At 46.0% G+C, this 68,854-nt stretch overlaps 1 protein-coding gene across 2 annotated transcripts; it reads right to left on the bottom strand.

Annotated features, from left to right (window-relative positions):
- Nucleotides 1-31,800: 31,800 nt before the first annotated feature.
- On the bottom strand, nucleotides 31,801-37,002 carry KLF4 (KLF transcription factor 4). Of its 2 annotated transcripts, XM_056117113.1 has the most exons (5): nucleotides 36,263-37,002; nucleotides 36,005-36,125; nucleotides 34,252-35,332; nucleotides 33,907-34,071; nucleotides 31,801-32,888 (listed from the first exon to the last, which is right to left on the bottom strand). In XM_056117113.1, the coding sequence occupies exons 1-5, from the start codon at nucleotides 36,265-36,267 to the stop codon at nucleotides 32,713-32,715; spliced, it is 1,548 nt and encodes a 515-aa protein (XP_055973088.1). In that variant the 5' UTR covers nucleotides 36,268-37,002; the 3' UTR covers nucleotides 31,801-32,712. The 2 variants fall into 2 exon arrangements, with proteins under 2 accessions (XP_055973088.1, XP_055973087.1); XM_056117112.1 differs by having other exon boundaries at nucleotides 33,907-35,332.
- Nucleotides 37,003-68,854: the final 31,852 nt, after the last annotated feature.

A 68,854-nucleotide genomic window follows, 5' to 3' on the forward strand; every position in this document is an offset into this window, starting at 1 on the left:
ACGCCACTGCGCTACACTAGAACGCGACAGGGACAAATGGAGACGTTACTGGCGCCCACTTGAGCAAATCGCCGATTAATGGGAAGTCAAGTGATCAAGTGATCAAGTAGCCAGGAATGTGGCTCATTGAGAAGCTCTGAGTTCAACACCCTTCACCCCGACCCTACACCTCAAAAACAAAACAAAACAAAATAAAACAAAACACTTTATCCTTTTGTTGGTTTGCTTGGTTGGTATGTTTTTGGGTCACACCTAGCAGTGCTCAGGGTTTACTTCTGGCTCTGTACTCAGGGATCACTCCTGAGGATGCTCAGGATTTTGGGGAGATCAAACCCAGGTCAACCGAATGAAAGGTCAGACACATGCAAAGCAATAGTACTTGTTGTACTATTGATCTATAGTCTATATCTATAAGACCTTATCTTTATTTGATCCCTTTCCACACTTCTTTGGGCTGTGAAAATGGCTCAAAGCTCTAGAACACGTGCTTTATATATGAGAACCCCAGGTTTAAAACCCCCATATCATATGACCTTTCAAGTACTGCCAGCAGGGACCCCCTAAGCACCAGGTCAAAAGTCACTCTTGAACACTGCTAGATGTGGTCTATCTCCCTTCCAAATAATAAAAGCCCTGAGGTTGAATTTCTACTTATCTTTATGCCTCTCTTTAATAATACCCTTGCATGTTAAAATGTACACACTACATTGTACATATCATGAACATGTGCATATCGGTGATAAACACTTTAGAGTTAACAGCATGTGTATGGCTTCTCACATTCCTGGCTTTACATAAAGGCACCCTTGTTGCTGGAGAGATAGTTCTGGACTTAAGGTACTTGTTTGCATGTGGCCAATCCCTGTTTGATTCTTGTACCGTGTAAGATTCTCTGAGCACAGAGCCAGAAGGAAGCCCAGGGCACTGCCAAGCATGATCCAACCCACCTCTAAATAAATGTGCACGTAAGCATAGCACAGAAATACAAATGTGAGTAAATAAGGGGGTTATGGGTGAGATTGATATACCTTGCTGGTTAGGGATCACTTGATCACTTGACATCCTGTTACTCATCGATTTGCTCCAGCGGGTGCCAGTAACATCTCTAGTTGTTCCTTTCGCTGGTTAGGGAATGATGAGGAAAAGATGGCTATTTGAAGTCACAGCTACCACTGGGATAGCCTGGATCCTGACTTCAAGAGGAGTTTGCTTCTCATTTGGGCAGCTCATCTGAAGTTTTCAGATATTACAAGGTACCAGAGGGGAACTTCTGCACAAAACACCACACTAATGGGCCCCTTGGAGAGCCATACAGTAGCCTGGTCAAATGAGTAAGAACTGAGGTGATGTGGTTCAATGATGAAGCAACAGACTTGCATAGTTGAGACCTGAGTCAGTCTCCGACTCTTCACAGGAAAAAAAGATGGTAGGGAATTTAGAACTGGCCTGCCTTGAGGTCAGGTGGGTTCTAGGCGGAGGACTTTGGGTGATGAAACCTTGGGCAGAAACTCAGTCTCTTAACCCTCTGCTCTCATTTAAGTAGAGGAATAACAGTCCCAGCCTCCAAGTTTAACTGGGATGGTTGAGGAAACTACCGATAGCAAACAGCTCCCACATTCTCCTAAAGCACCTGACATGGTTTTAAGTCCTTTATATGGGTTACATCCTGCTCAGTAGTTATTACCCCTTTATAGACAGGAAGCCCTGGAGGAGGGAAGAGGCAATCTTCGCTCCAGATTTTTTTTTGTTTTATTTTAAGGCCATACTTGGGGGTTCCCAGGGCTTACTTCTGGCTCTGTGCTTGGGAATCAGTTCTGGTGAGGCTCTCTATAGAGTGCAAGGGATAGAACCCAGGTCAGACACATGCAAAGCAAGCACCCTGCCCTCTGTACTAGCTCTTCAACCTTATGCCCGATCTTTGCTAGTATATGCTAGATGAAGAGCGAATCCCAGTCTAAATCCAGAAGCCACATTCAGCCATGCTTCTCAAGACTGCAGCTATAGGCTGGAAATACCTTAAGTCAAAGTACATTTAATCCCTTTAATTTTCTAAACATCAGGATTTAGCCCAGTCTCTGTTAAATGGGCTCAGAATATACTCACATTAGCTGTACAAATGATCTAACACAAAACCCACTTTATAAGAAAGTATTGGGGTTAGAGAGACGGCTCAGATTACATGCCTTACATGTGGGAGCCTCGAATTTAAAGCCTAGCACCACATGTATGATGGATTTGAGTGCAGCGACAACGCCTCCCCCCCAAAAAAAACAAAGTAAATAAAAACTCCCAGTGAGGGAATAGGTTAGAATCATTTTTCACAGTGTCTAGCACCATTCTTAGCTGAGCTGTTAAGAACAACCAGAGATGATTGCTCTGAGCAAAGAAAGTGAAAGTGTTTCATTTAGTGATTGTCCATTTAGTAGATATGAATTTTTAGGAAAGGAGAAATGCGAATCCATCTTCAGTCAAAACGTGTACAAATCAGTTGAAATTGCCCAGAGAGATTCCTGGAAATCGAGGTGCAGGCAACACAACATGAGATTTAGCAATGCACTCGTGTTTGGGAAGATTTGCTCGAAAATAGCAAATGTGGTAATTTAGGCAAACCTATTTTTCCCCTTGTGTTTATATGGCTCTGAAACTCATCACTAATAAAACATCTGGGGGTTTTCTTTTAACTGGAGATCTAGACCATGAGATTCCTGCTCACAAAGCTTGTTCCGTAACTGAAACAAACTCCATTTTAATCCTCTTGTAATGCTGCTATTATTTTTACAGCTGCTTCTACAACCTCACATGCAATTTATATGCAAGATCTGCTCTCTTTTTTTACATAAGTATAGTTGTTGTCCCCTGGCAACTGTAAAATCCTCCTTGGGCTGGGCCCTGGATGGGACTTGATGGAGGAGGGGGAGAAAAGGTCACAAGCTTTGTAGACGAAGGTCTTTAGATTCAGGCTAGGTTCTACGTAGACTTGCCAGGTGACCTTGGGCAAGTCTTCTAACATGAGGTCCTAGAGGTGAATGAATGCTCCCTTGGTAATGAGGAAGAGCAGAAACAGAATATTATTGCATAGATGCCAGTTATGTAAGTCATTTGAATAGGATTTATATATTTTTTTCAAACTCCTGTATTTTATTTTATTGGGTTTGGGAATTTGGGGATCACGCTTGGTGATGCCAAAGAGCCACTCCTGGCCCTGTGCATCAGGGACCACGTAGTGTCAGTTCTCAAGCTGAAATTGGCAGGATGCAAAGCAAATATCTTAACTCCTGGATCATCTCTCAGGTTGGAACCTCAGTAGTTTATAAAACCATTTTTCTCTTGGGAAATTTTACTCTAGATCTCCATCTATTTGCTGTACAGCATGTTAGTAATTTGGCAAAAGGTTAATGAGTTCATCAGGAATTTCTTTATCCCTTAATAAGTGGAGTATTGGGGAGATTTTGGGGGGGGGCATCTAACAGTGCTCAGAATTTACCCCTGGGTCTGTGCTCAGGGATCACACCTGACAGAACTGACAGGGAACCATATAGGATGGCAAGGTTTGAACCAGGATCAGATATGTACAAGACAAAAGCTTTATCTGCTGTACTCTTTGGCCTCTTCTTTAAGATTTTTTTGTTCTTTAATCACTTAATCACTTAACTTCCCGTTAGTCGTCGATTTGCTCGAGCGGGCGCCAGTAACGTCTCCATTTGTCCCTGTCGCGTGCTAGTGTAGCCCAATGGCATCTGTTCGCTCCGGGAACATGAAGGGCCTCAAACCAATCGTTCATGATCTTGACGAAGAAGTCTGACCATCTGGAAGGTGGGCGGCCACGCGGTCTCTTGACATCCCGTGGAATCCAATCAGTAACAGCTCTAGTCCAATGGTCGTCTTTAAATCTCATTAGATGACCAGCCCATCTGATTTTTGACGCCTTGACAAATGAGGCAGCGTCCCTGATCCTTGATCGTCGATGGATGTCAGAACTCCGGATTCGTTCTCTCATTTGAGTGAAACATGATATTCCAAGCATAGCTCTTTCTATTCTTCTTTGGGAGACCCAAATAGCGTTCTCATCCTGTTTGCATAGGGCCCAGGTCTCTGAGGCATATGTTAATGCAGGCCCAGGTCTCTGAGGCATATGTTAATGCAGGAAGAACAGTGGAATCAAAGAGATGTGCCTGGAGCCGGAGGTTCTTCGTCCTCTTAGCTATTTCTTCGACGTTCTTGAAGGCCTTCCAAGCTGCTCTCTTCCTCCTGCGCAGCGCACCCCCCCCCCCTTGTTCTTTAAATTCTAATTAATTTTATTTATGCTTATTTGATAGCACAGCGGTAGGGCATTTTGCCTTGCGTGCAGCCAGCCTGGCCGAGCCAGGTTCAATTCCTCCGCCCCTCTCGGAGAGCCTGGCAAGCTACCGAGAGTATTTAATATGCCAAGCACAGTAACAAGAAGTCTTACAATGAAGATGTTACTGGGCCCACTCGAGCAAATCGATGAACAACGGGAGGACAGTGTTTTATTTATTTATTTATTTATGTATTTATTTATTGCCAGGCCTTAAACCTAGCATGTGGACATGTGAAACATGCACTCTACACTGTGCTACTGGTTAATATTTATTTGGAAATAATTTTCAATTTACAAAAAGTTGCACAAGTCAAAAACACGTATATTACTTCATATGCCCTTAATCCAGATTTACCTATTAGGGTTTACTCATTGAAGAGTAAATTACATACATGGAGGTCTTTTTCTCCATCCTCCTATGCATGTGCTTTAAGCTTAGGGAGGGACCAGGAGATGGTCTAAAGTGCTAGAGCATATGCTGTGTATGCGGGAGTCTGAGGTTTTATCCCTGACACCACACGGTACCCAAGTACCACCAGGAGAGACGCTCAAGCATTGTTGAGTGTGCCAGCAAAACAGAAAGTACCCCAAGGATATCCAACTTCATTCAACTTCAGTGATCAGTTCTACACACTGATACTCACCCCTTATCTTCTACTCCATCCTTTTCTTAGCTTTGCCAGTTGGTCCACACTAAGTTTTTTTGACTGGACAGCATTTCATTTCAAAAGGCCAAGTTTGACCCTTGGAATTCACAACTAGGGTGAGTAAAACTAGATTATTTTTTATTTTTTTGTCTTGGGGAAACATCTGGCAATGCTCAGGCATTACTCCTGGCTCTACACACAGGAATCACTCCTGATGGTGCTCCGGGGACCATATGGGATGCCAGAGATCAAACTGGTTGGCAACTTGCGAGGCAAGTGGCCTACCTGCTGTACTATTGCTCTGGCACCCAAATAAGACTATTTACTGCTTTCAGTACAGTGAATTGGGAGAGGAGAGAGAGAGAGAGAGAGAGAGAGAGAGAGAGAGAGAGAGAGAGAGAGAGAGAGAGAAGCAGATTTTTATATGAAGTTTTCCAAATTCTGGCAAAGGGGATGCTCAATGATATTAGAGGTCTGGGACAGAGGGAACTGAGCCTAAAATGGGGAGGGGCATACCTTAAATCCTTAAATTTTGGGACCAGTGATGCATAAGCTAGAACTTCTTCCAGCACCTCTTTTAAGAGACTACACTATCAGCATTTTTCAGTAACAGAACCTCAGCTTGAATCACTCTTAACACCCAGGCAATCTGACCCAGTTAATAATGATGATGGAAAAGAGTTGATGTTTATAGAATGCTTACTAGGAGGCAGATTCTCTGTTAAACAGTTTATGTGCATTATCCCATTTAATTCTTGTTAATAATTTAACTTTTAACGAGCCCTATTGTCTTTCCCATTTTACAGATGATGAAACCGAGGTTTAGCCAGTGTAAATCACCTAACCAAGGTCCCACCCTTAGAAAGTATATCTGTCAGCACTTAAGTCCTAGCTTCCTGCATCAGATTTCTTTAACCACGGAGTCATGAGGGATCATAGGTAAGCATCATGATCTTTGGTAGTCAGTACTGTAAATGTTGGAAAGGATCAGCTAGGGACTCTTAAGTATAAGAGTCCTAAACTCATCAAAACAGTCAAAGGTGGGGCTGATCTGTTCGATTCCTGGCATCACATAAGGTCTCCCCAAGCTCTGCCAGGAGTGATCTTTGAGCTCAGAGTCAGCAGTAAGCCCTGAGCACTGCAGGGTGTGCCTCTCTTAAAATAAATAAAAAGGATGAATCTGAGGTTCAAAGTGGTTGAGTTGAATCTACCTGACTAGTCTGACAAAACAAAGGTTTAACCAGGATGCTCTTTCTCTCCCTCACTCCCTCTCTTTCACTGTCTCTCCGTATCTGTCTCTGTCTCTACACACACACACACACACACACACACACACACACACACACACACACATATACACTCACATTCGCATCTCAGATATCACATGATTCTCAGGGCTTACTCCTAACTCTTTGTTCAGGGATCATTCCTGGAGGTCCTTAGGAGACCATATGGAGTGTCAGGGATCCACCCCAGTCAGTCACATGCAAGACAAATGCTTTGCCCTCTGAGCTATCTCTCCTCCTCAATATTCATTTTTAATCCTGTTACCCAAGCAGACAGATGAAATGTGACCAGGTGAAGAATAATCCATTTAGGGATTGCAGGATGCATGGTGTTTTGTAAAGCAGGCCAGAGTAGCCAGCTTACCTGGAGAAAATGGAAAGTCACCTGCTGGCTTAAACACTACTTCTCCCATCAGGGAGAGTCATGACTCTTCCCTAGTCCTGAAGCCGTGAGATCATCCTCCAGTGATCATTCTCTTCTTATTGAACGGTGCCCACCCACCCCCACCAGCAGACAGCAGTTAGGAATAATTTTAGAAAGAAAGGTACTTCTCTTTGTGGATGGGATGTGGAACAGTAAGTAGCAGGAGGACTCAGAGTGAGAACATGCTTTGTCATCTGATCTCTTCTATCTATCTATACTGGTATCCTTAGTCATTTGCCTATTCCTTCCCAACACTGGTTAAGCATCTCTTGCATGCCAGGCACTGTTCTAGATCGTGATACAACAATGAACCAAGATAAGCCAATCCCACTGGGGGGTAAGTTTGTGAAATGCGAGACTCACATAGTTGCAAAAAGCAAATAATGTTGGTGTCATTGCTTTCCCCCCTCTCTTTTATCTTCTCTATTGATGTTAGTTAATGGAGGGTAAGGAAGTAGAATCTGAACCACAGGGACTGTAAGAGAGCTGTCCACAGAAGAACAGAAGATGAGATTCCATCCTCCAAAAGCTCACGCTATGGCTCTAGCCCAAACTAGCCAAAGCTAGCACTAGTCAAAGCTTATGCTATGGCTCATTGATGGCCTGTATTTATTTAAATCTCCCCACTCATGATGAGAACAGACAGTTCCACAAGGGGACATATAGACAGCCAGTAAGCATATGGAAAGAAGTATCCATCATAACTTATTATTAGGGAAACTGAAATTAAGATGACAATGAGATATCATCTCACACCAGTGAGAATGACATCTATCCAAATGGCAGAAAACAGCCAGTGTTGGTGGAGACGTGGTAAAAAAAAAAAAAAAGGAACCCTATTCACTGTTGGTGGGAATATCCTCAGGTTCAACTTCTATAGAATACAATACAGAAACTTCTTGAAGGCATAAAAATTAATGGGGTCAGGGCAATAGTATAGCAGGTTGGGAGTTTGCCTTGCATAAGGGCAACCCGAATTCAATCCCCGGCATCCCATATGGTCCCTCAGCAGTGCCAGGAGTAACTCCTGAGTGCAAAGCCAGGAGTAACCCCTGAGCATCGCTGAGCATGACACCCCCCCCAAAAAAAAGTATGAATTGAGCTTCCATACAATGCAGCAATGTCACTTCTTGGTACCTACTCCCCCCAGAAACATTTATTTAAAAGAGAAAGAGAGAGAGAAGAGAGAGAGAGAGAGAGAGAGAGAGAGAGAGAGAGAGAGAGAGAGAGAGAGCTGGGTACAGTGTGTAGGGCACTTGCTTTGCATGAAGCCAACCTGGGTTCTATACCTGGCATCCCATATGGTACCCTAAGAATCCCCAGGAATGTAGAGTCTGGAGGAAGACCTGAGGATCACTAGGTGTGACTCCCAAAACAAAAATAACTAGACCGTGAACTGGAGGAATAGCTCAAAGGACTGGAGTGCTTGTTTTGTTTTGCATTGCTGGAGGCTGTAATTTGATCCCGGACACCAAGTGGTCCCAGCACAACAAACAGCTCCTGGCCACCCTATAGGCAGGTGTATGTAAGTACCACAAAAGGGTGTGACCTCAGCAAGCACCTGTTGCAACTAAAAAGATGCGCCAGAGCTGGAAACGCATTATAGCAAGTAAAATGCTTGCCTTGCATGTAGCTGACCCAGGTTCAATCCCCAATTCCCCTTATGGCCTCCCAAGCCTGCGAGGAGTGATCCTAAGAATAGCATGAGGAGAAATTCCTGAGCACAGCTGGGTTTGACCCAAAAAATAAATAAACAATTTTTTTTAAAAAAAATATGTGTCATGAGGGGCTGGAGCAATAGCACAGCCGGTAGTGTGTTTGCCTTGCACGTGCCTGACCCGGGTTCAATTCCCAGCATCCCATATGGTTCCCTGAGCACCGCCAGGGGTAATTCCTGAGTGCAGAGCCAGGAGTCAGCCCTGAGCATCGCTGGGTGGGACCCAAAAAGCCAATATGTGTGTGTGTGTGTGTGTGTGTGTGTGTGTGTCATAGGGCTGGAGCGATAGTACAGCACGTAGGGCGTTTGCCTTGCATGTGGCCAACCCGGGTTCGATTCCCAGCATCCCATATGGTCCCCTGAGCACCGCCAGGAGTAATTCCTGAGTGAAAAGCCAGGGGTAACCCCTGTGCATCATCAGGTGTGACCAAAAAAGCACTATATATATATGACAGAAAATGCAAAGTCTGGTAAGCACCTGTATGGGGACCACAGGGCTCTTGGGTGAGCAATCTCACCACTCCTTGCAGGCCTTAACTAATAGTGTAGCCCCTGCTGAGCACAAATGCTTGCACTATAAGTAACAGAGATCAAACCTGGGTGAGCGAGCACCTTGGCCAAATGTGTGACTATCACAACCTGTCATATGAGTCCTCAGTAAGGAGCAGGTCATTGCAATAACAAACAGCAAAAAAGAAGGAAAGGGGAGGAAATTAAATTAATTAATTATTTAATAATTTTTAAGTAGGGAACTCAGAGAGATAATATAGGAGTTAAAGTGCTTGCCTTAACTGCACTCATTTGTGGAATATAAAATAACATGATATGAGACTGACACCCAAGGATAGTAGACATAAGGACCAGGAATATTGCCTCATAGTTTGAAGCCTTCTCATGAGCTGGGGGAGATGGCAGCTGGAATAGAAAAGGGATCACTAAGACAATTATAGTTGGAGGAATCGTTTGGGATGGGAGATGTGTGCTGAAAGTAGATAGAGGACCAAACGTGATAACGTGTCAGTATCTGTATTGCAAACCATAATGCCCCAAAATAGAGAGTATGGGGGAAATTGTCATGGAGGCAGAGGAAGGGTTGGAAAGGGGGGGGTATACTTGGGACATTGATGATGGAGAATGTGCACTGGTGGAGGAATGGGTTGATCATTGTATGGTTAAACTCAAGCATGAAAGCTTTGTAACTGTATCTCATGGTGATTCAATTAAAAAATAAAACGCTTGCCTTAACAAATGGTCCCTTTAGCACCGCCAGGGGTCATACCTAAACCAAGCCAGGAATAGCCCCTGAGCACTGCTGGGTGTGGCCTCAAAAAAAAAAAGAAAGATAACAAGTATTCGTAAGACTAAAGAAATTGTATGTGTTGCATAATGTTGTAGGAAGGTTCAAAACCATGACCCAAAGGAAAGCAGTGCAGAGATTGCTCAAACATAATTTGTTTTAATAGAGCTACTATGTATAATTCAACAATATCACTTGACTGTATCTCCAAAGGAACTGATTTTTGGTTTCCTGTGGTGGGGGACATACCAGGGGTCACTTCTGCTAAAGAACATAGGACTCATGCATATGCTCCAGCCCTCTGAGCCTTCCCCTCTAGCACAATTCCTGGACCTTAAAAAAAGAAAAAAGAGGCGGAGGGGGCCATTGGGGGGTGGAAGGAGGAATACTGGGAACATTAGTGATGAAAAGTGGGCACTGTTGGAGGGATGGGTACTCGATCATTGTATGACTGAAACTTCATCATGAAAGTTTGTAAGTTTGTAACTGTATCTTGCGGCGATTCATTTTAAATATATATATATATATATATATCATATACATATATATGTATATGTAAAAGAAAAGAAAGAAACTTGAGGTGCTAGAAATTGAACCCAGGGCCTCACACACACTAGGCATATGCTTTACCCTTGAGTCAAATTTCAGCCCCTGGAATCAGAATCTCGAAGGGGTATTTTCACTCCTATAGTCAGTGTATTATTATTCACCATAGCCAAGGTATGGAAACAACCCAACGTCATTCCACAGATGAATAGATAAAAGCAATGGCATTCTTCCTTAAGAAAAAAGAAAGGAAATTTTATTTGTCACCACATGGATAAACCTAAGACTCTTATAATATGCCAGTCACAAAAGGACAAATAGTACATGATGCTACTTACACGAGACTTCTAGGATAGCCAAATTCACAGGAGTAGAAAAAAAGAGAATGGTGGTTGCCAGTGATGGTGCAATGGAGACTTGTTGCTCAATGGAAATAAGATCTCAGTTATGCAACTCGAGTCAATTTTGGAGACCTGCTGTACAGCACAGTTCTATAGTTAACCACATGCTGTTATGTGCTTCGCTAAGCAAGGCACGGGCAAGATGGCTCAAAGGCCTGGAGTGATTCCTATGGATGCTGGAGCTCCATGACACTGCATGGCCCCCTGAGCACTGTGCCAGAAGGGACCCTCAAGCCTCTGAGCACTGCCAGGTGTGGTCCCCAACACCCATCCCCACTTCAAAAACAAATAAACAAATGAATAAATAAATAACCCAAATTAAGAGAGGATACCTCAAGTTAAAGAGTAATATTTTTAATTTTTATTTTCATTCTGGATCATAACCAGCAGTGCTCAGGGGCTCAGCACTGTTAAGTGCTTGTTAACTATCACAACATACACACACACACACACACACACACACACACACACACACAAAGGGACACAGGGAAACTTATGAAGGTGATATAGACATTGATTTATTTTGACTTATTTGACTGTGGTATGCATGTATCCATATTCATCTAATTATATATATGCATGTAGATATTAAAAATTTACAGATATTTTGTTATCTAGCTATACCTATGTTAAAAAAATACCTGTGGCATTTGTTTGCTAAATGAGACCATCCCTTTGGGAAGGAGGGAGGGAAGTTCGTTCAACTTAACTTCCAGTATAAACACAAGTTGGGAGTCTTCCAAGAGAATTCTAACAACTGAAATAAAGGGGGATGGGAAATGTATTAAACATGGTCTAGGAATCTAATAGGCCAAAGAGCTAGTGTGTCCCTGGACAACTTTTAAGTCCCACTATACCAGGTACCCATCAAAGAAACGATTCCTGGAACCAAGGGTTAACTCAAGGGGGTGAGCACAAACTTTAAGTACAAGAGGGCTGGCAAGAGTTCTCGGCACCCCCTTTCCACTTTCCCAAACATAAGCACCATCAGAAGCAACCCTTAGCTTAAATCAGAAAAAGCCCCAGAGCAGCACTGGGTAGACAGTCACCAGCCAGAGAGAGAGAGAGAGAGAGAGAGAGAGAGAGAGAAGAGAGGATTCTTCTAGGATGGCCAAAGGCCAAAGGGTGCCTGGAAGCTGGCCTGAGTACATGGATTGCATACTGTAGGGCTGGATTATTTAATCCCTGCCACTCCATGGTTCCCTGAATACTACTGGAGAGTAATCTCCAAGACCCTCTGCTTCTAAACGAACAAGCAAACAATGTATGTGGTAACAGGAAGATGACACAAAGGTCTGAAGTACATACAGCTATCCTGGGTTCGATCCGTGACATGTGATCCTGCATGACTGAGCCCTGAGCACTGCACCAGAAATAGCTCCTGAGAACTGCCAGGTGTGGCCCCAAACCAATAATTAATAAATGAATAAGTAAAACAAAAGCGACTTTGAAGGGAGTCCTTGGCTGTGAATCCTGGCTGTACTGGGAACCAGCCAATCTCTTTCTCTGCCAAACTCAATCTCTTGGAGACAGTGGACAGTCTCTACTGTCCCCAAGCCACCGGGACAACATCCTTTAAACAAACAGTTCCATAATGAAGGGTTTCGGTAAAGAAACTGTCATACAACCAGTCATCACGAGGGAAAATGCTCTCATTTGTTTTAGGCTCTGAAAAATTACTTGTTAATAATGGGCGGGTTTCTCTGTCTGAAACTGGGCCTCATGCATTCTCTAGATATGGAGAAGCTGCTTGGATTAGCTGGGGTAGGCCCTCAGCAACTGCTTGAAAACATGTTTTCCACCCCTGGCCTCATAAGCCCCCACCCTGCAAGCATACTTAGGTGTCTCTCCTAGTAGCCTGTGAAATGTTGGATGCCAGAGACCATGCACCATGCCTCTGTGTGTTAGTAAGCCCAGAATGAGTGCTTCATAATTATTCTGCAAACACTGGAGATGAGGTTCCGAAACAAAACAAAACATGGATGACACAAGCCAAACCTTACACTTTGCACAGCCTGCCACAGACTGGAAACTAGAGCCAGCTGTGCTACTCTCTAGGATGACCAATATTCTCATTTTTAGTTTGGCTTCTAAGTATGACCATCACCTGATAGCAACTTATTTTTGCTTCCTCTGAGTCAGAGAGTCAAGGGCACTGTCCCCAAGCCACCGGGACATGCTTTAAACAAACAGTCCCATAATGAAGGGTTTTGGTAAAGAAACTGCTATCACGCAGCCTGTCATCATGAGAGAAAATGCTCTCATCTGTTTCAGGCTCTGAAAAATTATTTGTTAATAATGTGCGTGTCTATCATTTCTAAGGAGTCTCAAAGAACGCTTGCTCAGACGGTGTGTCAAAAGCTCCATGGCATGACCTCGGAGAACAGCACAGGAGTGAGATCTGAGAACTCACTTTGAGTGCTGGGAAGGTAGACTGGTGGTAGAGCACTTGGCTTGCATATGTGAGATCCTGAGTTTGATCCCAGACACCAGCACCACCACCACACACACACACACACACACACACACACACACACACACACACACAAATCCACTAATGAAATGACACAAAAACATGTGTAGCCTCTTTGTGCCTGGAAACTTGTCATGTACCTCAGTGAAGCTCATCTGGAGAAAAGTGGTTTGTATGGAAGGTTAAATGAAAGTGTGTGTTCACACCTACTCCAGACGGAAACCTGGTAACCAAGAGATTTCACAAGCAAGTCCCAGGTATGCGGGTTCCAGGGCTAAATCTCCACACCGAGTGGTGGCAGAGGCGCTGGGCTGTTCCTCCCTGGCTCCCCGCCCACTCATCGGTCTGGCTGTCACCCTGACAATGTGCTTTTGGGCACCATCTTAGCATACCAACAACCCTGGCCCAGGGATGCCCAGTTGAATCCCAAAATGGATTAGTGCCCTACAGAAATGTCTCTGGAACCCAACCATTTACAATCTAGGATTTTAGAGGTGCATAGCTATGGCACTCAAAATATTCAAAATGGGCAATGAGCAATAAATCATCTAGCATCTGCCCCTGGCAAGCAGGCTTGAATGGTGGTGGGAAAATTTGAGCAAAATATAATACCCAAAAGTAGAGAGGCAGTATTAGGGAAATTGCCTGCCATGAAGGCAGGGTGAGGACTAGGATGTGGGGAGGGGAATATACTGGGAACACAGATGATGAAAGTGTGCACTGGTGGAGGGATGGGTGTTCGATCATTGGACGGCTGAATCTCGAACAAGAAAGCTCTGTAACTGTATCTCACAGTGATTCCATTAAAAAAAAAAAAGTAACGTGGATTTCATGCCCAATTCAATCAGCTTGATCAATGGCTGAATAAACAGCAAAGCTCCTACGTTAAAAACAGAAAGAAAGAAAGAAAGAAAGAAAGAGAGAGAGAGAGAGAGAGAGAGAGAAAGAAAGTGTGTGTTCATAGACACACATGGTGGTTCCTGAGGCCCATACAAAGATGAGACAGGGGTTTCTTGCTCCTGTTGGGTGTGCTACATGTTTGAGAACTGGAGAAGTCATGGTAATGGATCCTGAAGTGACTGGCCACTTGTCACACATCGACAAAATGAATCACCTTTGAATTTCTGGAAGAAAATACTACTGCTCAAATACTCATATAACTCCAGATGACTTTCAAATCACACGCTCTCTTCTTCTTCTAATAAAAGACACTGTGGCCGCCAAAAGCAAGACAAAAATTTGGAGATTGCCCTGTTGAAATGTTGGGGGAAGTGAGTGGGGTTTTGTGCCATGCCTGGTGGTGTGCAGAGCTTACTCCTGGCTCTGTGTTCAAGGATCATTCCTGGTGATGTTTGGGGACCATATGCAGTTCTAAGGATTGAGCCAGGCCTGGTCATGTGCAAGGTAGGCAACTTAACCTCTGTGTCATCTCTTTTGTCTCTCTCTCCCCCACCTCTGCCCCCTGTTGAATTTTATCTCAGTGAATTTCTGCAATAACTGTCCCAGAATAGGTCTAAAAGAGGCAATCTGAGACTTTGAACTGTGGGAAAGATCTATAGCCCTTTATGTCAAGCACCAAACTTGAGAACAAAGATGGCAGCAATCAGGTAGACAGATGTGACATTCGACAAGGCCAAAGACAGTGAAGGGAAGCTCTTCTAGGCTTAGAATTGAAGAGAGAAACGAGAGGAGACCATGCAAGCCAACAAATATACATGTTGCACATAATAATAAACACATAATAATAAACACACATTAATCCCTACACTGTCCACAGAAGGTAGTTAGAGAATTTTGAAAAGAGGGGCAGTCTGGAGAGCTATACCAGCAAGTGCACAGGGTTTATTCCTGGCTTTGTGCTTAGAGGATCATGTGCAGTGCCAGAGATGAAACTGAGGTCAGACGTACGCAAGGCAAACGCCTTGACCCCTGTATTATTGCTCTATCCCACAGATGATGGTTTAAAGTTGAAGTTGAGGCTCCAAGGGAGGAAGATGGCCAGACAGGGACTGGCCTTCTGATGGAACATTCTAACATTCCAACCCAGGGATGAACATTCTCACTATTCCTCCCCCCGACTCAGCCAGGATAGAAGAAGGGATGAGTTATTGTACACCTCGTCATTCTGCCACAGCAGAGAACAGAACTAGTTCCAAAGGCAGCCAGTCTAGATACAGGTACTATTTTGGTGGAAGGTGCGTGTGAAGAATATTCTAGATCTATGGAAACAAGTTCTGGGTAGTTCTGTGCAGCTGAAGCACTGGCAGCAGTGTCCCTGGCCTCCTGTGGGCCTGTTTCAATTATCTCAGGTGCATAAGGTCCAGATTTTGTTGTTGTTTTTGTTGTTGTTGTTGTTTTAATGTTATTGAATCGCCATGAGGTAGTTACAACCTTTCATGTTTGGGTTACAATTACAATGATCAAACACCCATCCCTCCACCAGAGTACATTCCCCACCACCAATGTCCCCAGTATACCCCCCCTTCCCCACCCTCCCCTGCCTCCATGGCAGACTTTATTCCCCATACTCTCTACTTTTGGGCATCATGGTTTGCAATACAGACACTGAGAGGTCACCATGTTCGGTCCATTATCTACCTCCATATCTCCCATCCTGACTGATTCCTCCAGCCATCATTTTCTTAGTGATCCCTTCTCTTTTCCATCTGCCTTCTCTGCTCCACTCATGAGGCGGACTTCCAGCTATGGAGAAATCCTCCTGGCCCTTGTATCTACTGTCACAAGGTTCAGATTTACCTGGACCCCTGCCTCAGCCTGCCCCAGCATTTACCTTTTCCTCCACTTGGCTGACAGGGTGTGCAGGCTCCTTGAGGTGTTTCTGCTCGTTTCCAGAAGGGATCTGATCATCTATGGAAGGAGGTTGTGAGGGAAGAGGAGGAGGAAAGACTCTAACAGCTAAAACTTCCTATAGCCTAGGCCACCCATCTTAGAGGCAAACATCCCAGAAGCACCGTCAATTTCAATACAAAATATTCAGGGCCTAAAGTGGATAGGATGTTTGCCTTGAAAGTGGCTGCCCAGGATTTGTCCGGGCATCTCCATATGATGCCCTGAGCACCCAGGTGTGGTCCAAAAACCGAAAGGGGGGAAAAAAATTAAATGGTGTTCTGCAGCCAAGTTGGGGTGAGTGGGTTTGCATTGAGTACCAATTCCGTGCTGGGCGAATTTCTGTATTTCTTGCAGCAACTCGGTGAGTTGGGGGGTGCGGGGTGGGGGTGATTACTCTTATTTATTTTGCAAGGAGGATAGTTAATAGATTCAAAGCAGCCAGGACTCCTGAACCTGCAGCTACGGGTGGAGGGGTTGCAGGAAAGCTGCATCAAACGCTGCACCCCACGAGTCCACCTTGAGAGACAGGAAGCCGTCCACTCTGTCCCCCCTCTTCCAAAGTCCCCCGTAAAAGAACAGAGAATTCAGGGAGGTCCCTCTCCCCGCCTCAAATAATAACAAAGCCGGCCACTTCTGGAGGGAGGTCTTGACACTAACCAGGAGGGAGTGGGTGGCCCGCTCACAGGTAAGTAATTTCACCTTCTCTGGGTTCGCCAAAAGGAGGCAGAACGGGGATGGATCAGCGAGGAGACTCCACTTGGACTGGCTCTAAAGCACCCCAGGCCAGGGTCAGTCAGCCTGGACCAGGAGGAGAGGAGGGGCGCTGGGGGTCCCAGTCCAGGAGCAGGCGCTGGGGGCCCCGGGCGTGCAGCCGTCCTGCGCGCGGCCGGCGGGGGGCACTGCAGACCGCGCGCCGCCGCCCAGCGCCCGCGTCCAGCCCCAGCCGCGTCCAGCCCGCGCCGCGTGGCTCCCTCCTCCCCGCCCTACGCCCCCGCCCCGGCCCGTGACACCCCAGATCTGGGACGCTGGCCAACCTGCCCGCACGCTGGCTGGCTGGCTCGGGGTCGGTCCCCCCACCCCGCGCGCGCGCGCGCGCGCCACCCCCTCCCAGGCGGGTGTCGGGGTCCTCATCCCGCGGGGTCGAGGAGGGGGCGGGTGAGTGGGTGATTCTTCTTATTTATTCTGCAAGGAGGATGGTTCATGAATTCAAAGCTCCGACTCGTCCGGCCGGGGCGGGGCGGAGGAGGGAAAGCCCAGCCCGGGAGCGAGCGGGCCGGGATTCCGGGTGGGTCCCCGCGGAGCCTTGGAAAGGCGGCCCGCGGCTTCCCCTCCCCGCCCACGCGGTCACTCTCCTCGCGGGGTGCCCAGCGCCTGCTCCCTCCGCTCCCACGTGGCCTCCAAACGTCTGGCCGGGAAGCTGGCTGCAAGCCGCAAGCGCCCGAGCCGCTGCAAAGTGGTCCTTGCGGCCCGCCGGGACCCAGACCCCAACCTTGGTCCCAGTGGGGGTGATGTCAGCCTTCTAAAGTTATTCCCGAGAGAGTTCACGGACCTTGAGTTTTTTGGGTTTTTTGGGGGGGGAGGGGGCGGTTGGTTTTGGTTTTGCTTTTTTTTTTTTTCCCCTCTTGGGCACCTGGCACCGGTCTCTTAAGGTGGGCACTTTAACGAGGTGATAACGAAGTGCAAATGTATAACGGCGCTGCAGCCCCAGAAAGGGGGAAACCTTTTTTCTCTGAAAAGGGAAGGTTTCTTAAGAAGAGGTTCTTCTCCCGGAATTCTGGAACCGGTCCACTCCCCTTGGGTGTTAATTGGCCGTAATTACCTGGTTAAAAGGCAGGTAAGACCCCTTCCAAGCCTTAAGATAACAGAGGCAAGACCGTTTCTGAGATTTACAACCGGGAAGGAAGCCTCTTATTACTTTCCCCATTGGGTTATACATTAACATACTGGTTGGATTTTCCGCTTTCACTTTTCAAGTGTCTTTCCAATTTCCAACGAGTCTCTGGAAACCTACACAAGGGCGGTGTGGCGATTGGAGATGGGTCCGCCCCAGATGGAAATGGAAACACCGTCCAAGCCATGATGACATGTATAAAGAATAGTTAACATCACAGCCCCCCTCCCTGCCCCCTCCAACACACACACGCACACACACACACTTTAAAGCGATGATATTAGGAACCGAATCATGGCAAAAGTTAGTCTTCGAACATCTGTTCCTTCCATGGGAGGATTTCTTTCTTGCCAAGAATTTATGAATTTTATATAGGAGCTGGGTTCTGTTGGGGGAAGGAGGAAGGAAATGGGCCAAGTCGACCCCTCCTCGCTAAGGAATGCAGGAATATTTTTCCCTGACTTGTAGATGGCTCTGGAAACAGCTGATGGGGCAAAAGTCAGTCTTGGGGAGCTGGAGAGATAGGACAGGTCTGTGGTAAACCCGGGTTCCCTCTTTGTCACTGCCACGAGTGACCCCTGAACACAGAGACAGAAATAGCCCCTAAGTACCATCCAGTATGGTCCAAAAGCCAGTGAAACAACAACATACTAGCTTTGGTGAGGACTGGATAAGCTGAACTTCGTAGTGGCCTCATTTGGTTTCAGGTTAATAGACAATACCAAGAGACATCGGGGGCAGGGGATTTGAAGACCACTCTCCCCTTCAGAGGAAGCCTAACCCTTTCTGGAGTGGTGAGGAGTTTATTATTAAGATAAAATCTGAGCAATCCCTACCAGTTTATTTCAAATGTTTCTTTCATTTTCGCATTGACCAGAAGGGGGGTCAATCATTCATCTCTAACCATTCTAAACATCGGTTAACCCCTTTCTCTACAGTCTGCAAATTGCTCAAAGGAACCTTCCAGTTACTGGAAGGTTTGTGTTTTCAAAACCCTATTTAGGTGGGGGAAGGGGGAGGAGGGGTAAGAAAAGCCACTTGGGTGAATAGGACGCACAATTAATGAGTCTCTTTTAACTCAGAGCAAGTTTATCTAAACAGATTCACAGTGGTTTCTTCTGCAATGGAAATAACTCTGCTCTTGAGAAGACTGGTCAAGCCTGAGGGAAATCTGCTTTGGACACTTCCAGGTAGACCTTTTTAGGTTCTTGACCTTTAGGTAGAATGTTTTTGTTTGTTTGATTGATTGCTTTTATATTCAGAAGATTTGGAATGTAACCTTAACAACAAAAAATCCTATCAATTTACAAAATCTAAACTGTTGATACTTACTAGAAACATACTTTTCCTGAGTATTTAGAGAGTAAGAATTAGATACAAACCAAATTCAGTTGCTATGAATAAAAGAGAAAAGAAAAGTAAAACTGGGCCGTAGAGATAGCACAGAAGATAAGGCTTGCTCGCAGCAGCCCCAGACACTGTCCCTGGTTCAAATCCTCCGCACCACGTATGATCTCCTGCACATCACCAGGCGTCTCTCTTGAGCACAGAGCCAGAAGCAGCTCCTGAGTGCACCTGAGTATGGCTTAAAAGCCAATCAATCGATACGGTAAAGCAGGAGAACAAGGTCCAAGTATGGAAAATGACCCTAATCAACATATTTTATAGGAGAGATAATTTCCCTTTGCCTCCTCCGAGGCTGAATCATACAGAGTTTCCCATTAATGGACCCCTCGGTCACTTAATCACTTAATCACCTAACTTCCCGTTAGTCGTCGATTTGCTCGAGCGGGCGCCAGTAACGTCTCCATTAGTCCCTGTCGCGTGCTAGTGTAGCCCAATGGCATCTGTTCGCTCCGGGAACATGAAGGGCCTCAAACCGATCGTTCATGATCTTCACGAAGAAGTCTGACCATCTGGTAGGTGGGCGGCCACGCGGTCTTTTGACATCCCGTGGAATCCAGTCGGTAACAGCTCTAGTCCAGCGGTCGTCTTTAAATCTCATTACGTGACCAGCCCATCTGATTTTCGACACCTTGGCACGGAAGAGCCTGGCAAGCTATCTGCTGTGTATTCGATATGCCAAAACCAGTAACTACAACTGGTCTCATTCACCTGACCCTGAAGGCTTCACCGACATGGCAGCACTGAGAAGGATGAGAAAGGAGAGGCCGACCCCTTGGTCATGCTTAGAAAGTTACCCCATGGTCAGAAAGGCAGGCTGAGGAAGAAGATGTAGAAAAGGCTCGGGCTGGAATTGAGCTTCTGCAGGGGCATGAGTGTGCCGTCTTGGTGGTGTGTCCTTTCTTTACCAAGGAAACGTCAGGCGAAATGTTCTTGGGAACCCCTCCCAGCTCTGCTGAAGCAGTCTGGCTCTTGCCTGAGCGCTTGGAGAGCCGCCCCTGCTTTCGAGATCCCAAAGAGCCCTCTGAGTCACTTGTTCACGTGCTGTGGCACTTGCTCTGGTCTATTTTAAGTGGCGATCCTGTTTAGGGGAAGCGGGATTATCTTTGGGTATTGGGAGCACTAGGAGAATGTTGGCAGAGCATCAGGAAGGTGGCAGAGGGAGCGTTTCCCATGGAACAGGGCTGAGAACAGGGCCTCTAAGCACCACCCTCAGTGTGCCACTCCTCTGTCTTCACTTCCTCTTTTGCATTCTCCACTGAAGGGGGCCTCAGAGTGTGTGGAATCTTTGGCGGCAGGCAAAAAACAGTTTCTGAGGCTCACCTCCCATCTCCTCCTGGTCAAAAAGGTGGCGGGTCTTATACGAGTGCACAAAATACGACGTTCTGGACAGTGTTTTGGAATCCTGAGAAGGATGAAATGACTGAGAAGAAAATGCAATGGTTTCCTCTGGATGACTTTATAAAAGTAGTCGGGAGCTATGATACAAAAGTAGAGTGCCTTTCTTTCCTTTCTTTTTCTTTCTTTGCTATTTCCTGTCTTTCTTTCTTTCTTTCTTTCTTTCTTTCTTTCTTTCTTTCTTTCTTTCTTTCTCTTTCCTTATTTTCCCCTTCCTTCCTTCCTTCCTTCCTTCCTTCCTTCCTTCCTTTCCTTATTTTCCCCTTTCTTTCTTTCTTTCTTTCTTTCTTTCTTTCTTTCTTTCTTTCTTTCCTCCCTTTCCCTCCTTTCCTTTCCTTTCCTTTCCTTTCCTTTCCTTTCCTTTCCTTTCCTTTCCTTTCCTTTCCTTTCCTTTCCTTTCCTTTTCCTTTTCCTTTCTTTCCTTTCCTTTCTTCTCTTCCCCTCCCTCCCTCCCTTTCTTGCCTTCTGTCTTTTCGTTTTTTTAATTTTTGGATCACTCACTCCAGCGGTGCTCAAGTGACCATGTAGTGCTAGGAATCAAACCCAGGCCTCCTTTATGCAATCTCCAGCCCCTTGCGCAATCTACCAGGTCCACGGATTTCATTTTCTTGAGTCATTACCCAAACTGGAGCATAGAGGAATGGTGTATATTTAATAGAAAGATAAATAGAGGTTACTCGATGAGAAAAAAATATATAGGTTAGGTCACTTTTGTCCATTTAGTTCCTTGTGCACCAAATATAATCCTTGTCTAGATTAAAAGGCAAACACATTCATTCCAAAGAGAAAAGGTGCAGATAATCCCCAAGGAAGTTACCTTTGCTCTCTTTAGAACATAGTAAAAGGTGATAATAAGAGCCTGAGCTTTGGAGTCTGGTGGACCTGGGTTCTGATTCTGGCTGTGTGACATTGGACCAGTTGCATGACTCCTCTGGGCCTTCTCCACTTCAAAAGGGATATAATAAATTCCTCAACCTCTATCAAAGTTCTTCACATACCATAGAGGCTTAGTCAATGAGAATATGTTCCATCCACCTCCAGCTCACTCACTCAACCTGCAACTCAAAGTCCAGGCCCTGAGCACATTCATCCCAACTCACCAGAAATGTTTTCCACACGAAGATAAAGGAGAGAGAAACTGAAGCATGAGAAAGAAAACAAACAAACAAACAGGCACGTGACCCAAACCCAGAATCTAAGAAATCATCCCTCTTTAAGGTAGTTTCTCTCCCAGGGTTTTATGCTGCCAGTCCCGGAATGTTGTCAAAGTAAATGTTAGTTAACAATTGTTTACCAAAGGACAGGTAGTTAAATAGTGTGTGCACTTGAGAGCATTGTTATCACAAACCTAAAATCATTTTTCTCAACCCTGTATTTGTAAAGGAAGACATTGGACAGAAGTGTTCGAATATGTCCTGAGGCAGTTGGAGGATTTTTTTTTTCTTTCAGTTCCTTTTTATAGATCCACCATCAGATCTGAGCTCTGTAAGCACTTTCTTTTTTAAATAGAGTGGCACACATTCATTCTAATTAGGGAAATAAACGAAAAGTGCGTGCGTGCGTGCGTGCTCGCGCGCGCGCGCGCGCGCGCGCGCGTGTGTGTGTGTGTGTGTGTGTGTGTGTGTGTGTGTGTGTGTGTACTTAGATCTATGAGTTATTTGTCGGTTGCTAAGTAGATTACTCACACAGTATTACGGGAGTCTGAGTAGACTCCACCATTCATAAAGAAAACCAGTCTTCCTTAATCGGTGCAAATAGTCAGCCTAGCAGTTTTACCAATTTTTTTTAAAGGTGTACTATTGTGTATCAAGACAAGAAAAACTAAAACGAAGGAAAATTCCTAATCTGGAAGAGAGAGGTCATGCGTTTTAAAATGCAAATTGAGACCCTCAACATTAAACAATAGGGATCTTCTAATCCTTTTACAAAGGCACAAATTGCAAATAAGACTCCCTTGCCTGAGTGGTTTTGCCTAACAAAATCTTTAATGCAAAGAATCCCTTGGGCAAAGCCTCCTCTGTTTCTCCAAGATTCTGTATCTAGACAGCCCTGTGAAGTTAGTTAGGTTTCCTGACTATAAAGTTAATTGTGCTTAAAATTAAATCATGTGGCTGCCTGGTCTTGCTATGTAGTCTCCAAACCATAGAAATCCAAAGTGTCTTGGTTGGCAGATTAAACTGCATTTTTGCCTCCATCATTCATTCCAACAGAAGTTTATGATATTTTGTGAAATCAGGCCCAGACCTTCAGGCTGAACCTGAGGGACGTGTTTTAACATGCTTTCACATGCACCTGATAAACAAGTTGGAAGTATCTAAAGTAATAAGGTATCAAGAAAATTCGTAGAGGGAAAATGGTGTACGTGATTGTAATTAATGTGGTTGAATCTCTCAAAAGACTCTGATCATGTCTCCAAAAAAGGGAAATGGTTTTTATTGGGGCTAAGCTGCTGTCATTACGCTTATACTGTCTATCCCTAGTGGAGCACTTGTACCAGGAAAAAAAAAATCTGTAAACATGTTTATTTCTATATTCTTCATCTTTGCTTCCCCTCCCAGTGCACATGACTGGTGAGGCCAGTCCTTGAACAGATTGTGTTGTTTGAACGGACTTGCATGGAAACAGAAAGCAGAACAAAGCCAGATTATATTTTAACACTTTTGGGGAATGGCTCCTGTGTTCTCTAGAAAGAGGCACAATTAATCGTACCTGACTTAACCGACTTAACACAAGACTGGTATGTTTGGGAAGACACCAGAGCACAACATTACACTGAATTTAAACTTTGGTGTTTTTTGGACCAGGGATACTCCTAGAAGTGTTGAGGGGACCATGACATAGCAGGGATTGAACCCAGGCCTCCTGCATGTGAAGTATGGACTCAGTTCTTTGACCTATCTCTTCAGCTCCTAGAATTTTCCTTTTTTGGACTAGAGAGATGGTTCGGAGGTTAAGGTGCTTGCCTTGCATGTTGCTGGCCTGGGTTGTATCTCAGGCATCACATGATCTCCTGAGCACAGCCATGTGCGTGTCCCCCCATCCCCCAAAGAAAATCATCCTTTGGCCAGAGATATAGTGAAGAAGGTAAGGTGCTTGCCTTGAATGCAGCTGACCCCAGTTTGTGCTCTGACAATGGGTATGGCCCTCTGAGCACTGCCAGTGGTCGCTGGTGAGCACAAAGCCAGGAAGAGCCCCTGAACACCACTGGGTATGGTTCAAAGACCTGCCCTCTCCCCAGATCATGCTTTCTACAGGTGTTTTTATTGGTTTCTTTTTTTTGGGGGGGGGGGGGGGGCGGAGGCCAGCAAAGCCTCATTTATGAGGAACTTGCTTTCTCCTGCTGAGTTACACTCAGGCCCCTTCCAGGGTGTTTAAAAAAAAATCTTTATTCTCAGAGGTGGAGAAAAAGCTCACTGAACTGGAAGACATACTTTGTATTCAGGAGGCCCAGGCTGGATCCCTGGCATCACATGGTTCCCAGAATACCACCAGGATTAGGTCCTGAACACGACCAGATGTGGCCCACAGACAAAAAAAAACCTTGGGCCAGAGAGATAGTGCAGTATGTAACTATCTTGTCCGGCTTGTACATACAGCCCCCTGAACACCATCGGAAGTGATTCCTAGCCCAGAACCAGGAGTAAGCTCTGAGCACTGCCATGCGTAACCTCCAAAACAAAAAGCAAAACAAAAAGAAGAAGAAAATAACATGGAAAGACATGACCCAAAATCCTCCATTCAAAAAAAAAATTCTTTATTCCCTTTTAAGTTTCTTATGGCTAAATCCAATCCTTAATCTGTTCTCAGTTTTGGACTTGCTCTTGATGGTCTTGAAGACCGTTTCCTGCTCTGTCAGCCTATGTATTTTTTTTTTTAATTTTTATTAGTGAAATACCATGAGGTACAGTTGTAGACTTATAACTTTTTGTGCTTGGGTTTCAGTTGTACAATGATCCAGTACCCATCCCTCCACCAGTGCCCATTCTCCACCACCACTAATCCCAGTATCCCAGCCTATGTAATTGTACAGCTCCTGGTGTTTGCAATCTGTTTTGTTACTCATTGCTGCCTCAGGCAGCAACGATGCCTGAAAGGCAGAGCATTTGTCAATTCCATGCCCTGTTTTCTAAAGCCAGTTTATTTAGACATGTTCGAAAGCCAGAAAACTATTGTCATCCAAGTAGCAAAGAGAGTCTAAAACTTGAAGAGCAGGTCCTGGATGTGACTCAGTGGCAGAGTGCTTGCCTTATATGCAGTAGACCTGGGTTCGATCCCTGGAACTACAAGCATGTCAAAATAAATCAGTACACACTGGAAAAGCAGCAAAGCAGGTGGATGCTTTCCTAACCACCAATGATGAGCCTTCCTCATTAGACCTACTGAGCTGCCCACTTTCCTAGGGTAGAAAGTGCCTGCTTTATGCTTTTAAACTTCAATTAAAACATTTTTTTAAGGCCATACCTGGCAGTGTTAGAAAGGGGGCTACTTCTGGCTTCATGCTAAGTGGTCATTCCCAGTCGTGCCAGGGTTTGAATCTAGGGTTCTTGCATGCAAAGCATTCAGTCTGTTGAGCTATCTTCCGGGGCCTAAAAGAAATTATAGGGGCCACACCCCACCATGCTGGGTTGCAGGTGCCTCTTAGAGATACTCTAAAAATGTTCCTCTTAAAGATGTTCATCCAGGTGGTCAACCCTGCCAGGATATGAGGGATTTATTAGCAAACTCAGGACCTCAACGTGCTAGCCATATTCTGTGCCACTGATGCTCATGTCTGGCTTCCTATGGTGTAATTTTTTAAAACCGTGTCATTTGCGTATAAAACACTTACATTTTACCTTGAGAGGAGGCATAGCTAGGCACTTCAAGGAAAAGGATAAAATACCTCTTTTTCCTGAATCTTGGCTCTGCCAATCATCCTCAAACTGTTTTTATGCATTATTATGTGAAGCTTAGATACCCTCCCAATACAAAGCCACCAACTATAAAATTGTTTTCAGAATCAGTACAGAGAATCATTTGGCAAGGAAGAATACGCTTACAAAAGAGATGCTGAGGGGAATGGAAGAAAAAAAAACAAGGATTAGAAGTAATAGAATGTCAGCGTGGAGGGTCTTGCGCATTTGGGTGGTGGTGAATGTGCAGTAATATTGTATATCAAACCCATAAACATATGGTGGGGGATCTACAGTGGTTAGGGCACAAGACTAGATTTCTCTGGAACTAGTTCAATGAGTGGCACCAAGTGGTTCTGTGAGCACCATTTGATATAGCTCTGAAGGTCCCTGAACATTGCTGGGTGTGACTCTGGAGGTCTCCAACAACATCAGGGGGTCCAGGTATCCCCAGGACTACAGCGCCTGAGAAACAACATATCCTCAGGCCCTTGCACATTAAACCAAAGGCCTGGTTGGCTAAGAACCACCAGTGGGACCCCTGAACCTCCTGAGCATCACTTGGAAGCACACCCCCTCCCCAACAGACAAAGAATATAATAAAAACCATGTACACTAATACTGTTATAATCTAAATTATGTTTCCTAAATTATAATAATAATAAAAATATGCTAGGATTTGTGCTAAAGATGCAGTAAACAATTTTATTCAATTAAACGAATTAATTTGTGACTGTGATTATGGATATTCATGGGTAAACATGGACAGTATCTAAAGTAATCCTTTAGGAGCTCATATCTCTTGGAGGGAATCATGTAATATAGGAAGACAAGAGCTTAACAACAGATCTAGATAGAGTGGAATGGAGAGTTTGTAAAAACTGGCTTTTAAAATCTATCACGTATAGACACCTGTCAGGAGAACATGCAGCTTTCCAGAAGCAGCAGAGATCACTATCTGGGGAGCAAAGGCTCAAGGGCTGACACAGGCGTGGTGCATTAAGGGTCAAAGTTGTTTAGCACCGTCAGGACACTTATGACGAGTTTGAACACTGAACAGTGCCCACAATTGGAAGAATGGCCATGTTAGATCTTCACTCATTAGGGACGAGGGACCATTGGGGTTAATTTAGTAGGGAGGGTTTTGACCAATCATGTTTGACCATGATTCCTGTGTGCTGGGATAGAGAAAAAGACAGAAATAGGAGCTTTCTCTTCCACTGCGGGAAGAGAAAGTGAAGATGGTTTTCGTACATGGTCACTATTTCAAGAAGTTTACGCAGGAAAATTGTGTTTCCTTGCCAATTAGTCCACTTTGACAAAGGAAACACCATGTTTACTGGGAGACAAAAAGTCTGGAGCTTTGGGCTTCTAAACAGGTTTACTGGAAGAACTTAGAGGTTAGCTACTTCTGCTCCGTTGGGGTGTATCCATTTTGCCTGCCCAGATGACAGAAGACACAAATATTAAGAGGAATGCTTTGAGTATGTCAGCAAGAATGAGGAGTAAAACCAACACATTCACCTGTGAAATGAAACTGCATTCACTGAGGTAATGGACAGTAATCTCTACCTGGAGTCCTGTCTCCAAAGAAAGAACTACTTCTAGATGTTTCTTAGTCTCTTTATAATACCATTATATGTAACCAATGCGAAACATAAAAGGAGAATGAAGGATCCTCATACTCTGGTTATGATTATTAAGTTGTGCTTATGAAAAAAATTTTAGGTGTACTCACATGTCAAAAGAATCTTGGCCATGTGAATTGAAACTGAGATTATATTTACTTCCTCTTTTCCTTTAAGAACAAGTGGAGAAAGATATTTAGAAGAACCAGTTGCAACATGCTGACTCATCTAGGGTGTTGAAAAGATCAAAGCAACTTGAAAAACTAATCTGTCAATGACATGGTGGCCAATAACCAGAATGGTGGTAGATGGACTTGCAATGTCCCTGATTCTGGAGAAACTATTTGATGAATGTTTATATTCCAGGACCTCCTGGCACCCTGATTAACAGGATATAGTGGCCTAAATATCAGATCCACAATTTCTGTGTGTTACATTTCCTTATTTGCGGAACAATTCTTTTCATTTAACTTTTTGGGGTTTTTTTTGGGGGGGGCACATCCGGAGATGCTCAGGGCTTACTCCTGACTCTGCACTCAGGAATTACTCCTTGCAATGCTCATGGGACTATACAGGATGGCAGGGATTAAACCCTGACTGGCTGTGTGCAAGGCAAACACCCTACCTCCTGTAGGGTAAGGTATTGCTCGGGTTTATTATCTGGCCTACAATTGCTCTGGCCCAGCTTCCCCCCACCCCCTCCCACCTGCCACCACTTACCCCAAGTGTTCTACTTTTGAGCCATATCCCTGGCCCAGACTAAAAGATTTTAGGTTTGTTTTGGTTTGTTTTGGTTCAGTTTGGTTTGGGGTGTATTCAGAGCTTACTGCTCCCTCTATACTCTGGGATCACTCCTGGTGGGGCTCAGGTGATCACATGGGTGTCAGGGACCGAATCTTTATCTGTCATGTGCAAGGCAAGTGTCCTGCCCACCCTACCACCCTTCTCTCTCTCTCTCTCTCTCTCTCCCTCAAGCTGAAAGATTTTATCTGTTTATGCTAACATGGTAGCAGTCAGTTTTCTCTCTGCTTTGAAACCAGGACATGGAAGAAGTAGATATTTCATAAGGATTGGAGTTTATTTGTTTTTCTGGGAAATAGGATTTTAGATGAGAAATTTACTCAAGGTTTACTTCCATGGTTAAGTCTTGAAAGGGTGATTATGCCCGCCTATCTCTTTTATTCGTGTGAAAGACACTTTTTCATATAGCATTGCAAGTATAACAATAGTTCTTTTGCGTTTTCATAGGTAGAGCATTCTGTGATAGTGATACCTTTCATAGCATTCATTAGGTAGAGAGCTCTTGGTGGTTTTGTATGAAATATAATTGGGTGACTCTGTCTGTGAACAATGAATGGTAGTTTCATCAACAAACTTTAGGAAGCAAACATAGCTTCAGTTTAGCACTATAAAAGCATGTCACTTTGTAATACGTTGTAAAAGGTGCTAAGAAAATACAAGGAAATAATATTTAAAACATATAAAATAATGCATAACAATGTTTCTGTGGAGCTGGATGTGTATATGAAAGACAGACTACAAATTCATTTTGCCTGTGTTGTGCTAAATGGGGTTTCACAAGCCAGAATGTACAATAGAGCTTTGGCTGACATGGCTCCTAAATTTAGATACTTTCACATATCAAAGTATAGAAGGTATCCCACTACTTGTTTTAATATTTTTCTTATATTTTTTTAATACTCACCTTTTTTTGGGGGTATGGAAATAGCGTGAGATTATGGTATGGAAATAGTGTGTGAGATTGTTCATTTCCAAATATGAAATAACAAGCCATAGTTCTAAAAGCTGGAACATTTGTGAAAGGAAAAGAATCATCTTCCTTGAGATGGTAAAGGTCTGTTTGTTTTAGCAAGGCAAAGCAGTAATGGAGTCAAACAGGCTCTCAGGTAGAAAGAGAACTTTACTTGGAAAGGCATTTTGCTAAGAGAGGCTGAAAATCTGTTGATGTATAGAAATCGCTCTTGTTAATCCTTTTTCTGTGGGAGCAGGCATGCACAAGTTAAAATCTAGGACGTATAAAATTAAATGTCATAGGAAAAATGTAATAAGCAGGCATCTCAGTTATTAGGTACTTTATTATCCAGTATAAAGTGTTCTGTAATGACAGAACTTAGAACTGAATGGTACTGGTGTAATTCATTTAGCTATTTTAGTAAGTTGAACGGTTTGCCTGTTACAGCTTTGGAAAATCTTTCTCATTTATTCTAGATATTTAATTTGTTTTCTTAAGTTTAGAAAAAGTAAATACAAGCGATATTTCCCGGTGACCTTAGAAATTTTTAAGTACATTTAATATGTTGATATTCCATAAATGTTGTTTCTTCTATTTGACAGGAGCAAACACGGAGGTGGATATTATTTAATAAATACTTTTTATATACCAAGTGGGCTAGAGTGATAGCACAGCGGATAGGGCATTTGCCTCGCAAGTGGCCAACATGGCCAACCCGAGTTCGAGTCCTCCGCCCCTCTCGGAGAGCCCGGCAAGCTACCCAAAGTATCTTGCCCGCACGGCAAAGCCTAGCAAGCTACCTGTGACCTACTCGATATGCCAAACACAGTAACAATTGTCACAATGGAGACATTACTGGACCCGCTGGAGCAAATCGATGAACAACGGGAAGACAGTGACAGTGACAGTGACATATACGAAGTACCAGAAGGCCATGTTAAAGAGAAAACACTAGACTGCTAATGTGATACCCACACTAGTAATTCAATAGAGAAAAAATGTTTGCATGTAGGCTTTGGGGCCAAATAACTTTAATGCCCCATTTAAAACAAAGTCTAAATATTCACGCCAGCTAATCTTGAAAGCTTATGCATTTTGTATTACTTTTTTACTTCCCCCTATATTATTATTACTGGCAGTGCTGGGAATCAAACCCAGGGTCTCACACACATACACGGCAAGTGACCTATCCACAGAGTTATATCCTTAATAATCGTCTATATTTTAAATACTTTTAGAAAAAATATTTGGGAATTACAAGATTACAGAAAAGTAGATCAAAAGAAAAAAAACCACCAAAGCAATTTGGCATTAATATCTTGGTACTCCCGTACTTTTATTATCATTTGCAAGAACTGCCTGAACCAGCTAAATTTAATTTTGGTGTTCCTTCCAGACCTTTTTCTTATTTTCCTATTGCTTCTCTCTCTTTCCCTGCACATAACAAGTTTCTATGTATATGATTGAAATCATGTTTAGTCCATATCCTGCTTTTTCCACTTAACATACCACGAGCATTTTTCCACGTCATTAAATATGTTATGAATATGTTCTTGGCCACATAAAATTCCATCCTATTGATGCACCTGTTTTCTTTTAAGCCAAGACATGTTTTCCAGTTATGTTGGACTCTTAAAAAGCCAAAGAAAATACTTGGTGTTGATCCACCATGAGCCTCTTATAATTTCTGTTTTTTTTATTCCCTTTGTCAAAGGCACCCATAATGCAAACACACCTCTGAACATTTAGACATAATGGATAGTTAATAAGCAGTCTAAAGAAAATGCCAGTCAGCCTCTGTCTGACAGGGTTAATTAGTCACCCACATCACCATTGCAAATATGTCAAGTGTCAACAACTGTCACAAATACTCTTTTTTCCAATTTGTGGCGGCAAAAGAACTTGAAACTCTTGAGTAGCCCCTCTCAAAATACAGCAGTGAGCTGAGAGATAGCACAGCGGGCTTTGCACGTAGGAGACCTGGGTCCAATCCCTGGCACCCAATGGGTCTCTATCGCCACCGGGAGTGATCCCTGAGCACTGAACTATTGGAGCTGTAACAAAAAGCACTGCCAGGTGTGGGCCCAGGCTCCCAAATACCAAAAATTCAAAATCCCCAAACCCCAAAATAACTCCCCAAATTAAAAGGCTAAAAAATATATATATAGCAGCAGAAACAACAACAAAGCAGCAGTATTAACGTCAAACACCCTACAAAAGAAGCGAATACCATTTCAAAAACTCAGATTTATACTAATTTTGTGGTTGACATTTAATTTGTCTCAATGTTGAAGTAAGAAAATTGGCCATCACAGAAGACTGAGGTCTAAAACTTTCTGCTCGAGGGCGCTGGCTGGTATCTGCAGCACCAGCACCAATGACCATTCAATCCTCAGGAGGGCACTGTGGAACCGTCTTCTTAGGGTTTGCTGGCGAAGGTTCTTTTGTTACTCAGATTGTTCTGAGTGCAAGGCCAGGCCACTGAGAGTTTGTATTTTCATTTGAAAATATAAAACCCAATGATTTTTAAAATGTTGTGTTAATTTAGGAAACTGAACAAACCGGGATATGATTGATTTCTATACCTGGAAATTCATACTCAGGTAAGGAAACAGCTTCCCCCTACTTATATTATCATTTGCAAGGAGCTGCCTAAACCAGCTAAATTTAATCCTTTGGTATCCAGGTTTCAGAGCTTTACCACAATGTACTCATAACAAAACTAAGTAGCCTCAGAAGGTTCCTTTAATTTGTGACGAGATAAATTTGGCTGCTTAGTGCCCTATCTGCTGTATTTAAACTAAAATGTTACATGCTTTTACAGGGGGAGAACAAAAATCAAAGCAAAACAAGGTTCAGATAGAATATTATAGGTTTATTTAAAACTTAATTCTCACCTTGAGTATGCAAAATACAAACTCCACAAAATGTTCATTTTACTTTGTAGTTTACAAATATACAAAATAGAAGTTTGCTTAAATTTATATTACATATTTATTAAGGCAAGGAACTATATAGAAAAAAAAAACATTTGTTCTGCTTAAGGCATACTTGGGGAATAAACCATTGTACAAATTATTGCACATTTGAAACCACAGTGCATAACAGACTGTCTGCATAAAATTGGTAAAGAAATAAACCAGGCGTATTTACCTGACTTAGGTCATACATGTAGATCGGAAGACAAAAATAGATTTTCCTTGTCAAAGTATGCAGCAGTTTGAAAACTTTGGCTTCCTTGTTTGGTACCTTTAGAACCAAGACTCACCAAGCACCATCGTTTAGGCTATTAAAACACATTTTTTTTCTGTACCTGAATTTCTTCTTCTTCTAATATTATAATGGCTTTTCGAAGGCAAAGAGAATACAAGTTGATCTTTTATACTTATATTGCATCAGAAAACAATTCAAGGGAATTCTGGTTTTCCTCCCCCCCAACGCACAGATAAGATTTATACCCTGATATCCACAACTTCCAGTCACCCCCCCTTGGCGTTTTTTTGTAAGTCCAGGAATATTCAAGTTGGATTTTTAAAAATTGGAATGATAGAAGATCCAGCCACAGACCCGTCTGTTCTTTCATTTGTCTTTTGGTTTCTTCACGTCTCCTGATTATCCGTTCGCAAATGGACTCGTTGGGAACTTGACCATGATTGTAGTGCTTTGCCGCTGGGCGCACCTCCCCCTCTTCAGGAAGACAGTGTGAAAGGTTAAAAAATACTGAATTCTCTTCTGGCAGTGTGGGTCATATCCACTGTTTGGGAAATTAAAAGTGCCTCTTCATGTGTAAGGCAAGGTGGTCCGACCTGGAGAATGCCCGGTCACACTTCTGGCACTGGAAGGGGCGGTGCCCCGTGTGCTTGCGGTAATGTCTGGTCAGTTCATCAGAGCGGGCAAATTTCCACCCACAGCCGTCCCAGTCACAGTGGTAAGGTTTCTCACCTGCAGAGGGAAAGGACATCACTGAAGTCACAGCTACATAAGAAGGAATCAGCACTTTAAAAAGCTGGAGGCCAAGTACAACACCCCCTCCCCCCCGCAACACACACACACACACACACACACACACACACACACACACACACACACACGCCTCTCACTCTTGAAGGATCTTGGATATTTAAGGCCACTTCAAGGCCACAAATTTTCTACCATAATAAACTCTTAACACTGTGGGTTCTGAACTTTAAGGGTGGGGGGCAGTAATTATGCCCTGAAAACACAAATACCACCTCAAGCACCAAAGGGTCAACATTCTCATTCTTTGGAGTCACCGGGGACAGCAGAAATAGAAATGACTTGTCTAGGAAACCATGCCTGCTGATCTCTCTCTCCTAGCCCCAAGCAAGTAAGATTTCCCACTACATTGGGGACCTCAAAGAAAAACAGCACCGGAAACTATTTTCTGTATACTGACATTTTTGCCTGCCATCAAGTGAAGCAAGGAGATGACCTCACAGGCCTATACTTCTGATGACCTCTCCGTGCACAACCATTAAGATTCTTGACATTTAAGCAAAACAAATTATTAAGACGAAACCTAAAAATAGCCAAGGGCGTAAAGCGCCTAGAAAATTAAAAACTGGAAAAAAAATTATTTTGAGGCTTTCGGAACTGCAAAGTATAATTTCTTGATTACAAGGTCAACTGCTTCCGCTCAATCACGCGAGGATAGGCCTCCACATACAGGAGGTGGTGGACTCCCTGCTTTTTTTTTTTTCAAAGGCACAACAGAACTGCACATTCAAGCACTGATACCATCCATCAAGGCTAAAAAAAGGCTCCTGGGCAAGAAGGCAGGCGCCGGTTGGCTGTTCTCTGCCCTGTGATCCCGGAGATGGGGGAGATAAGTCTGCACCCCGCAACCTCAGGGAGGCCCCGGGACTGTCCAAGGGAACCAACCAATGGGGCCGGGACACGAACCACCCTGCCACTCGGCTCGCGGTTTCTGCCCGCCTACCTGTGTGGGTCCGCAGGTGCGCCTTGAGATGAGAACTCTTGGTGTAGGTCTTGCCACAGCCCGCGTAATCGCAAGTGTGAGTGGCAGTCCTTTTGCGGGGCCACGACCTTCTCCCCCTCTTTGGCTTGGGCTCCTCGGTCAGGCAGGAACCGGGTGGCATGAGCTCTAAGGGTGGACAGGGTGGAAGTGGGGGGTCAGCATCATCCTGTCCTGGGGCCCCCCAGGAGGAGGAGGAGGAGGGGAGGGAGGAGGGGGAGGTGGAGGGGGAGGCGGGGCAGCCCACACCGGGCGTCCCAGCCCGCTTGAGGAGTCCAGCAGCCCGCGTTAGACCAGACAGACACTGACCTTGGTAATGCAGCGCCGGCACCTGGGTCTGCATCTGGTCGGTCAGGAAGGGCGGGTAGTTGGGCCCGGGGTGGGGGTGGAAGCCAGGGGGGAGCGAGAGGGCGGGGTGACAGTCCCTGCTGCTCAGCAGTTCCTCGGCACCCAGCGTCGGGGTAGTCCTGCTGGGGAGCGGCCGCCCCAGGGGGAAGTCGTGGGCCGGCGGCGGCCGGTGGCCGTTGCTCAGCGTGGGTCCGGCGCCCAGGTGGGCCTCCAAGGAGCGGCCGACGGTGCACGAGGACACGGCCTCCTGCTTGATCTTGGGGCACATGCGCGGCGGCCCGCCGCTGTAGGGGGCCACCACCACCGGGTGGCCGCCGTCGGGCCCGACTTTGCCCACGCTGATGACCGACGGGCTGGCGTACTCGCTGCCCGGGGCGCTCAGCGACGACTTGAGCACGAACTTGCCCATCAGGCCGCCACCTGGCGGCTGCGGCGGCTGCTGCTGCGGCGGAATGTACACGGGGTCCAGCTCGGGCCGCAGCAGCTCGGCCACGAAGCCGCCCGACGGGCTCACGTCGCTGATGTCGGCCAGGTTGAAGGGCGCGGTGGGCGGCGGTGCGGACTCCCGGCCGTAGAGGAGGCCGCTGCCCCCGCCGCTGGCCCCGCCGCCGCCGGCCCCGCCGCCGCCGCTGCCCCCGCCGCTGCCCCCGCCGCCGCCGGCGCCGCTGCCCGGGGCCACGCCCGACGGGTCACCCCCGGCCCGGATCGGGTAGCTGAAGCTGCAGGTGGACGGCGCGCTGGCCGGGCCGCTGCTCGAGGGGGAGGACGAGGAGGAGGCGGATGCCGACGAGGACACGGTGGCGGCCACGGACTCCTGATGGGACAGCGAGTTGGAGAGGATAAAGTCCAGGTCCAGGAGATCGTTGAACTCCTCCGTCTCCCTCCGGGGCAGGAGCGCCGGGTTGCTGCCGCCGCCGCACGCCACGCCGACGGCGCTGCCCTCCAGGTCCGCGCCGACCACGGTGGTGGCCGCCAGGTCGTAGGCACGACCGGGGAGCACCACGGGGAGCCGCTTCATGTGCGAGAGCTCCTCCCGCCAACGCTGGACGGGGAGGACGGGACGGGGAGGAGGGGGAGGAGAGAGAGAGAGGGAGAGTGACCGTCACTGGGGCGCTCCTCCGGGGGGGCCGCGCTCCAGACACACCGGCGGGCCCGGCGCGCCCACGACGCCAGTGCCAGCGCCGCTGCCCACCCACCCCCGGGGTCGGCGGGGGAGCCGGTCCGGGTGGCGGGCGGGCCGGGTCGGGTCGGGTCGGGTCGGGCTCGGCCCCGATTGCGTGTGAGCGAGCGCGAGCGAGGCTCGCCGGCAGCTCGGGTCCCTCCCCACGCCCAGGTCCCGGGGACGCTCCCGCCGTCCCCGAAATTGGGACACGGAGAGGCGCTGTCCCGGTGCGCGCTGGCCGCGGGGACCGCCTACGCCTCCTGGCTCGCTGACTCCCGCGCCAGAGCGTGCGGGGGACGCAGCCTCCTGCGGCCGGGGGTCCTCCCCACCACCACCACCACCCCCCAAGCGCGCCCACCCGGGAAGTTGGGGCGGGGGGGCTGTTTCGAGTGCGTGCGGGACCCGGCCCCGCCTGGGGCGGTGGCGGGATCTCCCCCCTCCCCGCCACGCCACCCCCCTCACCCCCACCCCAGGTGGCAACTCCTTCCTGCGCCCGCTGGCGCTGCCCGTCCACCCCTCGATCCGGCGGCGCGGCCCCCGGGTGCCACTCACGTTGTTCGGAGCACCTGCTGGACGCAGCGTCTTCTCCCTGCCCGCCGGGCCGGACGCGAACGTGGAGAAGGACGGGAGCAGCGCGTCGCTGACAGCCATGTCAGACTCGCCAGGTGGCTGCCTGCGGGTCGGGTGGGGCGGACACGGTGGCAGGAGTCAGGGGGCCACGCCGGACCGCCCGCCCGGGGCATCCCTCCCACTCGGGCGTCCGTCCGTCCGTCCGCGCTCCTCCCGCCCCGCGCCCCGCGCGGTACCCACCTCATTAATCTGGGGGCCCAGACGGTCCTCGGCAGTTCTTTAGCAGGAGGGGGGAAGCCGAACCCCGAAGTCAACGAAGAGAGGGAGGGAATTTAAAAAAAAAAATAAGGCTAAAAGTGGAGTTGATGCCAAAAAACCCCGATACCCCCGAAGCCCGAGAGTCTTCTTCTTCTTCTTTTTCTTCTTCTTTTTCTTCTTCTTCTTTTTCTTCTTTGGGATAAATACAAGTGGAAGATGCCCCTCCCGGCTTTTTTGGTGTGTTTTTTTTTTCCAAGAAAAGAGGAGAAATAGAAAGTCCCTTCGTACGCAAAAGTCCTTCAGAAAAGTTGTAAACTCGTCGCCAGAGTCAGCCCGGCGAGTCCCGGGCGGTCCGGTGGAGCCGGGGCTGCGCGCTCTCCCCCGAAGTCAGCAGCAGCAGCGTCCGCCACCGCCGTCGCCGTCGCCGTGGCCGCGGCTGTCGCCGTGGGAGCTGGGGCTGCGGCCGGGGTGGCGGGCGGGCGGCGCCGCCAGGTGAGACTGGTCGCGGTGGCGCCGATCGGAGGAGCACTGGGCGGCGGCGCGGGGCGCGGAGTCCGGGGGGCTGCGCCGGGTGCGCGCGGCCATGGGCGCTGGCCACGGGCGGGTAGGTGGGTGGGGGGCCGGAGGGGCGGGGAGGGGCACTTGGCGGCTCCCGGAGCCGCCGCCGCCGCCGCCCGCCGCCGCCACCGCCTCTGCTCCCCGCGCGCCCGCAGCCGCGCTCGCGCTCTCGGGCCGGGGAACTGCCGGCGGCCGCGGCGCGCTCCTTACTTATAACTTCTTGCGCGCGCTGCCCCCCCCCGCCCGCCTCCTCCCGGCCGAGCGCGGGGCCCGCGCCAGGCCCCGCCCCCCGCCTTTCTTCTCCCCGCCCTCCCGCGGCCCCCCCCGTTGCCACGGCAGCCGGGTAAACAAACTCGGCGCACGTGGGGGCGGGGGGAGGGCGGGGCGCGGGCGGGGCCGGGCTCGGGCCGGGCCGGGCCGGGCCGGGCCGTGACGCCAGCCCGGCAGCTGGCGGGCAGGAGCCGCGCTGACGCCGGCGCGGCCGGCCCGGGCGCGCGGGGCCCGACCGGCCGCCCGCGGGCTTTGGGGGCCGCGCGCGTGCGTGCGTGCGCCTCCCAGCCCGTCCGCGTCGCCCTGGCCGGGGTGCCGGGGTTCGAAGCTCACGGTTGTGGTGCAGTGTGCGCGCGCGGGATGCGGGATGCGGGATGCGGGGTGCGGGGGGGATCGCGTTCCCCGCTCCCCACCCCCACCCGCCCCGTGCCCTCGCTCGCCTCCACGTCCGCCGCGCCGTGTGCGCGCTAGAGGGGAGCGCGATTATCCGTGTGACTCATGCAGCCGCCCTGGGGCCCTCCCGTGCGCACGCACGAGCCCGGCCCTGCTTCCCCCGAGCGCCGGCCTCGGCCCGGCTACTGCGCACTGACTGGGGACTCCCTCCCTCGGCCTCGGACTTGGCCCGCCCGGGTGCGGCTGGCTCGGACCCCGGGCAGGCGGGAGGTGTCCGGAGAGGAGGCGGATGCCCCGCGCGCGGTGTCGCGTCGGAGGAAGAAGGCCCGAGGGATGTCACCCTCCTGGAAAAGACGCAAGGAGCAACCCCCCCTTCCCCGGCCCCCCGATCCCTCCCGGCCCCCCGAATGGAAAACGGAACTTGAGTTTCTCCAGCTCTGAAACGGGAGCAGGGAAGAAAGTCCAAAGGGCCCCCTCGGTCTCCGGACGGTGGGGGACGTTGGGGCTGCTGTTAGGCGCGCGCGCGCGCGCGCGGACACTTTGCAACCAGGGAGATCTCAAAAGTCCTTTGCCAGCCACGCTCTCTCCTTTCCACTTTATGGACGAGGAAACTGAGTCATTAGAGAGGTGCAGCGGCGAGATAAAGGTCAAGCAGCCGTTCGCTTCCTCGGGCCAGCGCCCTAAGTGGTGCTGCAACCCCCTCCTCCCCACCCGAGAGAGGGTCTTAGTTGGGACCACTTGCCAGGAGTGGAGAGATACCCGGGGTGGTGGATTGAGGGTGGGGGTGGGGGTGGGGGTGGGGGCTAGCCGGGCTCCCGAAAGGGGTCGCGGCGAGCTCGTGGCAGCCAGCCGTCCCTGGTCGCCGGGAAGAGAAGAGGAAACGGCACATCATCATTTCAGAGTTTGAAACTCTGTTTCCCCTCCTCCCTCCCCTTGAGTTTGTGATCAGTAATTTTCCAGCCGGGAAGTGTTTTTCGTCCTCATCTTCTCTGCAAACAGTGCTTGCTTCCCCCACCCCCACCCCCACCCCATCCCACCCCACTCCTCTCTCTCTCTCTCTGTCTCTCTCTCTTTTTTCCAAACGTGAGCGTGGCGTTGGGTATCGCTAGCTAAGCGCAGGCTCGCGGGGTGTTTGGTTTGGATTCTGGCGCGCAGAGCCGGGCTCCGCCCGCCTTCTCCAACCGAGCCCCCTCGGCAGTGAAAAAGCTCCGGACCGCGGCGGGGCGGGGGGTCAGCTCCGGCGAGAAAAGGGAAGAGAAGGACAGGCGCAAAGGATGGGAACCCCCAGCGCCGGGCCGACTGCGCGCTCACCCTCTCCGAGCTTTTAGCCGCCTCGGACTTTTTTTTTTTTTTTTCAGTTCCTTGTCACCTGTGTTTTTTTTTTTTTAAGTCCTGCGATTTTGGTGCCTACGAGGTTCCCTAAGAATATTTGTTATCCCTTAGTTTTTCCACTCCTTGCCGACCGCAGAAGTATTCTTGGAATGCATGCGTCTCCCTCTCCAAGTGAGTCCACGGAGCCCGCTCTGCCAACGCCAGGAATCCCTCTAGGTCCCCCGGAGGGAGCCCTGGAAGATGACTTCCTCTATGTTGGCTCCAGCCAGGGCTGCGAGGGCCAGTCAGTTGCTGCGGGCAGGGGCGTGCTTTGGCAGTGATCCTTCTGCACCCCACTCCCTCCTCCCCTCCGCACTGGAGGGGTGCAGCCCCACCCATTAGAAGCTGGCCTGGAACTCCAGCTCTGAGAACACTGCCCTTTTCCTGAGAAGGAACGGAAAGCACCTGCTGCCTCACCCCCAAATTTCTTAGGATATTAGGTTTTGAGAATTGCTGGAGGGAAATGTCATCCACTTTCACACCAAGGCCAAGGTCCCTAAGCACCAGTGAACTTGGATGAACCCTTGATTGGTGACCTGACCAGCGATGTAAACTTGTAAGTCAGGACATGGAAGTTCCAATTTAGGTGGCCATGCGGGTTTTTTTTTTTTCTTTCTCTGTTTTTGATTTTATTTATCTAAGCCAGAAGTGTTGGCATGAGCAAGCTAAAGAGGGAAGCGAGAAAGAGTGAGGGAGAAGGAGAGAAAGGAACCATTGCAATGCAAAACCAGTATTACACAGATGAATTGGACAGCCACTACTATTGTTCTGAAACTCAGTTTTAAAAGATGAACTTTAAGTTTCCAAACAGCCTTCTGAGGGAGCAAGGCAGAGCCTGGGCCAGCAGCTATCTGGTTATTCCTGATTGCATCACAAAGGGAATTCTCTAGATTTGCCCAAGTGTACTAGAAGAGGCAAAGAACATCAGGTTCACAACTCATCTCCTTTCAAGGCGGGGGCCTGGTATGACAACAGGGTTATGACCCTCCCTTTCTTCAGAACAGGTAGGTCCAGAAGAGTTAAATCCCTGCCCTATGTAATTTATAAACATGAGGCTGAGTAAACCTTTGATGACTAAATTGCACTCTAAAATAATAATAATAGAAGACACCCTTTAAAGAAGAATTAAATACTTACTGGTGACTTTATTTCAGCAAACTGATATTACAAGTTTTGTGGTATGGAAGTTAATTATTAATGTCCTTTAGAATTGTAAAATGGATTTTTTTTTTCCAGCACTGCCTGCGTTCGTTGGCAGAAGATGTGATGGAAACCATTAGTGGTAGGGATTAATGTGGAGCCAAGGGAAGGCGTGATGGATTGAAGAGGCCACGTGAATGTTTCAGGGGAAGGGCTCAGGCCCGGGTCTGGGCTTCTGCGATGAGACTGGCTGCTCCCTGGCCTGGCGTGTTCGTATTACTGCTCTAGAACTCTAGAAAAGCTGCTTATTTAGAAGTGGAAAGCAGAGCAGGAGAAAGAGCTCAACAGGCTGAGCACACGCGAAGCATCTTTTGCACGTCGGAGGTCCTGTGCTGGGTGCCCAGCACTGGTGGTCCCCTCAGCACCACCAGGAGTAACCCCTTACTATAGAGCAAAGATTGCACTGGGTGTCCTTTAGAATTGTGTCCTTAGCATCTAGGAGACTGGGTGTGTCCCCAAACAAGATTTGGAAAGCAAGAAATGGTTTTAAGATTGTTTTATTGGTGGAGGAGGGGGATTAGCCACACGCAGAAGCACTTGGGGTTTACTCCTGGAGTTCTGCCCCAGGGTCAGCCCTGGGGGACTATACAGGGATCAAACAGGAGCAGCTGCATGCAAGGAAGGCTCCTTAACCCTTGCCCTGTCTCTTCAGCCAGCAGATGCTTTATAGTACGCAAATTCCACGAATTAAATTCCTGCTGATAACGGAGAAGGACTTGCCACTCTAGCCACAGTTCTCTCAGCTTTTACTTCCTTCTCCCCAGTAAATGGCAGACTCTTTGTCCTATAAAATAGTGACGACTGTCATCACATCTACTTCTTAAAGCAATGAAGATGATGAATGGAACTGGATCAGGGATGTGAGGCACTTGACTTGTAAGGCACTTGCCTTGCATGTGTGAGGCCCCGGGTTTGATCCTTGGCACCTTGGGGTGGGGGGTGGGTGCTTATCTTGAGTCAGGGATTTAACTTTGCGAGTGTTCATACTTAGCATCTAAGAGACTCAGCTTTGACCCCTGGCACTGTGTGATCTCAGAGCACCAAACTGGGAGTAACCCCCAGTTGGGTTGTGGACTGGATGTTAATATCACCAGTTCTGTCCAAGGAAGGAATCCTTAAGTTTCACAGAGACAGTCTGTTTTGTTCACCTCTGTATCCTCAAGTGCTGCCTGGCATGTAGGAATGCTCTGTGTTTGATCAACGAGTTGTGAATATGTTCTTAGACACCCATAAACCAGAAGCTAGGGTCTCAGCACCCAGTTGTAGGTTCATCAGTTTGTTATCCTGTCAGGAACTTTCCATCCACTCATGCTATCCTTTCTCCTACATTAGTTCATCCCTCTCTCCCTACTCTCCAGTAGAAGCCTCAAGCTCCCCCATTTCCTTTGATCTAGACCTTTAGGGGTCCACAAAGCTGGGCCGTTCCCAGTATTCCTAAATATTAAACCATTCTAACCATCCCAGTGAGAATCTCCGTACCTATGCATTATCTGCTATTTTTCTTCCTACTGCCATGTTGGTTCTGCCTTGGGTTAAGATGTGGTGGCCTCCAGCTGTAGACCACCTCAGCCTCCCACTTGGGCCCACTGGAACTTCCCTGCTAGATGGAATTCAAGTTGTAAGTTCATGTTCCAGTTGTGCTTCTGCTCTCATCCCCGCCTTCTGCTCCTCTTTGCCTAGATGAACAGGTCTGATGCTTAAGCCCTGGTCCTGGCTTAACGGTCAACAGACCTCTTCACTTTCCCCAAACTTGAACCAGTATCCTTACTTAGTTACTTACTTGCTTTTAGGGCCATATGCGATGATGCTCAGGTGTTACTCCTGGCCCTGCACTCAGAAATTACTCCTGGCAGTGCTCGGGGACCAGGTGGGATGCTAGGGACTGGATAGGTCACATGTAAGGCAAATGCCCTACCCACTGTATTATTGCTCCGGTGTCTGAACTGATGTTCTTTTAAGATCTCACAACACGGGCTGTCTGTTTTTTCCTCTTTGAGATGCCTTTTCTTTCTCCAGTGCCCTTCCCAAACCCCACAGTCCCCCTACCTTGTCCCTCTTTCAGTTAGTCCTCTAAGTTAGTCCCCTTCCCAATAAGCTCCCATGAAGCTGTGTGGCAACTCGCAATGCACTTGCCCAGTGGATAGCCTGGTTATATACACTGGTTACTTGTTTGTGGGTCTCATTCCATTGGGCATCTTTAGGACGAAGGCCCAGTGACGACTCATGGTAAATTGTAGGAAGTGAGCAAAAGAGTTGGGATAAAGCTGTTCATCCGGGATCCTGCCTGTATCTTGTCAATTTGGTTGAACTTGGTTGCAATGTCAACTGGTTTGCCACCCTGTTTTCCATTTCTTCTCTTCTTCCACCCACTTGATTTCTTTCTTTGAAAAGGTTTTGTGAAAGAAGACAAAATAAAATCCTTCATGACTCTGCCTTTTCAAAAACAGTTGGGCAAAATGAGACAACAAACTCGGGCCAAAGCATTGTAATACAGCAAACTAGAAAGCACAAACAAAAATAACCAAAAGCCAAACAAAAACCAAATGAAGAATCAACTCTTCTCTGTAACCCAATGCATTGCCTTTCAAACCCAAACACTGGGTATTAAAGTTTTTAGAGCAGAAAATGAATCACAGACACGTTTAAAAAAAAAAAATCAATTCTCAGAAATGCAATTAAAATCTTTTCATGATTTTAAACCTTTAGTTTTTGATCACTTAAGTTACATCCTGAAACACTCCCTCTTCCCAAATTTAGGCTCAGTGCATTCTTCAAGATACTTAAAGAGAAATTTTGCATTAGTGGAGTTGTTTCCATCACTTTTGAACTGTCCTGACAATAGGTTAATTTTTTTTTTTACAATGCTTAGCTTGTTATGACACTTCATATCAAAAAACAAAACCGGGGCCAGAGGGCCGGAGAGATAGCTCAATGAGTTGAATAGATTTGCGTGCAGAGGTCAATTCTTAGCACTGCATGCTACCCTGAACCCCACCAGATATGGCACCCCAAAACCAAAACCAAAAAGCTTATTAACCTCATAGGATGTTTTAATTATTAGGGGGCCAGGGGAGAGATGCTCTCAAGCAATACTCAGGGGTCTCTGGTATAGGGTCCTGTGGCTACTAATTTAATGTAGGGCCTGAGGATACACTGCTAGGGGCCTCTAGAGTGTGCATCTCATCTGTTAGCACACCTAATAAGCTGGGGTTGGGTCGTGTGGTGCTGGGGATCAAACGTGTGCCTGAAGCTATCCTCTTTCTCCAGTCTCAGGTTGTTCTTTTTAAATATGTTCAAGTCTTTTAAGTGCAAAATACTAGTAGTAAAATCTTAAAGCAATTAGAGACATTTTTCATCTTTAGTATTATTTTTGAGGTCATGGGAAGAATATGCTTGATACATAGCACTGTAGCACTGTCCTCCCATTGTTCGATTTGCTCAAGCGGGCACCAGTAATGTCCCCATTGTGAGACTTGTTACTGATTTTGGCATATCGAATACACCACTGGGAGCTTGCCAGGCTCTGCAGTGTGGTCTGGATACTCTCGGTAGCCTGTGCTACCGGCTCTCCTAGAGGGATAGAGGAAAGAACCAGGGTTGGCCTCATGCAAGGCAAACGCCCTACCCACTGTGCTATCACTCCAGCCCATATGCATTTGTAAATAAAGATCATTTACAAGTAAATGGAAGAGCTGGGTGTGGGGGGGAATGTGGCTCAATGGTAAAGCCCATGACTTGGGATATATGAGACCCTGAGTTTGATCCCCTGGTTCCATAAGCAAACAAACAAACAAACAAAGGTCAACTACCAGCCAAGAGGCAAACTGGCAGAGAAATCTATACCTGGAATTTCCTCCTGTCTCTGCAAATTTTCCCTGGCCTGGTAAATACTTTCCCTGGGGGGTAATTGTCATCCAAAGGAGAAGTAAGACCTTGTGCTCTCCAAGATTCTATTTCCTTAATGTAATCTCAGTGCCTCAGAGTCTGACACTGGTGCTGAGCTGTTTCCCTTCCAAGGGAAACCAGGCTCCCTATTTTCAGTCAGAATGGAGATGACACCTTTGAGTTCTGGAAAGGTATGGGGATTTTGTGGCTTTGAAAAAGGAATGTTTCACACTCTTGAGAAATGCAAACAAGAAAAAAACAATTCTGTGTTTAATTTCCTTCTCAGTTTGTGGGCCAGACAAGAGGATAGGTTATTTTTGCCAATCCGACATTATATACTTTGAGCCAGGGGATTGATTTAACCAAAAATAAAAAAATTAAAAAATAAAGAAGAAAAAAACAGCAGCATTTGTTTATTCATGGTTGACTCTTTTTCACTAAGATTATGTTTTGCTAAGCAGTTTTAGTGGTTCCCCTCTTTCCTTTGTGGCAGTGCTGGGGATCAAACTAGAACCTCATTCATTGAAAAGTGTGTGCTGTCCCACTGAGTCATATTTTATCTTACAAAAAAAAATGTAGGCACCATGTGTTTCTAAATTACAGTGCTGTTAATAGGAAAGTTTTGGAGGCTGAAGAGATAATATGGTAGGGTGCTTGACTTGCATGAAGCTGACAGAAATGCAATCCCCGACATCCCAGATAGTCTCCTGAGCACTTCAGGAGTGATTCCTGAGTACAGAAGCAGAAGCAAGACCTGAGCACAGCCTGATATGGCCCCAAGAGGTGGGGGGGGGGAAAGAGAGATAGTTTTAGGGTCATAGAGATAGTAGAGGGGTTAAGTGTTTGCCTTGCATATAGCCAGCCCCAGTTAGATCCCCATTACTGCATATGCTCCCTTGAGCCCCACCAGGAGTGACCCCTGAATACAGAGGCAGGAATAGCCCTTGAGCACCAGTTGGGTGTGGACTCCTCACCCCACCACCCACTGTGACTAGTTTCAGGCATATGGTGTTCTAGCTCAGAATCCACCACGAGTGTCAGGTTCCCCTACCAGTCTTCCCCACCTCACCTTCTTAGCAAACTCATTTTTTGATTTAATATAGTTTGGGAGAGAGGCTTATAATCGGGTTGACTCTTTTGGTTCTGATGTATATAGTTGCCACAACTCTATAGCGCCAAAGTGCCAACGTCCTCAATCATTGCTCCAGTGTTATCACCAGTCTGCCACCCCCTCCTCCTCCTCCTCCTCCTCCTCCTCCTCCTCCTCCTCCTCCTCTCTTTCCCTCTTTCCTTGGCATTCTCATTTCTGTAATCCAGGCCAAGGGTTTGCCCATATTTTCACTTTCCATTCTCTCATATGAGTACTCTGTATATCATAGATAAGTGAGAACATCAGACATTTGCCTTTCCTCTGACTTCACTTATCTGGAGATCCTCCAGTTCATCCAAGTTGTAGCCAACTGCATGATCTCATTCTTTCTTGTGTCTGCATAATATTCCATTGTGTATATGTACCACAATTTAACAATTTTTTAGTTTGGGGGCCACTTCTGGCTGTGCTCAAACCTTACTCCTGGCGCTATGCTCAGGGATCACTCCTGGCAGTGCTCAGGGACCATAGCTAGTACTGAGGCTAGAACCCTATCATTTGCATTTAAGACAAGTGCCTTACCTATTGTACTATCTCTCTGGTCCCAACCACAACTTTTTAAAATATCTGGCCCTTGGGGCTGGAGCGATAGTACAGCAGGAAGGGTGTTTGCCTTGCTCGCGCCCAACCCGGGTTTGATCCCCAGCATCCCTTATGATCCGCCAAGCACTGCCAAGAGGAATTCCTGAGTGCAGAGGCAGTTGTAAGCCCTGAGCATCACTGGTTTGAACCTCTGTGCACCCCCCCCCAAATAAAAAAAATCTGGCCTTGGTTTTAATGCCCTGCTTGGTAGTGAGAAAGGTAAGAAGATAGTTTTCCCCAATATTAAGAAGAAAGAAAAAGCCACATTTTTTTTTTTTAAACTCTAATGGCTAAGCACATGTATGCATGCAGATACCCTTGGTTCACTCCCCGGCACCGTCTGGTCTTGTTGCAATCCTAGGAGTGAGCCCTGAGCATAGGCAGGTCATAAGTTTATTCAGCAAACTTGGTTTTGCATTAAAATATAAAAACTAACTTGGACTTTTTAAAAATGTATCTGAAACTCCACTGGATGTGGTGTGAAAGGAAACACAGCAAAGGCAGTAACTCAAATCTAGACATATATAAAGATAGATAGATAGACAGACAGACAGACAGACAGACATATCAAAGAATGATCACATACTTAAAAAAAAATTTTTTTTTTGCTAGTTTTTATTTTGGGGCCAGACCTGGGTGGTATTCAGGGCTTATTCTTGGCTCATGCATCATTCCTAGAGGGACTCATAGGACCATATGGGATGCTGGGTATTAAAGCCAGACTGCATGCAAGGCAAGTGCTCGACCCGCTATGCTATTGCGTGAGCCCTCCGAAGCTTTTTGAAAGTCAAAAGCCCTTGAAGATTCTAAGTTCTTCTTAGAAGAACTTGGGGCTTTGGGCAAGGGACTCAAGAAGGCAATCTATTTAAATGTTGCACTTGGTCTAGCTCATCAGTGACCCATAGACTTGAACATTTACCCAACAACAGTCAGAGAAGAGTTTACAGTAAACTCTCAACTGTTAAAATTTTAATGTTGTCTGTTTTATTCAGCAAACTTGGTTTTGCATTAAAATATAAAAACTAACTTGGACTTTTTAAAAATGTATATAGTGATCACATTTTTTGCACTACCTATTCCATGTGAACCATCTCTGTACTCACTGTCAGGATGAGGCGGGGGGAAATAATTTAACTTAATATAATTAATTTTTTGCATCATTTGGGCTTCTTGTAAAGTTATTTGGGCTCCTTCAGTGAAGATTAGAATGTCATAAGTTTGATTCTTTAGGCTCTCTGGCTGTAAACTTTGTGGCAGAGGAGAGAAGGGCTTGGCAGAATTCACTGGGTTCGTACTAGAGCAATAAAGCAGGGTAGGGCGTTTGCCTTGCTTGTGGCTGACCTGGGTTCGATCCCCCGCATCCCATGTGGTCTCCTGCTCACCGCCAGGAGTGATCCCTGAGCGCAAAGCAGGGAACGACCCCTGAGCATTGCCAGGTGTGACCCAAAAAGAAAAAAAAAATTAGTGGTTTGGGGGAGATGACAGGATGGATGATTTGGAATGAAAGTAGTGCAAAGACTCTGCAGGAAATAAATAGCTGGAACTTTCACAAGAATTTGGTCTCCAGACCCAGAGCTGCCCCTTACAAACTGGATGACCATGGATAAATTGTTGTCAACTGCCCTTCACTTTCCTTGTCTGTAAATTATGGCGCTATGTGACATATCTGCCTCACGAAGATGTTAAGTGAGATACTGGATGACAAAGCTGCTGTTTTTAGTCTCTCTGGCAATGAGAACTAACTTAGCTATTCTCATTTGAGAAACTTGAAATTTTGAAGTTTCTGAAGCATGAAGCACTGGGAATTGATGCAATCATTTGGTTTAAAGACTGAAACACTGATCTAGTCTCTTCAACAAACAAACAAACAAGCAAACACTGTCCTCCCGTTGTTCATCGATTTTGCTCAATTGGGCCCAGTAACATCTCCATTGTGATACTGTGTTTGGCATATTGAATATGTGTTTGGCATATTGAATACGGCACGGGTAGCTTGGCAGGCTTTGCCGTGGGGGCGAGATACTTTTGGTAGCTTGCCAGGCTCTCCGAGAAGGGCGGAAGAATCGAACTCAGGTCAGCCATGTTGGCCGCTTGCAAGGCAAATGCCCTACTGCTGTGCTATCCCAGTGAGTGCAGTGACTAAGGTGACTATGAACCAAGCTTACCCACAATAAGTCACTTCCTCTTCCCTGCTCTGAGGTTGATAGGTTGATGCTTCTATTATTACACCAGTATGCAACCTTCTTGGGGACAGGACTTTTCCTGGTTTTATCTTATTCCAAGAAGTAATGTAATTTTCTGCCACACTATAGGCTTTCTCTCTTTTTCTTTGTATATGCATATAAGAATTATCATTTTATAGTTGGAGAATCAAGTACAGAGTAGTGAAGCGACTAGCTCAGGGTTGTATAGCTGAGAGGCAGTGGAATAGATTGTGGATGATGGATGGGTGGGAGGGTGGATGAGTGGATGGATGGATGGTTTACCTGCTGGTTAGATGTGCAGTTGGGTGGGTGGAGGTGTATAATCCTACTTTCATTTCCACATATTCTTGCTTTCTGAGTTTCTTGGTATCTTCATGAACTTCCGGAGCTTTTCAAATGTCCTGCATCCCGAAATAAGTCTGTTTCAGTTCCTACTTTCTCTGATCTCAGTGGGAATTTCTCCACCTGTGTCTCAGCTTTGACAATCTTTATTCTGGTCAGTTTTGCCTATTTAATTTTTTTTTTTTACTTCAACTAGTATTTTAGAAGGAGCATCAGGAAAAACAAAGCATGCTTAGCCAAAAATTCCTTGCCTAATTCTCTTTTCTGTTTTCAATTCCATTCTATTTTCTTTCCGTTCTATTGTTTCTATTCTTTCTATTTTATTTTGCTTAATCTTTTTAGATGCCAGAGATTAATTCTGACCTCCATTTACTATTTTAGTGATTTTTTTTTTCTGACTTCAAATATTGGTGCCTTTTTGGGACCTTGATGGTAATTTGGGCCCATACTTGAGGATATTTGGGAGATGCTCAGAAACCACACGAGGTGCCAGGTCATTTGCATGGAAGGCAAGTGTTTTAACATCTGTATTATCCAACACTCAGAATTGACATTTTATTTATTTATTTATTTATTTATTTATGGGTTGGGGCCACACCCAGCTGTGACATACCACAGTGCCAGGAATCAAACTATGACTGGCCATATGCAAGGCAAGTGCCTTAACCTCTGTACTATCTCTCGACCCCAACACTTACTCACTACAAAACTAATAAACTTAGGGGCTTTCATTTCAGAATCTGCATCATTAACTACCACAGATATTTTTTCCCTTTGCTGAAAGCCAAATGATGCAACTAAGGCAATCATGTAAAGATTTAGATGCAGTTGTGCAGGGAGAGGAATCACTTGATCACTTGACATCCCGTTACTCATCGATTTGCTTGAGCGGGCACCAGCAACGTCTCCATTTATCCCTGTCGCTTGCTAGTGTAGCCCAATGGCATCTACTCGTTCTAGGAACACGAAGAGCCTCAAACTGATCATTCAGAGTCTTGATGAAGAAGTCTGATCATCTCATAGGTGAACGGCCACACGATCTTTTGACGTCCCATGGAATCCAGTCAGTACTGGCTCTAGTCCAGCGGTCATCTCCAAATCTCATTACATGTCCAGCCCATCAGATTTTCGACACCTTGACAAACGAGACAGCGTCCCTGATTCTAGATTATTGATGAAGGTCAGAACTCCAGATTCTTTCTCTCATTTGAGTGAAGAGTGATACTCCAAGCTTAGCTCTTTCAATTCCTCTTTGGGAGACCCGAATAGCATTCTCATCCTGTTTTCGTAGGGTCCAGGTCTCTGAGGTGTATGTTAATATAGGAAGAACAGTGGGATCAAAGAGATGTGCCCAGAGCTGTAGATTCTTCGTTCTCTTAGCTATTTCTTTGACGCTCTTGAAGGCGTTCCAAGCTACTCTTTTTTTTCTGCACAACTCAGGTGCCAGGTCATTCATCATGTTGACTTCTCGACCTATGTACACATAACTGTTGCATTCAGAGATGTTTGTCCCATTGAGAGCGAATGGAACGTCAGGAACGAGACTGTTTCTCATAAACATTGTCTTCGTGAGATTCAGCTGTAACCCAACCTTTCTACACTCAAGGTCAAAGTTGTCCTGCATTTGTGCCGCTTGCCTGATATTTGGTGTTAATAGAACGATGTCATCAGCGAAGTGGAGGTGGTGTAGTTGCCGACTGTCTATCTTCACTCTCACTTCTTCCCATTCTAGTCATCTCATGATGTTCTTGAGGGTGGCACTGAAGAGTTTCAGTGAAATGGTATCACCCTGCCGAACTCCTCTCTTGACGTCAATGATCACCTTTCTGTAGAATGGTGAGATCCTGGTAGTGAATCCACAATACAGCTCATGGAGGATCCTGATGTATATTGAGTTTGAATGCCCTGTTTGGCTAGGGCTTCGATGACTGCTTCAGTCTCAACAGAATCAAAGGCCTTCTTTAAATCAATGAACCTTAGACAGAGCGACATCTTGAACTCCCGAGAAACCTAAATGAGCTTGGTTACCGTGTGGATACGGTCGATGGTGCTGAATCCTTTTCAGAACCCGGCTTGCTCGCATGGTTGTCCTTCATCTAGTGTTCTGCTAATCCTATTCAGGATGACTCGAGTGAACAGCTTGTAGAGAACAGACACAGGCAGATCGGGTGAAAGTTGCTAATGTCATGAATGTGTCCCTTCTTGTACAGTAGTACAGTCCTGCTGGTTTTCCATTGGGATGGAATCTTGCATTCAGACAGGTAGCATGTGAAGAGCCGAGCCAGTGTATTGATGAGTACTGACGGCAGATTCTTCAGGTGTGGGGGTCTGGCCTTGTCTGGGCTGGGTGCTATTCGCTTCTTTACTGATGAAATGGCATGTCGGATTTCGGAAGGGAGAATGTTGGGAATGACATATCCATCCTGTGGAATTTGGTATGTGGGCAGGTGTACATGGCTATCGAAGAGATCCGAGTAGAAGTCATGGATAATCATCTCCATTGCCATTCTGGAAGATGTGATAGATCCATCAAGATGTCAGAGGGCAGTCATCTTGGTCTTGTAGTTGGTGGACAGGCGGGCGTGGCCAATGCTTTTCCCAGCTTCTGCCACATCTGCCAGCACTGCTGCTCTTCTCTCTTTGAGGTCTTCCTTTATCACTTCTCTGCACTGCTTTGCGAGCTCGGACATTGGCTTGTGGTTGCCTGAGGCTTGCGCCAGGCCACATTGGCGAATGAGCTGGAGAGTTTTCAAAGACAGGTGTCTTTTTGTGGCTATCTCAGAGTTCTTCGCAGAATCATGGAGGTGCTGAGCCATTCAATCGTATTCCTCGTCAATGTTGAGGCAGAGGAATAGCAAAATGAAAATTTTAAATGTGTGATTCCAGATTTTAAAATCCCATATTCTAGGGCCCAAGAGAAAGAATAGTGGGTAGGGCATTTGCCTTGCACAGCACTGACATGAATTTGATCCTTGGCACATATGGGCCCCTGAGAACCACAAATATTTAATCCCTGAATACAGAGCCAGGAGTAAACCCTGAGCACCACAAAGTGTGACCCCCAAATCAAAATAAATCAAAATCCCTCATCCTACCAATCCAGATGAAAATGATTAATAGTTCATATATAAATTTTCAGAATTTTATGCTTAAAATATTCAAATTTTAATTTTAATATTTTTGGGGACACACCTAATAGTGCTCTGGGACTTCCAAGTCTGTGCTTAGGGGTGACTCCTGGCAGTGCCTGAGGGGTCATGTAGTTCTGGGATGCAAAACATGTACTTTAGCCTATTAGCCATCTCTCTAGTTCCTGTAACAAAACTTATTTTCAAGGAAGGGGCCACAGTACAGCAGGTAGGGTGTTTGCCTTGCACATGGCTGACCTGAACCTCTGACACCTTATATAGTCCCCTGAGCACTGTCAGGAGTCATCCCCGAGGACAAAGCCAGGAGTAAGCCCTGAGTACTGCTGGGTGTCACCCCAAAGCCAAAAAAAAATATTTTAAAACATGGATTTTAAAAAATATGTACTCCCCCTTGTAAATTTACTTTCATTTTTCCCTAGCAATATACCATAGATATTCATGTGGACACCTTTTATCTTAATCACATTGTAGCATTTCCTCATTAGAACTTAATCTGTTCACTTTTGGTCAGTGTTCATATTATTTATTTATTTATTTATTTTTAATATTACTGAATCTCTGTGAGATAGATCTTTATAAAGCTATTTACAATTTGGTTTCAGCCATACAGTGTTCCAACACCCATCCTTCTACCACTGGACATTTCCCAGCACCAGTGTTTCCAGTTTCCTTCCATCACCTCTCCACTCCCCCACCCCCTACCAGCTTGCCTCTATGGTATTTTTCTTCTCTCTCTTTCACTTTCTCTTTCCCTATTTTTTTTTAAACTATTGCATAATTTCTATGGAAGCCCCTAGAATATATGTCTAGTATTTCCTTAGGCTCGAGAAATAGACACTATGCTTATATATAGCTTTATTAGGTCATCACCAGTGCACACTGTTAGCTTGATCCTCAAAAATTTTCTATTCCCATCAATATACTCCTCTGCCAACATGGCCTCTGGGATGGGTTCTTTTTCTGCCTCTTAGCCTTGTTCCTTGCTCCTGCTTTTTGTTTTGTTTTTTTTTTAGGTTCCTTGGAGGGGCAGTCACACCCAGTGATGCTCAGTGGTTACTGCACTGCAGTCAGAAATTACTCCTGGCAGTTTTCAGGGGACCAAATGGGATGCTGGGAATCAAACCCAGGTTGGCCACATGCAAGGCAGTTTCCCTACTAGCTATCCTATCGTTCTAGTCCCTCTTACTGCTTCTTTATGCTGGCTTTGACTCTACCAGCTTTTGGGCTGGCAAGTCGTTGATGGCAGCTAGTTTGGACTTCCTTCAGCCTTCGACAATGTGGAAACAATAAACTGTTGGAATGTAATTGGAGGCTTCCACGTGGCTCAGTGGCAGACAGAACTTATCCCTGTCCCACAAAGAAAGGTCCCCCTGGCCAAGTCCAAGTGCCTTTCCCTGTATCTGACTACACGGACATAGTGAGCCCCACAACTCATGCTTCTAGCATCTTTTCCCTCTCCAAGTCTGAAGACAAAGGGGCATAAAGGTAGTAATTTCAGAGACCCTTCAAGACCTTAACCAGAGTCCCCATAACCCCTGCCGGGAAGCATTATTCATTCCATGACACAGAAGAAGCAATACAAGAATCAGACTATTAAGATGATTAAATTAGCCAGTTGTGTCCAGTCTTTAGGAGACTTAGCTAGCTTACCTCTGTCAGTTTGGGAATTCGATTTTAAGAGAGGAAGAGAGGAATGTAGCTCAGTGATAGAACATTTGCCTCGAATGTATGAAGCTCTGGCTTCAATCCTTGTCCTTGAAAATAAAAAAAATTAAAGAAAAAAAAGAACAGTACAGTCATTTGCGAGTCTGCAGGCTCAGTTATCTGCTATTAATTATGGTCCAAAATATCACACATACAAAAGTTGGGGGTGGGAGGACTAAAAAGAATGAGCATATCCCATGGAACATTCATTCTAGTATTTTTATTCTACTTTATTAGACGTTACTAGTATCTAGTAAATATTAGTATCACACTGTCATCCTGTTCATTGATTTCCTGGAGCAGGCACCAGTAACATCTCCTTCATCCTAGTCCTGAGATTTTAGAAAGTGCCACATTCCAGGCTCTTTCAGGGTCAGGAGAATGAGACCCATTATTGTTACTGGTTTTTGGCATATTGAATATGCCACGTGGAGTTTGCCAGACTCTGCCATACGGGCAGGATACTTTCGGTAGCCTGCCAGGTTCTCCAGAGTAAGAACTAGATAATAAGATGTCATGCAGCCCTCGCGGTTGTGCGCTTCCAGGAGCTGGGTTTTATAGTCTCTGGGTCTTGGTCATTGATGGGATTACACGGTGCCAGGGGCAGTTGGTGGGTGTAACGCCTACAATACTGGAAGATGGGGGATCTGGGTGGAGGAGGCCCCAGTCCCAATCTGAGCAAGCTTGGAGATCTAAGCCCCGGGTCCCGCACACCTGGGTTCCTCTGCTGGTTCCTTCATGCGTGAGGCTCATCTGAATGTGTGGAGAGTGGTCTTAAGCACGGCTGTGGCTGGAACCGGAGGTCTTCAGCTGCCAGGGCTCTGCTCAGGTTGAGGGAAACTCAACCCGCCCTCCTCCAAGGGGCCCCTAATTCATATTAAGCTTTATCTTAAGTATGTATAAGAACAAACATAGCATGTGCATAACATACACAGGGTTTGCTACTCCTCTAGGTCTCAGGCACCCAGTGGGATATCCTGCCAATAACAGGGATGGCTGTTCTTAGGGCCTGTGTGCCCAGTGTGGGGAAGGGAGATGTGGAGCTGGGAAAACTGAGGATATTCCAGCATCTCCTCCACTGACAGACACAAGTTTGGACATGACTCAGAACTAGTTACATTATGGGATTTTTTTTTGGGGGGGGGGAGAGGTGGTCACACCCCACGATGCTCAGGGGTTACTCCTGGCTCTGCACTCAGGAATTACTCCTGGTGATGCTTGGAGGTCCATATAGGATGCCAAGATTTGAACCTGGGTCTGCTGCCTGCCACGGCAAACACCTAACCCGCTGTACTATTGCTCCAGCCCCAAAACTAGTCACATTGCGGAACCAGGGCAATAGTACAGTGGGTAGGAAACTTGCCTTGCATGCTGCCTGCCCCTAGCACCTCATACATAATTCCTGAGCACCGCTAGGAATAATCCTTGAGCACTGCCAGACGTGACCCATAAAAACCAAAAGCTTTGGTTTAAACTTTAAAAACAACAGCAACAATAAAAATATTATGTTGGTAAGATCTCAAGATCCCGCCTAGCTGTTGGTGCCCAGGGCTAGCACAAATTCAACACAATGCTTGCTGGCTGAGCCCCTGTGGTGGAATGACTGAGCTGTCCAGCATGGCCAGTGTGTAAATGTCAAGTAAACACCAAATTCAAGTGTAATCTAACTATTGTCCGGGGACTGTTTGCTTTAGATAGACCAGTTGGCAGGAAGGGGAAAAACGAAGGAGGGAGATGTCGATGTCACTGGGTACGCAAAAACTGACCGTTGGGAGTTCTTGGCCAGCTGGAATGTTGGAGAGACCAATGTCAAATAAATAGTGTGCCTGCCCTCCACGTTGCAAAAAAGAAAAAAGAAAGAAAGAAATTCATTTTCATAAAAATAAAAATGTTCAGGGGCTAGAGCAATAGCACAGCGGGTAGGGCATTTGCCTTGCACATGGCTGACCTGGGTTTGATTCCCAGCATCCCATATGGTCCCCTGAGCACTGCCAGGGATAATTCCTGAGTGCTGAATCAGGAGTAACCCCTCTGTATTGCTGGGTGTAACCCAAAAAGAAAGAAGTTCAGAAGAAGAAATATCTTCCAGTCAATCACGGCAGCAACGTCATCCCATTGAATTGGTGACTCACAGGCTCTCTGTGTCAACAGACAGAGTAGGCCCAGTATCGGAAGTTCCTGGGATATGAAGCAGAAGTTGGGATGCAGTGGGCCAGGCTCTTTCACCAGGCTCTGTGCTCAGAGGATAAAGAGCAAAGTTACAGGTAAGGAACAGGTGCAGTTCCCTTTTCTTTTTTCTTGACTCCTGAAAAAAAGAATCAGTTTAGTATAAGATTGGCTTCGTTCTTTTCCTGCGTGGATGTGGATGGATTCTGTGTGATCCTTGTGCTCTGTGGATCTCCTGTGCCTGGTGCTCTTATACCATGTCTCCTGACTGTTTTCACAGCCATCCTACAAAAGTCATTGGCGTGTATTGGCGTTATTTTACTGGTGAGAGAGAGTATTGAGGCCTCCAGAGGTTTGGAATAATAGCTAAATTTCTGTTAGCTCCTGGTCAAAGTTTTTGTTTTTGTTTTTTGTTTTGTTTGGAGTCCACATTCAAAGGTGCTCAGGATTTGGTGTTCAAGGGTCACTCCCTGCAGTGCTCAGGGGACCATGCAGTGCTGGAGATTGAATCCAAGCTTCCTGTATTACAAAAAATTTGCTCCAGTCCACTGAGTTCTCTGCTCTCTGTCCTTTCCATGTGGTGAAGGGAGGGGGACATGATTTGGGTCACACCTATCAAGCGCTCAGGAGCTACTTCTGACTCTGTGCTCAGGGATGGAATGGAGAGATGGAAATGACAGGATGGGAACTGGGGACACATCCAGCTGGAGCAAAAGGGCTACTCCTGGCTCTGTTCAGGATCACTCCTGGTGGTGCTCAAGGGTTGGTTACATGCAAGATAAGTGACTTACACCCTGTATCTCTCTTGTCCCTAACAGTTCTTTCTTGCTTCTCTTTCAGACTTATTTTAGTATAGTTTTCAGTCAGCCTCTTTTTGCTGCCCTGTGATCTCTGCAGCCCTTATGATACAGACACTAGCCTCAGCATGGGGGTCCCCACAGACTGAGCCCCAATCCTCAGTCTGGTACTCAAAGTCCCCATGGTAGGTTCAGGTTGCCTGAAAGCCACATTTAAAAGAAGACATTACCAAGAGATTCACCCTATATAAAGGTGGTAGCATCATTTTTTTTTTAAATTCCAGTCCCCTTTCGTTTTATTGAATCACCACCATGAGATACGGTTTCAAAGCTTTCATGATTGCGTTTCGTTCATACAATGATCAAATCCCCATCCCTCCATCAGTGCATATTTTCCACCACCAATGTCCCCATATCCCTCCCCCCAATCCTACCCGACCCCACCCCCTGCCTCTATGGCAGATAACTTCCTTCTTACTCTCGCTCTCCTTTTGGGAATTATGATTTGCAATACAGATACTGAGAGGCCATCATATTTGGTCCTTTATCTACTTTTGGCACACATCTCCCATCCTGAGTGATCCTTCCCACCATCCTTGACTTGGTGATCCCTTCTCTACTCCAGCTGCCTTCTCCCCCAGCTCATGAAGCAGGCTTCCAACCATGGAGTAATCTTCCTGGCCTTTGTTTTTACTGTCATTGGGTGTTAGTCCCATAATATGTTATTTCATATTCTACAAATGAATGCAGTCATTCTATGCTTGTTCCTCTCTTTCTGACTCATTTCACTTAACATGATACTCTCCATGTCTATCCACTTATAAGCAAATTTCATAACTTCATCTTTCCTAACAGCTGCATAGTATTCCATTGTGTAGATGTGCCATAGTTTCTTTAACCAGTTGTCTGTTCTCAGGAACTCAGGTTGTTTCCAGATTCTGGCTATTGAGTAGCATGGTAGTTTTGGACAGGAAAATTACTAAGAGATTATGTAGGAGTTAAAACATGGTGCCACAAGGCTGGTCTAAAAATAAAACTGATAGCCATTCAGCTCTGTCTCTGTCCTAGTGGGGTGTCAGTGAGGGAGGAGATGCTTGGTGTGCAGTATTTCATAGCTGCAGAGCAGAAAGCTGAGCTGTGGTCACTGATCTGGTCACAGCTGGGAGACCTGTCTCTAAACTGGGCTCAGTGATCTGTGCAGACAGAAACTGGGAATCAGTTATTCACTCTGCACAAGTGCTCTCATTAACAGTGAAGCAAAATCTTTATGGTTGAAACAAATCAGAATGGGGGCTGAAGAGATAGTATAGGAGATAAGACCCTTGCCTAGCATATGATCGATCCTGGTCCACATCTCTGCCATTTTATATGCCCCCCTGCCCCCAAGCATTTTCAGGAGTGATCTCTGAGCACAGAGACTGGAGTAAACCTGACTTACCTTCTCCATAAAAGAGAGTATCAGAATTAGTCTGGATGGTGGGCTCCATTTTGTGGGCAGGAAAGCGGAAATTGGGGACACATCCAGTTGGAGCCAAGGGGCTACTCCTGACCCTTGTGTTCAGGTATCAGTCCTAGTGGTGCTCAAGGGACCACCAGGAGTAGTGCTGGGGGTCAAATCAAGGTTGGCCACACACAAGGCAAGTGCCTTACCTCCTGTACTGTCTCTTTGGCTCTGGGCAATTCTTCTCTTTGTCTATGTGACCTCAACCTAGATATTCTTGAGGTAAGATGAAAAACAGCAATGCAGTTGCTGGCTCTCAAGCTTGAGACATTTTGTCATCTTAATTTTCTCCCGCAACTCTGCTGAACACAGTGCAGAGAGTTGCTTTGATCCTTTTTTTTTTTTTCATTCCTTGTCTGCATAGACAAAAGCAGTTGCTAGAGTGGCTTTGGCTTCATTTTAATAAAATACCAATTCATTCTTTTCCTTTTTCTCTGTGGGCTCAGTGTTCGCCCAGTTCTGAGAAGCTGTCAACACGTAGAATCTATTCCCCGGGTACTTTGGTCCTTTTAAAAGTTCCAAATCCTAAAAGGATTTCTTCTTGATGACCCAGAAAATTCTTGAAAGCACACAGTTCTCTTCTGCAAGCGGACATGCTTAAAGCAATTATTGTCATGTTGTCCCTGGGTGGTGTGTCAAGCCCTTGTTGAGTCATGTGAGTGAAAATGCCCCACTTGCCATCTTGAATCTTTCCCCTTCTGGTTGGCAAGCATCTTGTGTCTGTGGTGATAGCACTGTAGCACTGTCCTCCCGTTGTTCATCGATTTGCTCAAGCGGGCCCAGTAACATCTCCATTGTTAGACTTCTTGTTACTGTATTTGACATATTGAATACGTCCTGGGTAGCTTGCCAGGCTTTGCCATGCGGGCCAGATACTCTCGGTAGCTTGCCGGGCTCTCCGAGAGGGGCAGAGGAATCAAACCCGGCTCTGCCAGGCCAGCTGCGTGCAAGGCAAACGCCCTACTGTTGTGCTATCGCTCCAGGTAACCAGGAAGATTACTTTTATTTATTTATTGGGGCCAGTTCTGGTGATGCTCAAGCTTACTCATGGCTCTGAGCTCGGGATCAGTCCTGGTGGTGGCTCGGGGTGTTGGGGATCAAATCTGAGCCAGCTGCATGGAAGACAAGTGCCCTCTGTACTATGGCTCTGGCCCCCAGACAGGGAGGTTTTTTTTTCTTTTTAGAACATTTTTTCAACACAACTATGCTTACAGAAATACACTTTTATTGGTTATAGAATGCAATTTATATTTAATCTTACACAATTTGTACCAAAAATTTGGAATATGATTCAATTCAAGCTATTTATTTATTTATTTTTAAAAATTTATTTATTTATTTATTTATTGAATCACTGTGGGAAAGGTTACAAAGCTTTCAGGTTTAGGTCTCAGTCATGCAAATATCAAACACATTTCCCTTTACCAATACTTATTGTTTACCATGAAGAACCCCAATAAAACCCCACCTCCACCCCTCCCAGTCCCTGTGAGGCAGATGAATTCTAGTTAACACTCTATCTGCTTTGATTAGATTCATTGTTTCAATAAAAGATTCACCACTATTATTTAGAGTTTACCCCCCCCCCCAAATCAGACATGCTGAAAAAGCATTGTGAAGTGATTTGCTTTCTACAGCTGGGTTCAAGAATTAAATGTTGGTTTTGGATTTCTGCTATTTTACTTATTGACCCTGGAAGTATTTCTACTGAAAGTCAGATAGTTAAGAAATTGGTTTCTGTGCTCTGGAGTCGTGGCCGTGCTGGAGAGCCGCTCGTGGGGGGCAACTGGTGGCCTCGGTAGGGTGTGAAGGGCGGACTGAAATGCCCCCCTTCCCATGAGGTTTTAGTCGCCCCCACACCCCCGGCTCATGCCTGCTGTCCACAAGGCTCCCATGCGGCCGCCATCTTTCTTTCCAGAGAGGAGAGGGCGAATGGGGCAACACCCTTTCCCCTCCGGCAGACTTGATGGGCTGGATCAACGCATAGTCCGTTCACTTTTCTGCTCCAAGCTGCCGGGTTCTGCATTAAGTCCTTGTGCTTCTGGGGCCGTGGCCGTGCTGGAGAGCCGCTCGTGGGGGGCAACTGGTGACCTCGGTAGGGCGTGAAGGACGGACCAGAACGCCCCCCTTCCCATGAGGTTTTAGTCGCCTCCACACCCCCAGCTCATACCTGCTGTCCACAAGGCTCCCATGTGGCCGCCATCTTTCTTTCCAGAGGGAGGAGGGCGGAAGGGACCAACACCCTTTCCCCTCCGGACAGACATGATGGCCTGGATTAACGCATAGTCCGTTTACTTTTCTGCTCCAAGCTGCCGGGTTCTGCATTAAGTCCTTGTGAATTCAAGCTATTTAAAAACAAGGATTTGTCCCCAAATGGATTAGTGTCCTACAGAGATGTCTCTGGAACCCAACCATTTACGATCTAGAATTCTAGAAGTGCACAGCCTCTTGTGCCACACAAGCTCTCGTGATATTTTAAGTGAGCAATGGAAAACGAATTATCTAGCGTCTACCCTGGCAGGTAGGCTTAAATTATGGTGGGAAAATTCAAGCAAAACATAATGCCCAAAAGTAGAGAGAGAGTATTGGGGAAATTGCCTGCCAGAGAGGCAGAGTGAGGAGTGGAATGCGGGGAGGGAGAAACTGGGAACACTGGTGGTGGAAAATGTGCACTGGTAGAGGGGTGGGTGTTCAATCATTGTATGCCTGAATCTCAAACATGAAAGCTTTGTAACTCTATCTCATGCTGATTCGGTAAAATAAAAAAAACAAACAAACAAGGATTTGCAATCTGCTTTATAAATCTGTTACAAATGTGTATACATATAATTTAAATATATAAAAAATATATATATATTCTAAAAACCCTCCATGGTATGCTAAGTCCACAGCAATAACCTTGAAAAATTAACCTTTGGTTTGCCTCTGAAAAATAATAAGGTATTGCACTGTAAAAGTTTATAAGATTGCTACAACAAAACATTGCTGTAATGTTTCGATGCCAGTTTACAAAATTATTAGCTAATGAATGTTGAAAGAGTAGGGAGAGCCTATTCCCACTTCTGAAATTGTGAAAGCTATCTCAGTTAATAGTGCATGTGGATCACAAGTCTATACAGATCAAGATTCAGGGAATTCTTTGGATCTGAATTAGTAGTAACAGTTCAGTTCATCTGCTGAGGTCAACAAGGACACTTCACACTGTTTTCTTCACTTATACAAAAAAAAGATTTTTTTCCCTTTTTCTTCCCCAGCTTTTCAGCCCAGAACTGATATGCTACAGGCAAGGTGTTCATTCCTTCCATTGTCCACATTCCTGGAGTGACGTGATGAGGTCTACTTGGGTTTAAATTTGTATTAGCACACATATGCAGAGTAGTCCCCAAAGGTAAAGGCCACATGCCTTTAGAATTCTAAAAAAATAAAATGGTCCTTTCTTGGAAGACTGGAGCAAAACATCCAGCCAGTTGCAAAGAAGCCTTATCCAGAAGGTTAGCCACTTGTAAATTACAATTAATTTAGAAAATAAAAAAGTAGCCCTACCCCCCCAAAAGCAGTCCTGAAAAGAGGAGAAGTATAACTTAAAATATCTTGAAGGTCAGTGTGAATATAGGTCCAAAAGATAGCAAAAAAATTATTTCCGTAAGACTATCTAAGATTAGGTTTATAATGTATTCTGCTATTTTGTTTAGGTCTAGTTACTAAACATCAATTTACAAATAACATGTTCACTATTCTTATATCACAAGGGAAAGTATCACAACGGAAAATACTAGTTTCAATTCTATCCAATAGAGGGAAAATCAAGAAAACAAAAATATTCAAAAGGCTCCATGCAAATATCACATTTTTCAAATGGAGGAACTCCCAAATAGACCAGAAGTTCATATTACTAACATGTTTTTTATTGAAACAATTTTTAATAAGTACAAACACATGGAATTAAGATTCAGAAACTAATAAAAGCTTGACAAGTCCTTGTTTTCCTGAAGAAAGACCTCAAGCCAGAAGGAGAGTTTACACTGTTCTCTGGCAGGTCAGACATCTGCCTTCTGAATGATCAGCCGGAGGCCTTCTGGCTTCCTGGGAACCTTCAGGATATTCCAAGGTGGTGGCAGATGGATGCGGGGAGCAGTGGTGTATTGGTGAAAATGACAAAAATGAAGGTCTATAGCACAAGACAAACAGGCTACTGCTAGGACGGGGTGCCACAGAAGGAAGCAAGGTCTGAAGGGAGCAACATTTGGAAGAAGGTTGAGAAAGACTGATGTGTATCACAATACATGCTAGCAGAGCATAAGTATGTGGACACTCATTTATTCTGTCATGTATCTACACAGGGCTAGGTACTGGGAAGGCCGATGCTGAGCAAAGATTCACGTATCCTTGGCCACGGGAAGCTTATAGTCTATCACAGGGAGAAAGGCGGCAATCAAATCATGAAAGTAATTGCACGCTGTAACCATTGCTATAAAAAAGAGGATATATATTTGCAGGAGAAAATGCCACAGCAGGCCGTGCTCAAGGTCTAGTTCCAGTTGGATATATGGGGGCCTATGTGGTGTCCCAGATCAAACCCAGAATTACCACATGCAAAGCATGCACATGAGCCCTTGCAATTTTCAGGCCCCACGATTCCTATTTTTCTTGAGATTCACTTATTATAAAAACAAGAATGATGATAGGAATAATATCCGTATCTGCATATTATCTCAATATAAAAATTATAGCAATGCAAATAGTACCTTAAGTTTCCATGTGTCATATAAATTCACTGCGAGTCCCTCAGTGACACATTGCCTAGAAGTCTCAGAAAATTTAGAAGTCAACACTGAAAGCTTACTGACTTTGGGCCAGAGATAGTCCAGAAGTTAAGGTTGCTTGCCTTGCATGCAGCTGACCCCATTCAATCCTTGGCACTGCATATGCTCCCCCCCCCCCCCCCCATGCACCACCAGGACTAACCCCTGAGGACTTGGGCATTGTCCCCTCCCCCCCATCCTCACCTGAAGAAAAACAACTGGAAGTTTACTGATTTCTTTGAAGCATCACTCGTGGTCACGCATTTGGAATTGAGTGGAATCCATTCTCTGGAGCCACGTGGCTGGATTCTGTAAGCCACGAGGAACAGCCAGTGCACCCCCTGTTGAACTTGAATTCCTCCTTTTGTCTCTGTTTCATTTAAAAAAAATTTTTTTTTGTGGGGAGAGAGTTTGGGTCACACTCAGCAGTGTTCAGGGACAACCATACAAGGTTCTGGGAGCATGGAAGGCAAGTGATTTGGCAACTCCTTGGATTTTAGGTTTTTTCTTATTTTGGTGGGGAGGATGATGCTAGGGGTGGTGATTTAGGGTCTCTGTGGCTCTTCACTTTGCATCCAGTCTGCCCCTTGTCATCCCTGCTGTGTACCCCCCTCCCTCCACGATGATCCCCCTTCCTGTGCTCCCCAACAGTGCAGCTTCGGGTGGACAGTTGCCAGTGTGAAACCTATACTGTTGGGGCTGGAGGGTGCCCTGTCTGAGTGAGGTCCCAGGTTCTAGCCACGCCCCACCCCCCAAGAATAATGAACAAAAGAAACTGTCTTTCCCACCATGTTTTTTTTTTTTCTTTTCACAACTAAGTGAAAGGAAAAGAATTTGCATTATTGGGTCATCTCCTCTCTGACACAATCTCAAACCCATCCTAAAACAGTAGTGGTTAAAAGCCTGTTTTGCACATGAAGAAAATGGAGATTCAGATGTACTAAAGGATCTTAATCTCGGCATTGTGCAGTGTGACCAGTCAGAGCCAGGTGTTTGGAACTTTCTATTCTTCTATGCCTGGGGCACTCTCTGGCACCTTCTGAGTGGCAGTTAGATACAAACTGCCCTGTTAGAGGAGAGAGATGGAGAGATCCAGAGAACATGAATGACAGAAACTGAGTTCTCAGGGAGGGTCAGAATTGCAAATAATTGTGTTCTGTTTTAACAATTTATATTTTAAATTAAAATATTATGTTTAAACGATTTTAAACCTTTTTTTGGGACACCCGCCCCAACTCCCACCCATCCATCCCCTTGTAACATTCACGGGGCCCCAGAATCACTCCTGGTGATATGCATATGACAAGCCAAAGCTAGGGATCTGGCTGCTTGGGCCCCACTGTGTCATGGCCATCAAGGCCATTTCAGGTGGGACTTGGAAGGGCCATTTGATGTGAGGGTTAGAATTTGGCTAATGCAAGGCATGTGCTCCTGACATGTATCTCCCCAACCCCTAACAATTTTAACTTAAAAAATTGAAACATTGGGGGGCTGGAGCAATAGCACAGCGGGTAGGGCGTTTGCCTTGCATGTGGCCGGCCCAGGTTTGATTCCCAGCATCCCAAATGGTCCCCTGAGCACTGTCAGGGGTAATTCCTGAGTGCAGAGCCAGGAGTAACTCCTGTGCATTGCCGAGAGTGACCCAAAAAGAAAAGGAAAAAAATTTAAATAGTTTAATTAACACAAGATGTTATTATGGCTGAAGCTAGATGCTTATGTTTAAATACATTTTTAAAAAAGCCCTGAAACAACTAAAGTTTTAAAGCAAAACCTTGTCAAGTCACTCCTGCATGCAAGATCTGTTACACAGATGAAACCATTAACAGCTTCTTCTCATTTCTGCTTTTGACTTTGTCACTTTCTTAAGACTTGAAGGGCCTTACAATGAAATTATGTTTTATTTTCTTTTGATAAATTTTCTTTTATATCTATATCTATATCTATCTATTAAGAAAAGCTCACACCCCCCATCGTGCTGGCAGAGATATGACCAGTGTCACATCTCCCAAAGAGCATGATACGTCTGAATTGTCCCAGGTAGACTGTTCCAGGCTGAGGCCTTCTTGGAACGGGGGCAGGCAGCTTCCTCTGTCTGTCTGAAGGCACAGCAGCCCACAACCACATCCTCAGATATAGAAACAGCTCAGCTCCACAACTGAACCTCATCAAACTGCCAAGCCACCAAATTGTTCCAGATCTATAGCTCCTAGACCTCATAATTTCTTAACACTGTCAGCCTAGTAGGATCACAGAAAATCTGATCGAAAAGTCGCACAGAAGCCCACCAAGCTCAATAAGCCTAAACAACAACAAAAGGCTCACCTAGCACTAACCAGCAAGGCAGATCCTCAGACAAGGAATTTAGTAACATCATTCGAGATACGACAATTATCACATAATAGACTCTGACTGATCTAAGTTTTAATAATTCCATTTGCCTTTGTGTTGTAACAAACGATAGGAAGTAAATCTGTTTGTGCCTGCAAGGGGACAGTCTGGGGTGTTGAGTGGGAAACTTGGGGACATTGGTGGAGGGAAGGGCACACTGGTGGTGGGATTGGTGTTGGGATATTTAATGCCTGAAACAACTGTATTGTGAACAATTTGCTAAATCACAGTATTACAATAAAAAAAATTAAAAATAGGAAAGCTTGGTCCATGGGGTGGGCATGGGGGGGGGGGGGAGGGAAACAGGAAGGTAGCAGGCAATGACATTGCTACGACTGAATCCCAAATTTGTTTATTAGTTTCCTGGAAGTCCCAATAAAAAGGGAACAAGCTAAGTGTCACTGTTCTCATTATCATAGAAGAAGAAGCCCGTGGTCATTTTGAGTCCTTAAGGCTCAAGTTCACTTCTCACTTCTCACCTACCTGTCCATGTAGGGATCACTTAATCACTTAACTTCCCTTTAGTCATCGATTTGCTCGAGCGGGCGCCAGTAACGTCTCCATTTGTCCCTGTCGCGTGCTAGTGTAGCCCAATGGCATCTCTTCGCTCCGGGAACATGAAGGGCCTCAAACCGATCGTTCATGATATTGATGAAGAAGTCTGACCATCTGGTAGGTGGGCGGCCACGCGGTCTTTTGACATCCCGTGGAATCCAGTCGGTAACAGCTCTAGTCCAGCGGTCATCTTTAAATCTCATTACGTGACCAGCCCATCTGATTTTCGACACCTTGGCAAATGAGACAGCGTCCCTGATTCTTGATCGTCGATGGATGTCGGAACTCTGGATTCTTTCTCTCATTTGAGAGAAATGAGAGAAAGAATCCATGTAGGGATATGGACAGATAATAATTAATGTTCGGGGCCAAAGCTTTAACACAAATGCCAGTTTTTGTCAGCGATTTCTTGTAAGGTCTCTAAGGTCAAGAGTTTAACCCCAATGCAGACATCAGGCAGAGCTTGGTCAATGTGGTTCCAACAAGTGATTAGAATACAAGGCACAACGGACTAAGGGTCTAGTCAAGGCTACACTGGAAGGAGAACAGGAACACAAAGCCCAAGGAGACTGCAAGGACTTGCAAATGAGGCAATGGACAGAAAGCCCTCAACCAACTGAGTTTGGAGGATAGGAGCCAGTAGAAGGGAATCCAGGGGAAGGCCATGGCAGATTTGGGAAGCAAGTACAAAGGCACAAAGAGACAAAAATGCTCAGCCCCATTTGGAGACTGTCAAAGTGTCGGGGGTTGAGAGAAAGAGATCCTAATAAGGCTTCCATTAAAGAGGCCGGATTTGCTGCTTGGACATTTTCTAGCTCTTCCGAGACAACTTTTTGTTGAGTTAAGCGAAAACGAATGAGAATCAGATGGGCCACATTTCTCTTGAATACACACGGGCTTAAAAACCGAAGGGGAAAAAGAACTTGACAGAATGCGTTTTGGCTTTTGCCAAACCCAAAGTATTTGAAAAATCACACAAGACACATCTCAAACCCAAACACATGCCTGGATTCTCCCACTCCTAATTACAGCTGCAGCCGTTTAATAAAATGAATTGTGTACAAGAAAATGGGGTCTGAATGGAGGCGCTTCCTTGGAGAGAATGACTGATGCGAGTGGTTAGCCAGTTTGCCCTTGAGAACGTACGCATTGCATTGCCCGGGTAAAGAAAGAGAGGTTCAATAGAGCATCACTAACTAAGCTATTGATGGAACGAGCTCCCTTGTAGAACAATTAAAACCCCCAGATTATTTCACTATTGTATCAGATGTAGAAAAAACTTCAGCAGCTCTCATTTCTTTCTCTCTCCATCTCTCTGTGTCACATTTCAGAGTGCAAAAATGAAAAGAAATATGTTTTGCATCAGTCTCTATTCACATGAGTGGAGACCAAATGAGAGATGGTGGAAATAGAAGAATGAGATTGCTCACATACTATTTATTATGATTCTAAACTCTTGGCTTGAGGAGCGTGGATATCTGAAACGTGGAAGGAATCTGAGACCCAGAGCAGTTAACTGATTTATCCGTGGTCCGCAGTTGGTGAGTTGTAGAGTTCAGACTCCAAATTGGCCTCTCATTTTGTTCTTTCACAGTAAACACATTTTTGGTCAAGCCCAAGAACTGAGAATTAAATTCTCTTAAGAATTCCTTTTTTTCTTCTTTCTTTTCTTCTTCCTTAGCTTCCATTCTTCCTTTCTCTTCCTGTTCCCTGCCTTCCTCCCTCCCTCTCTCTATTCCTTCCTTCCTCCCTCCCTCCCTTCCTTCCTTCCTTCCTTCCTTCCTTCCTTCCTTCCTTCCTTCCTTCTTTCCTTTCTCCCTCCCTCCTTCCTCCCTCCCTTCCTTCCTTCCTTCCTTCCTTCCTTCCTTCCTTCCTTCCTTCCTTCCTTCTTTCCTTTCTCCCTCCCTCCCTCCCTCCCTCCTTCCTTCCTTCCTTCCTTCCTTCTTTCCTTCCTTCCTCCCTCCTTCCCTCCCTCACTCCCTCCTTCTTTTCTTAAAATTTACATTTTGCAGAGAGAGGATGGGATAGTGAAAACAAGTCTCAAAATATATTATTCATTGCTGTTTTATTACCAAAGAGTGCAACTTTTTTTTTTTCTGGGTGGGGGTGGGGGGGAAGGAAGTGGGTGTAGGACACCAGGCAATGCTCAGGGCTTACTCCCACTGTGAGCTCAGTGATTACTCTTGGTGGAACTCAAAGGACCACATAGGGTTCTGAGAATTGAATTCAGGTCAGCGACATGCAAGGCAATTGCCTTACCTGCTGTACTATCTCTCTAGCCCCTTATATTTCTACAACTGATATAAAATATATCATCATTTATATTGCCTCCCCAGACTATGGTGCACATTAGTTTGCGGTGAAAAGTGCTTATGTCTAAGTGAACATTTTCCTCATGGCCAACATTTTCCCTCCAGATTGTAGCAGAGTGTGAGCGGAAGAGAACCCATGGGTCTAGGAGTGCACTGTGGGCCTTGCTGTCTTTATTCGCTAAACTACAGAAGACTCTGCGTTTGTGCTTCATACTCGCACTGGGGCTGTGCTGATCTTTCTGTATGGTGGAGATTTTATGTGTGTGGTGAAGGGGGCACAGCTTTGATCTCTCTTCAAGGTCTCAGCTCTGAACAGCCTGGAACCCCCTTCCTGCCACTGAGAGGAAAAGGTTCCCCATCTACTGGTGAGCACCCACCCTCTCTCCTAAGCAGTGCTGGATCAAATTGACCCTGACTTCATCTCCGACTCCCCATAAAAGGTAAGGTAAAGGTAAAGGCCCTCCCGTTGATCGTCGATTTGCTCGAGCGGGCCCAGTAACGTCTCCATTGGAGACTTTGTTGTTACTGTGTCTGGCATATCGAATACTCTCGGTAGCTTGCCGGGCTCTCCGAGAGGGGCGGAGGAATCGAACTCGGGTCGACCATGTTGGCCGCTTGTAAGGCGAACGCCCTACCACTGTGCTATCGCTCCAGCCCCATAAAACATTTTTTCTTGAATGAGGAAATTTTGGTTTACATCAGTGTATATGTTCTAGAAGTATCGGTTCACACCTCTTCAAATGCGTATTACCACACTAGGCCTGCCACCACAGTACCATAAACCTTCCAAGACACCCCTCTTTTCCCTCCATCCCTTCCTGTTAACCCCTCATCCCTCACTGGTAACTTCATCTCTTTTCTTTTTTGTTTTAGGCCATACGCAGGCTACTCCTGGCCTGGTGCTCAGAGGGTTGCTTTTGCAGTACCATGTGGTGTCTGGATAGAAGCCTGGTCTCTTGCAGGTGAAGCCTGCTCTGCAGTCTTGATCCAGTAACCTCACTTTTGCAGTTAAAATGCAACAATTTGATTTGCTTTGACTTAATCTGTTTCTTGATAGCCCACAAAGGAGTGAGATCATCTGATTTTTGTCTTTCTCCTTTTTTTATTTGCTCTTTTTTTTTTTCTTTCTCCTAAGTTATTTCACAGAACAGAATCCCTTCCTGTTTGGTCCATGCTGTTGCAAATAGTAAGATTTTATTTATTTATTTATTTATTTTTCTTTTACAGCTGAGTGGTACTCCATTG

This window comes from Sorex fumeus, unplaced genomic scaffold (genome assembly GCF_029834395.1).
Source record: "Sorex fumeus unplaced genomic scaffold, SorFum_2.1 ptg000034l, whole genome shotgun sequence".
Classification (NCBI taxonomy): domain Eukaryota; kingdom Metazoa; phylum Chordata; class Mammalia; order Eulipotyphla; family Soricidae; genus Sorex; species Sorex fumeus.

What these genes read in the sequence shown, in the direction of transcription:
- KLF4 (XM_056117112.1), bottom strand. An exon ending in CAGCAGGTGCTCCGAACAAC is followed by an intron (nt 35,333 to 36,004) that starts GTGAGTGGCACC and finishes CTCCCCGTCCAG; the next exon opens with CGTTGGCGGGAGGAGCTCTC. An exon ending in GCACCTGCGGACCCACACAG is followed by an intron (nt 32,889 to 33,906) that starts GTAGGCGGGCAG and finishes TTCCCTCTGCAG; the next exon opens with GTGAGAAACCTTACCACTGT.